We start from the raw sequence: 72,089 nt of genomic DNA on the forward strand, positions 1-72,089 counted from the left end.
CAGGAGTTCCCCCACCTGAATAAAGCACAAGTCCTTGGAGTAGAGTGAAAGATGGTGTAGCAGGAAGGCATTTTTCTGTTAGATATATTGTGAATGTATTTAGGACAATGGTTCCTTTTCCTAATAATACACTGTTTCTATTCTAAACTGCATTTGACCAATTCATCAAGTCTATCATCAATTAATTGACAGATTAGATCTAATATTACATCTAATAGATACCAGTCACTAGGTTAGGTCCTTGGAATAAAAATATAAAAGTAACACATTCTTTTTCCCCTCAAGAAGCTTACACCCTACTGGAAATTCATGCTTGGTTTTGACATCTAACAATCACATCAACATTATTTTATGTTTTAAGATCACATACAGTGGTGACTTAAAGCAATTTGCTAACAATGGCAACATTACTCTATAAAGTTTTTCTTTCACCAAAATTTCTAGGATGATGAATATTGAGCCTGTTCTCTCTCAATGGTGTAATTGAATGACATGCCAAAATAAACTAGTGTGTCACCTGCATTATCTATTTGACTCAGGAAGTAATTATCAACTTTATGTATTATAACCACTTCTTTCTGGAATGCTAGGAACTTTTCAGTCTTGTTTTATACAGAGAGCACTTTAATCAGTTGCAAAGGAGCTACATTTAGACCATACAATACATACAGATACCCTCCAGATAACTGATATTCATTCACTCATAAATCAATCATTTAAAAAACATTGGTTAACCATCTATTTGCATATTCTTATTTATGTATGCCTTGTCTCCCAGATGGAATGCAAGCTCTTTGAGGGCAAAGCATGTTTTATTTTCTCTTCATATCCCTAGCTAGAGCAGTGCTTGGTACAGAGTAGCTTCTAAAGGATTGATTATTGGTTGATTGGAAGGAAGACTATACAACAATAAAGCCCCTGTACAATGTAATTCCCTAGATCAAAAATCTTAAGTGGTTCCTTAGTTGCTTATAATATAAACAAGGGAGTGACAATGTCAGACTGGTACTTTAAGATGATTATTTTGGAACACAGAAGGCATGAAGCAGAGTTCAAGGTTACTTAGAAATATGTGGAGGGTCTTGAATGCCAGGATATGGAATTTTTATTTTATTCATACTATGTCATATACCTAGTTAGTGTCCTAGGCAAGATTTTAATTTATTTCTGTCTTTACTTGAGGTCTAGCACTTCTTATACTTCCTATGGTATCTTCCTTGAGTAGGACCCTACTGGCTACTTGTGTGATGGTGGTTGACATGCTATTAGGGTATAAGGGAGTGCTAAATATCTCAACTCATAATTCATTTATTTCTGAATCTCAATTATACTTAGCCCCTAAAAGCTTGAGGTCCCTTGCCCCACTTGATTTTTTGGCAAAATGTAGTCCTGCAGAAATTCTATGGCAGCTGCACAACCACCTAAAAATGTATATTTGATGTTTATTGATCAATACTGACTGGACATGAGTGAATACTTCATTATTTACTTGTCTTTAATGGTACAGTCCAGACCCATAAAATAATTACTTAGTAATAAGCTACTCGATAGTTCAACATTTGAGGCCCTCCATAGTCTGATTCCTAAATACCTTTTTAGTCTTATTTCATATTGCTTTCCTTCACAAAGTCTACATTCTAGCCAAACTGAGAGACTGGACACTCCCTAAACTCAATATTCTACCTCTGGTTTCCATACAGTCTGTTCCCCATGACTGAAAACAAATTTCTTTCTCCTCACCTTCTTCCCAAACCTTGTTTTTCTTCAAACTTCAAGTAGGGGTCACCTCTTTTGCAAAACCTTTGATTATCTCCCCAGTTGTTAATGTTCTCAGTCATATCTGATTCTTCATGATCCCACAGGTCATAGCCCATCAGGACCTACTATCCTCTACTATCTCTATCTATCCAAGTTCACGTTCATTGTTTCCATGACACCATCTATCTCATCCTCTGCCATCCCCTTTTCCTTTTGCCTTCATTCTTTCCCAACATCAAAGTCTTTTCTAATGAGTCCCATTTTCTCATTATGTGGCCAAAGTAAGCTTCAGTATTTAACCTTCCAATGAATTAATTTCTTTAAGTATTGACTGATTTGATCACCTTGCTGTCCAAGGGACTCTTGAAAGTCTTCTCCAGCGCTACAATTTGAAAGTGTTGATTCCACAGTACTCAACTTTCCTTATACTCCAACTCTCACAGTCATATACTACTACTGGAAAAACCATATCTTTGACTATATGGACCTTTGTTGGCAAGGCAATATCTTTGCTTTTTAATAATATGCTGTATAGATTTGCCGTACCTTACCTTACAAGGAGCAAGTGTCTTTTAATTCCATGCCCAAAGTTATTGTGTGCAGTGATCTTTGAGCCCAAGAATATAAAATCTGACACTGCTTCCATTTCTTCTCCCCACACTTGCCAGAAAGTAATGAGGCCAGTTGCCAAGATCTTAACTCTTTTGATGTTAAGAATCAAGCCAGCTTTTCCACTCCCCTGTTTCACCCTCATCAGGAGGCTTCTTAATGTTTCTTCACTTTCTGCCATCAGAGCGGTATCATCTGAATGTCTGAGATTGTTGATATTTCTCCTAGCAACCTTAATTCTGGCTTTTTATTCATCCAGCCTGGCATTTCACATTATGTACTCTGCATATAAGTTAAATAAATAAGGTGACATAGTTGGCATTTAATAAGTGTTGAGTTGAATTGAAATATTCCTAAACTAGACTATTCTACACCCCTCATTAATCTGTCTTTTTCTAGAAGTTAGGGAGCAAAAGTGAAGAAAGACATATGGCAATAGCTTGAGGGGATAACAAGTCAGGTGAAATTTTTTTTAAAAGAATAATGGAGATCTGGGCATATTTATAAACAATAGAAAAGAAACCAGTAGAATGGGAGAGAGACAGAGACAAAGACAGAGAGTAGAAAAGAGATAATCAATGAGGCAAACTCTTGAAGTAAAAAAGAACAAGATAGGATAATGGACTAGAGGACCATGTTTTCCTTGGGTGTCAGAGCAAAGGAAGAGAGAATAAGAGTTGAGGTGAAGGTGTTTAGTAATACAGAATTAGCGAGAAGAGAGAGCACACAAAGAATGATTTTTATTTTCTTGGAAAAATAGAAAATAGTGTCTAGCAGAGGCTTTGTCTGGAATATGGAATGCAATCAAGGAAGAATAAAAGAATTATCAGTCGAGACTCAGCAATATAAACATGTAGTGAGTCAAACTGGAGTGGAATTGTGACTTTCTACAGCAGTGATCTGCTGCAATGGAATAGGAACACCAGAAGATAGTGGGAGTAACCAAGGGCTGGTGTTTGGATTGGCATAAATGACAAGGATAAACAGGCAAAGGATTCACAGAATATAACAGTATAAAGTTGACCTAATTGGCTACAGGATCAATATTTCAAAGGAAAGAGGTGGGGCCAAAGCAGGTGACAGATTGGGAAAACATAGAAGTGTGGTGTAACTAGAATCGTTATGAAGACAAAGAAAAACTTTAGGGAAAGTGCAGCAAAGGGCAGGGTACAGAGATAGGAAATTGTTGTAAAAGAGATAAATATTAGAATTCTGAATCCTATAGGTCAAAATTATATGTGATGTTAAAAATCAAAGGTATGATCATTGTTGTGTAAGGCTGAAGTGGAATAAAGGTACAGATAATAGGGGTTTAGAAAAAACCCTCTAACCTCCCAAGTTTATCAATTGGGATTCGAGAGAATTTGCTTTTCTTATCATTTTTAAATTTTATTTATGTATTTTTAGTTTTTAACATTCATTTCCACAAGATTTTGAGTTACAATACTTTCTCCTCATCTTTACCCTACTCCCACCCCAAAATAGCAAGCCTATTGAATACACCTCCTCCTAATTTGTTGTCTAATATCCTCCCCCTTTGCCCCCCTAACTTTCTAGTAGGGCAAGATGGATTTCTATACCCTAGTACCTATATATCTTATTTCCCAGTTGCATGTAAAAAACCAAAATTTTTAAAAAACATTTGTTTTTAAAACTTTGAGTTCCAGATTTTTTTCCCTTTCTTCCCTCCTCACCCTCTCCCACTGGGAAGATAAGCAATTCAATATAGATTATACATGTGTAGTTACCCAAATCATTTCCATAGTAGTTATATTGTGAAAGACTAACCATATATCCCTCCATCCTATCCTGCTCCACACTTATTCTATTTTCTTCTTTGACCCTGTCCCTTTTAAAAAATGTTAGCTTGTAACTACCCTATTCCCCAATCTGCCCTCCCTCCTATCATCTCCCCTCTTACCCCCTATTCCCCCCCCCCATTTTCCTGTAGGGTAAGATACCCAATAGAGCATGTATGTTATTCCCTCCTTAAGCCAAATTCAATGACAATAAGGGTGTCCCATTCCCTTTCACCTTCCTGCTCTTCCCCTCCATTGTAACAGTTTTCTCTTGCCTCTTTTATATGAGATAATTTACCCTCATCTATCTCTTCCTTTCCCCTTCTCCCAATATATTCCTCTCTCAATTCTTAATTTTATTTTTTAGATATCATTCTTTCATATTCACCTCATCCTGTGCCCTCTCTCTATGTATACATGAACATACATATGCCCACACTCACATATATTTATATACACATATAACTGCCTATACATACATACATATGTATGTATACATATATGTTCCCTTCAAATACCCTCATACTGAGAAAAGTCTTATGAGTCACTATTATCATTTTTCCATGTAGGAATGTAAATAGTTCAACTTTGATTAAGTTCCTTATGATTTCTTTTCCCTGTTTACCTTCTTGTGCGTCTCTTGCTTCTTGTATTTGAAAGTCAAATTTTCTGTTCAGCTCTTGCTTTTTCATCAAGAATGCTTGAAAATCCTCTATTTTGTTGAATGACCATATTTTCCCCTGTAGCATTATACTCAGGTTTTCTGGGTAGGTGATTCTTGGTTTTAGTCCTAGCTCCTTTGACCTCCTGAATATCATATTCCAAGACCTTTGATCCCTAGGTCTTGTGTTACCCTGATTGTGTTTCCACTATACTCAAATGTTTCTTCCTGACTGCTTGCAGTATTTTCTCCTTGATCTGGGAACTCTGGAATTTGGAAATAATATTCCTAGAAGTTTTCTTTTGGGGATCGTTTTCAAGAGGCTATTGGTGAATTCTTTCAATTTCTATTTTGCCCTTTGGTTCTAGAATATCAAGGCAATTTTGCTTAATAATTTCTTGAAAGCTAGTGTCTAGGCTCTTTTTTTGATCATGGCTTTCAGGTAGTACAATAATTTTTAAATTATCTCTCCTAGATCTATTTTTCAGGTCAGTGCTTTTTCCAATGAGATATTTCACATTGCCTTCTATTTTTTTTTTCATTTGTTTGGATATGTTTTATAGTCCTGCTTAAAAATGTTCTTCCTCCTTAGACAGTACATAACAATTTCTTTTTCACCTCTCAGATTCATTATCTGCTATTATACATTACACTTATCTGCATTTGTGTCATTTTCTTTTATTTTCTAGACTGTAAACTCCCTATGGAGAGGTACCAGTTTTCATATAATTCTCTATTTTTCTCCCTCAGAGACTAGCATAGTTTCTTACACATGAGTACAGTCTTATTAAATTATTGTTTAATGTTGTTATCTGATGAAGTTAGGTGATGAAAAATCCAAAGTCAATGATCTGATATTCTTGAACTCAAGACAGAAGTGCATCAAGGATGAGGGGCATGTGAAAGGTAAAGATCTGGATTCCTATCCTAGTCCACCCCTATTAAAACAACCTTCCTCCTCTCCAAGTAAAAGCAGATTTGAAACATTAAAAGGAAGTAGAACATTTAGATATCTAGCTCGAAAAACTCAGCCACTACTTCCAGATTATGGCTTTGGAGTAAGGAAGCATGCTAGAGAAGGGACAAAGAAGACATTAGGCTATGAGATTCACTGATTCAAGTAAGTACACAGTCCCTGAATATTCATTCCAGTTTACATACACAAAAATCTATCTTACTAGCACTGTTTGATGCTATTTTCCAAGGTTGTTTGCCAGTATTATTACAAAACCCAATTAAAACCTCAGAACTTAAGCATTTGCTTTAATCATCTTAATGTTGGGTTAAAATTAATTTGAGAAGTTTTATGCTACTAAAGTACAAATCTATCAATAGAAGAGATTCAAAATGTTCTCCAGATGTATGCTAAACATAATTACTTACATGTTGCCCTACATATTATTTATGACTAATTCAAAGAAGAGCTCTGACTTAAAAGAAACATGCCTCATTGAAGGATATAACACCATATTTGTCACATTAGATCACTGATTGTATATTTCTGGAAAATCTGAGTTTTCCAGAAATTTGAAAACCAAATATGCTGTGGTATGAGCCAAAAAAGTTCAGACCATTATTAGTCCCCAAATGAACCAAACCATTCATGCTAGTTTGGCATACTTTTTAGAAATATGACACAAAATCATAGTTATTTAAATATTGTGTCACTAAAGAGATTCCCTTACATGTGTTCATATAGCAATTATTTATTCCATTAATCTCTACAAATAATTAGAAAGGTGAATGATTTCTCTTTCAAAATTAGATATCACTCTCATGTGCATTGATTCTACAGTATGATATTGCATGCAGTCCATCCACTGTGAGTCAATTATAGTTGGTTGTCTAGAAAGACAGTTTATTACAGTAGAAAGAGTATTGAAGACACTGTCAGAAAACGCTGGAACCTTCCAACTCCAAAATTTCCTAGTCATGGGGTAAAGAACAAATCGTGTACCCGCTCTTTGCTAGAATTTCTTCATTTGTAAAATGGAGATAATGCTATACAGTACTTATCTACCTCACAGCATTGATAAAATGTTTCATAAACATTAAATCACTGTATGGCTTCTAAAGTATCTGACCTTGGTGGAAAGGGTGATAAATTTGATGTCAGGTGAGAACTTAATTCAAATTCTATTTCTGACACTGAATAGTTATGAAATCTGAACCTAATTTTCCTCTACAAAATGGAGAAAATAATAGTTAACCTATTTATCCCAAAGGGCTGTTTTGTGGCTCAAATGAACTCACAGATCAACTAGTTCAATGACCTTGTCTGACAGATGAGGAAACTGAGGCACATGAAGTTTTAATGACCTACCCAAGCTAACACAAGAAATAACTAGCAGATTTGAACTTATGTTTTCTGATTCCACATCCTGTGTTCTTCTTACCAAGTCATACAACCTTCTCTAATTCAGTTGTTTTGACTATGCAGGCTTATTCAAGTTATAGTTAAATGAGATATCATGATAAGAAGCATATTAAGTGGTCACATCACAGAAAATTCAAACTCTCTACTGGGTTAAAACAAAATCATCTTTAAAGAATAAATGGAGAGAGAAAATTGTGGGAAGACAGAGAAATGAGGCAGGAAATCACCTGGTTATCCAAAATTCCCTCCCCAACACCAGCACTATCAATAAATTAAAATAGTACCTTAAAAGGAATATGAATAGCAGAAATAATTAAGATCATTTGAAATAATTTAAATTTAATTTAAAAAAATTTTAAAAAGAATTTGTCCAGCCTAAGACAACTTGGTAAGACTTTAAGAAAAATCAGATCTCTTGGGGTGGTTGTCTGGACTAGGGAAGTACAAGTACCACAAGACAGAAACTTTAGGAACTTTCACCCCACAGATGGTGGGGGTTGGGTGGCTGATTGGAGGAAAACTGTAGGCCCTCCCCTGGTGCTGGATGTAGGACCCAGGAATGCTGACCAGACCCAGGCTGTGGCTTCAGAATGCTCAGTGAGTGAATTTGCAGAGGGAATAGAGTTTGGAGGATCAATGAAGTGCTGGTTGTGGTTGCTTGCAGGAATGTATCTCTGGTTTCAGTTCTAATGTAGAGGGGTGAGCTGATGCTTGCAACTGCTTGAGGGATCACAGTGTACAAGAGTACTTGAGGTGGCAGGCATGATAGAGGCCATGACTCAGGGGTGGAGAGGAGCACAAGAGGTCACAAATAAACCAAGGCATGAGCTGGAGAAGCAGTGACCACACCTGGCCTTGCATCATAGAAGACTGAAAGAACCAAAAAGTTAAAGACTCCCAGATAGAGCTCAGAAAACAAGAGCCCCCAAACACTGAAGTCTGAGACATTACCCATTCTCTCCACCCACCACACTTGGGAAATAGAGCTTGACCCTAACATAAAGCTAATGCCCAAGAAATAGGCAAAATGAGCAAACAACAGAGTAAACAATGAGTAAAATAGAAAAATGAGTAAACAACAGAGAAAGAACCTGACTATAAACAGCTACTATGGTGATAAGAAGATCAGGATTCAAACTCAGAAAAAGACAGTGAAATCTAAACAACTACTTATAAAGCTTCAAAAAAAAATGTAAAATGTTCACAAACCCCAAAAAAGTTCTTAGAAGAGATTAAACCAAACTTTTTTTTAAAAAAAATCAAATAAGAGAGGTAGAGGAAAAATTGGGAAAAGAAATGAGTAATACAAGAAAATTATGAACAACCAGAAAAAAGGTCTAAAAATTTGCCAAAGAAAATAACTGATTAAAATGAAAATTGGGCAAGGAGAAGCTAATGACTTTATAAGAAATCAAGAAATAATAAAACAAAATCAAAAGAGTGAAAAAAATAGAGAACATAGAACATTTCATTAAAAAAATAACAGACCTAGAAAACAGATCAAGGAGATATAATAAAAGAATTGTTAGACTACCTGAAAATTATTATCAAAAAAGAGTCTAGACATTACACTTCAAGAAATTGTGAAGGAAAATTGCCCTGAAGTTCTAGAAGTAAAGGGTAAGACAGAAATTGAAAAAAAAAAATACAATGTTAAAAAATGATCCCAAAATGAAAACTCACTGGAACATTATTACAGTTTCAAAGCTCCCAGGTGAAGGAGAAAATATTACAAGGAAATACAAAGAAATGATTCAAATATTGTGAACCTATAGTCAGGATAACACAGGATTTAGTAGCTTTTACATTTAATGACCAAAGAGCATAGAATGTGATATTCCAAAGAGCAAAGGAGGTGGGCTTGCAGCCAAAAATAATCTACCCAACAAAGCAGGTGTAATTCTGCAAGAGAGGAAGTGGATATTTAATAAACTAAAAGACTTTCAGGTATTCTTGAGGTAAAGACCAGAACTGAACAGAAAATTTTAGGTACAAGAATCAGGAGAAACATAAGAAGGTAAACATGAAAGACTAATAATTGTAAGGAATTTAATAAGATTAAACTATTTGCTTCTTGTATGGGAATTGCTCTTTGTAACTTGTAAGAATGTTATAATTTCTAGGGTTTTTTGAAAGAAGAGAGACAGAGACAGAGAAGGATAAACAGTGAGCAAAAACATAATGTAGGAAAATACATAACTACCAATTATAACTTTTAATGTGATGAGATGAACTCACCCATAAAACAGAAACAAATAGCAGAATGGAACAAAAACCAGAATCCAACAATATGTTGCTTACAAGAAACACATTTAAAAATAAGACACACACAGAGTAAAAATAAAGGGCTGGGGTAAAATTTATTTTTCCTTGGATAATGTAAAAAAAAGCAGGGATAGAAATCATGATTTCAGACAAATTTAAAGTAAAATATATTTAATTAAAAGAGATAAGCAGGGAAACTACATTATGGTAAAAGGTACCATAGATAATGAAGGAATATCAATACTAGATGTATATGCACCAAATGTTAAGCATCCAAATTTTTAAAGGAAAAGGTAAATGAATTATGGGTGGAAATAAATAGCAAAGCTACAATTGTGTGGGATTTCAACCTCCCCTTCTCAGAACTAGATAAATCTAATAGAAAAAAATCAAGGCGATAAATAGAATTTTAGATAGACTAGATATGATAAACATCTGGAAAGGACTCAATGGGAACAGGAAGGAATATATCTTTTTTTTTCAGTGGTACATGATATCTTTACAAAAATTTACCACATATTAGGACATAAAATTTTATAGTTAAATGCAGAGAAGCAGAAATATTAAACATACTTTTCAGATGATAGTGCAATAAAAATTATATTTAATAAAAGACCATAGAAACACAGATTAAAAATTAATTGGAGACTAAATAACCTAATATTAAGGAATAAGTGAAATAATAGAAACAATAAATAAAATAGCAATAAAAATATAGAAACAATAAATAATTTTATAAAAGAGAATGATGAGACAACATATGAATGATGAGACAACATAATAATGAGACAACATATGAAAACTTATGGGATGCAGCAAAAGCAGTAACCAGAGAAAAATGTATAGCTCTAAATGGGTGAGCAATTTTAAAAACTAGAAAAAGAACAAATTAAAAATCCCCAGTTAAACACCAAATTGGAAATCCTGAAAATTAAAGTTTAGATTAATAAAACTAAATGCCATAAACCACTGAATTCATAAATAAAACCAGGAGTTGGTTTATGAGGGAAATACCCCCAATAAAATAGATAATTCATTGGTTAATGTAATCTAAAAAGAGAGAGAAAAAAAACAAATTAGGAGTACCAAAAATGGAAATGATTAAATATACCAACAATGAAGATAAAATTAAAACAATTATTAGGAGTTATTTTGCCCAATTACATTTCAATAAACTTAACAACTTAAGTGAAATGGAAGAATATGTAACAAAAATATAAACTACCTAGATTAACAAAGGAGGAAATAGAATATCTAAAGAAACCTGTTTTAGAAAAAGAAATTGAACAGGCCGTAAATGAACTTCCTAAGAGAAAAAGCATCACTGCTAGATAGATTTATAAGTGAATTTTACCAAACATTTAAAGATCAACTAATTTCAATATTAAATAATTTGGAATGATAGGCAAAGAAGGAATCCTACCAAATTTCTTTAATGAAACAAATATGGTACTGTTATAGGAATGTAAATTTTTAAGATCTTCCCTCCCCTTAGGTTAAGTGAACCTGGAGCCTATGGTGGGAGGCTTGTTTTTCAGGAACACCCACACCTTGGTGCTTTGTGATTGGGCAGTGGGTCAAGAGGGTGGTTACATTCTCTGACCCAGGAGAAGGCTATATAATCCCTGATGTGAGGCTTTGCTTTGGGGCTGTCTTTGAGAAGTGTTGTGTGATTTGACCAGATGGAACTCTGGGCAGGCGTTGTTGAGAGCCCCCTGGCTTTGAAAACCCAGATGTTGATGCTTCCCTCTCTGGTAACTGTGATTTGGTATGGATGTAATGGTTGGACAGTTTGGAAGCCTGTCTGCTTGATCTGTTTCTCTGTCTTGATAATTCTATCTGTATACTCTGAAGTTTGGGGTGCTGACCTTTTTCCCCTGAACTAGGTAAACAATATATGTTTGATTGATTAAAGTAAGCTTGTTAACCCATTTCAGGTTGCTTTCCTTTAGAAAAGCAGATTTAAGAACCTGTGTTGGCAGCCACCCTGGTGATTCTGGAGTGCTTGCTGCTACAAAATGGCAATGAGGATGGGATCTGCAGAGTAAAAGGAAAGTATGGGGGCTGGGATAATTGTTTGTTTCCCAGTTGTGGTAGTTACTCCACGGAGTAGGCTCCGTGGAGCCATGGACCAGGACAGAAGAATGGCCTGCATGCTGACTTTGCCATGCTGAGAGCAGGAATGGTGAGCTGCCTGCATTGGGATCTGGGCAGAAGCCAGGAGCAGCTGCCGCCTGCAGGAGCAGAAGCAATCCAGGAGTTCAGAATTCAGTCACAGGACAAGATAAGGACTGTGCAGCAAAGCAGGGGCATTGAATGTGTTTCCTTGCTGCATCCCACAGTTTGGGACCCAGGGGGAGGATGGACTTGTGTCAGTGATGGGTGGGGTGAAGGGCCATGGACCCCTAAGGACTCCCACCCTATTGGTTTTGTTGCCTGGCTGCCCCTCAGAACTTGGGAGCAGGCGCTGAAGCAGTGTGAGGAGAAGGACGCCCCCCTCCACCCAAGAGAACTTTATTTGGACTCTTGTTTTGAATTGAGGTGATAAAGCAATGTACTTTGTGATAATGCAATGTACTTTGTGTTTGGTTAAGGCCCTGTGGCCACTTTGGTAACTTTAGTTATGTATCTTGAAAATGTGACTTAAAAGATGTTTAGTGCTAATTCAAATGTAAATTGTCTATGAAATGGGCATGAAAGATCTTGGGGCAGAATGTTATAGGAAAGTAAAATTTTAAGATCTTCCCTGACCCTAGGTTAAGTGCACTTGGAGCCTGTGGTGGGAGGCTTGTTTTTCAGGAATACCCACACCTTGATGCTTTGTGATTGGGCAGTGGGTCAAGAGGGTGGTTACATTCTCTGACCCAGGAGAAGGCTATATAATCCCTGATGTGAGGCTTTGCTTTGGGGCTGTCTTTGAGAAGTGTTGTGTGATTTGACTAGATGGAACTCTGGGCAGCCGTTGTTGAGAGCCCCCTGGCTTTGAAAACCCAGATGTTGATGCTTCCCTCTCTGGTAACTGTGATTTGGTATGGATGTAATGGTTGGACAGTTTGGAAGCCTGTCTGCTTGATCTGTTTCTCTGTCTTGATAATTCTATCTGTATACTCTGAAGTTCGGGGTGCTGACCTTTTTCCCCTGAACTAGGTAAACAATATATGTTTGATTGATTAAAGTAAGCTTGTTAACCCATTTCAGGTTGCTTTCCTTTAGAAAAGCAGATCTAAGAACCTGTGTTGACAGCCACCCTGGGGATGCTGGGGTGCTTGCTGCTACAGGCACTGATAACTAAACTAGAAAAAACACAAACAGAGAAACTTATAAACGAATTTCACTGATAAATATTGATGCCAGGGTTGGTGCTCTATTTACTGCACCACCTAGCCACCCCTAGGTCACTGGTTATCAAAGATCAGATCCTATGCAGTTATATGGAAAATTTTTTTCTGGTAGAATGTAATCTCCTTGAGGATGAAGGGTTTTTTTTTTTTTACTTATGTTCAACACCTAGCACAGTGCATGGGATATAGTATGTACTTAGCAAATTGCTTATTGAATTATTAATTGATCACCAGCCTCTACATTATTCCTTACCCCAGCCATACTAAAATTTCTTCCATCTTGGTAGAACTTGTGAGAACCCACACCACACTGACAGCTCAAGGTTACCTCAAGATCATAATATATGAGGCATCAGAAAAGGACTTTCTCAAAGCACATTATTATTATTATTATTGTACTGTTCTACTTTGAGGAATTCTCTACATTGATGTATTTTAGGCCATTTTTATTCCTGGGTTACAAGGGTTTCTTTTTTCTTGAGGGCTACTCCAAAGCTTCATTATGTCACATAAGTGATAATGGCATGTCAGAGATGATTTTAACACAATACAGTCTCAGACAGACACCAGAGAACTGCAAAGGTTTTGTTTAAAGACCAGGGATGGACACACATCATCCTAGCTAATCCAAGAGAGATACTTCATTATAATATTGACTAGCAGATTTTTGTCTATTTGTTTTTTCATCTAGTAACTCAAGAAACCATCAACCAAGGCTTGGGGGTTTTGCAGTCTGTTTAAGTGAAGGGGTAGGTTTTTTTTTGTTTGTTTTGTTTGTTTTTCACAGGCTAGAAATACGAGAATCTAATGAAAGATACCATGTTGTTCCTACCAGATTGCAACAGCTCCCTTTTACTCCAAAAAGATGAGCAAGTTTCATGCAAATTTTGTCAATTCAACAAGAAGGGTCCCTTATTAATGCACAGTGATCACTATTCCAGCCATCCACTATTCCAAAGACATAGCTTCCTCTCTCTTCTTGACAGGAAATTCTGCATCTTGTCTGAGCTAGACAAGCATCACTTGGTTGCAGGATAAGCAGCCTAGCTGAACAGCTGCACAGCAATAGCTGGACACTTCAGAAGGAAAACAATTTCATAAGGTCATACTTGGGGAAGGGGAAGATAAAATGTAAAGGTGAGTAATAGGTGGTGGGATTTTTCTGCAAGCTATACAAAGAACACACATATGAACATATAGGAAAATAAAAAAGAAAATACTTATCAAGGAGAATTTGGAAACACAGAATAGGAAGAGGTGTGGGTGAAATCCATATAGTACAGTTGAACAAACATCTTCTCTTCTACAAGTCTTGGTCATCTCTTGAATATTTTAGTTTCACGTAGCTGAGTCAGGAGCTCAATTTTCACAGGTCACCCTTTACTCAGCTACATCCTTTTCTTAAAATGCACATGTTAATCTTCCCAAAAAGTTGTCATCACAATATTTGGAGGGAAAATAAGTACATGAATCCAGAGCACTGAAGCTTTCATTTTGTGTTTCATATCTTAATGTACACTGTAATCTAAAAATTAAAGAGACACACCATTCTGCAGTCAATGTCCTTTCATCTTGGGACCTGCACATCTAAACAAATATACTGAGTGGTTATCACTAAAATTCATGTCATTATTACATCCCTAGAAGACAAATTTTCATAATTATCATCACAGCTCTGCCACCCCTCACTTCCTCAGTTCCTCACTTTAAAAATAATAGGATTGGAATACATCATGATCCTATGATCCAACATTGCCAGGGCCTTATCTTATTTTATATATATATGTGTGTGTGTGTGTGTGTATGCCATGTCGATATACACATACATATATACATACTATATATGTATATGTACATATATGTGTTTGTATGTGTATGTGTAGATACAGATAGCTTCTGCTTCCCCTATGAGAGAAAAAAACAAAAGAGTTTGTGTTTTGAATAGTAGAAAGGCGAGCTGAAAATTTCTATCTGGTGCTTTGTTCACTAATAGTGAAACAACGAATAAAGAAATCCTCAAACAAATGGAAAATGAAGCACTGGTCAGTTTTTGACCACAATCTTGCTGCTGTAGCTCCCAAGCCAGGATTCTGGAATCCCCTTTGCTTCCAGCAGCTGCTCTGGCTTTGAACGCCTGCTTCTCTAAATGCTGGGATTGTTTGTATTTTTCCTTTTGTGGGAGACTCTGTAGATCCTGTGGTAAGCCAAAGGCATCCCTATGCTTCCCTTCCTCTCTCCCCTCCTTTCCTCTTTCCTCCCCCCCTGCTCAACCTCCCACAATCTCCTTCCCAAAAGAGTCTGTCTTACAAGTTCCATACGAGAAAATTTAGATTATTAAAACAAGCCAAGGGAACATCAGTGGCAATCAAGTGGGAATTCACTCTTCTGTAAACAGCAGCCAAATATGAAGAAAGAAGGAAGGCTACAGGGGAGATCTAGATAAAATGCCATATATAGAATCTGCCTGGTGGTCTAACTGTAGCCCAGGAGGTCATCCAGCTTGACCCAGAGCTGTCCAGCTGGCTGAAGTAAAGAAGACTAGAGAAACAGAGAGCTAAATCACAGGGGAAGAGGGTACCTCCCATCATTCTCCAGCAGCTAGTTTTAGGCCTTCCCTGAGTAACATTAATAAGCCCCTTGTTTAGAGAGGAGCAGATAGCCTTGACAGAGTCCAGCGAGTGTGGGAAATAAAAGTAGTTCTATATGATCTCTTCACATTACCCATGGGAGACAATCTGATTTGGGATTCATTCAGGCTAAAAATCTTTTTTTCACAGAAAGGTCATTTGTTTCTCAAAGGCCAAATAAAGAAAAGGTTGTTCTTGTGACTAAAAGACTTTTCCTGAAGTCAGGAAGATGGCAGGATAGTATATAGCAAACAATAAAAGTTTTGCCTTTCTCAGCTTCTGGGCAGGATTTCAATTCCTTATGAATAACAGGGCACTTGCAGAAACTAGTAAAGCTCCATACTTAATGAAGCTGTGATAGACTTCTGCCAATTATTCATCTTCAAAATAGCTCCAAGGTTAAAATAAAAGGCAATCTAAAATTTCTCCAGTTCCAAATCATATCATTGATCAACTGTTTTTAATATGACTCTTATGGATTTCCTTTGAATCAATAATTACTTAGTATCCAAAATTCCAACTAGTACTTTCACTATGTAGCAGTCAAGAATATTAGATTAGTTCCTTAGGATCATGGCCTGGAAAAATTAGACTAGGCATAATGTATGTGATAATACTGGGAAGTATTTTGAAGGAGAAAATATAAACTCAATTCAATAAGTATTTCTTAAATACCAATTATGCTCCAACTACTCTGTTAGGTGCTAGAAATACAAAGAAAAAATATACTGTCTCCCTTCAATGTGCTGATATTAAACTGAGAAAAAACATGTTCACAGAAAGGAAAATGTGAAATATAATCAAAGTAAATGAAATAAATAAATAATGCATATACAACATGAAGAGTAAAGAGACAGGAGAAACCAGGAAAAGACCTTGTGTGGGAGGAAGCATTTGAGCTGAATATTAGGGATTCTAACAGGAGTAGGTAAGGAGGGAATGAATTCTACACTTGGAGGACAGTCTTTTCAAAGGGATGGAAGGTTCTTCTATCTTGTTACATAAAATGTATCATTACCATGACGCCAATAAATAGGGAAGGGAGAATAAAAATAAGGACTGAACATATGGTGTGGTAGAAAGGGTGCTGTGTTTGGAATTAGAGGATTCTTGGTTCAAATTCTAAACCTACCACTTACCTGTGTGACCTTAAATAAGATATTCAAGTCATCTATACCTCCATTTCCTCGATTGTAAAATGAGAGACTTGGATAAAATGACCTCTAAGTTTCCTTCCAACTCCTAACCTATGATTCTGTAGACCACTAATAGGCTTTAAGAGTTTCTCTATATAATAACTATTTTATTCCATGGTTAACCAACATGACCATAAACCCTGTATCACAGATATAAATCTTTACTAATGATAATTTGGGTTTGTCTTTAAGCCACCCTGTTACAAGAAGGAGGTTCTATTCCACATTACAGCAATGGAGCTGTTTCATATTCTATATCACTATCTGCTATTGTCTTTAGTAGACTTCTTTGGAGGTAATAGAAAGTTGGGGCTGGCCAAGAGAAGATTAAATTAAATTAAATTATAGTTTACTTAGTCATAATATGATTTGCATTTCAGGTGTGGGTTTTATCTAAAAATTAATTCCAAAAAGGGAGATGTCATAAAAGGGAGGATATATTGGGGAAAGCAGTAATGGGAAGTAAAATATTTTTGAGGAAGGAAAGGGTGGGGAGTAAATGAGAGGGAGGGAAAATAAGGGAAACATAGCAAGTAGGGAAATACAGACTTAGTTATCATAACTATAAATGTGAATGGGATGAACTCACCAATAAAATGGAAACAGATAGCAATTGGATTAAAAATCAGAATCCAAACAATAGGTGTTTACAAGAAACACATATGAAGCAGAGAGATATGCACAAGGTAAAGGAAAGGGGCTAGAGCAGAATCTATTATGCTTCAACTAAAGCAAAGAAAGCAGGGGGAGTAATCATGATCTTAGACAGAGCAAAAATAAAAGTAGATCTAATAGGAATCTATTTAATTTAATCTAATTAATGGATCTATTTAAAAGCATGGAAAACTGTATCTTGCTGAAAGGTAATGCAGACAATAAAGTCATATCAATACTAAACATACATGTACCAAATGCTATAGCATCTAAATTTTTGAAGGAGAAGTTGAATGGGTTACAGGAGGAAATAGCTAATAAAACTATTTTGGCGGGGGGCCTCAACTTTCCCTTTTCAGAACTAGATAAATCTAACCAAAAATAAACACTAAAAACTTTTCTGGAAAAGTTAGATGTGATAGATATCTGGAGAAAACTGAAAGGGAATAGAAAGGAATATACTATTTCCTCAGCAGTATATGGCACCTACACAAAACTTGACCATGTATTAAGCCATAAAAACCTCACAACCAAATACAGAAGAACAGAAATAGTAAATGCATCCTTTTCAGAATATAATGGAATAAAAATTACATTTGGTAATGGACAATGGAAAGAGAGATTAAAAATTATTTGGAAATTAAATCATCTAATCCTAAAAAAGTGGGTCAAAGAACAAATCATAGAAACAATCAATAATTTCATTAAAGAAAATGACAACAATGAGACAACATATCAAAATTTATGATATGCATACAAAGCAGTACTTAGGGGAAAATTTATATCTCTAATTGTTTACATCAATAAATCAGAGAAAAAGCACATCAATGTACTGGGCATGCAAATAAAAAAAAAAACTAGAAAAAAGAACAATTAAAAATCCCCAATTAAACACCAACTTGGAAATCCTGAAAATCAAAGGAAAAATTAATAATACTGAGATTAAGAAAGCCATTGAAATAATAAAACTAAAAACTGGTTTTATGAAAAAAATAAAACAAATAAACTATTGGTTAATTTGATTTTACAAAAAGGAAAGAAGAAAACCAAATTACTGGTATCAAAAATGAAAGAGGTGAACTCACCACCAATGAAGAGGAAATTAAGACAATTGTGAGGAACTATTTTGCTCAATTATATGCCAATAAATTTGACAGTCTAAATGAAATGGATAAATATCTACAAAAACATAAATTACCCAGATTAAAGGAGGAAGAAATAAAACATTTAAATAACCCAATTTTAGAGAAAAAAAATTGAACAAGCCATCAATGAAGTTTGTGAGGAAAATTCAGCAGGACCAGATGAATTCACAAGCACATTTTACCAAACATTTAAAGAACAATTTGTCCCAATACTACATAAGCTATTTGGAGAAACAAGTGAAGAAGGAGTGCTACCAAATTTCTTTTATGACACAAATATGGTGCTGATACCCAAACTAGGAAGAGCCAAAGCAAGATAAAGAAAATTTATAGACATTTCCCCTAATGAATATTGACGCAAAAATTTTAAATAAAATGTTAGCAAAAAGATTACAGCAACTTATCACTAGAATAATACATTATGACCAGGTAGGATTTATACCAGGAATGTAGGACTTGTTCAATATTAGGAAAACTGTCAGTCTAATTGACCATATCAATAACAAAACTAACAAAAATCATATTATTATCTTGATAGATATAGAAAAATCTTCTGACAAAATAAAGCACCCATTCTTTTTAAAAAACACTAGAGAGAATAGGAAAAAAGGGAACATTCCTTCAAATGGTAAGTAATATTTATCTAAAACCATCAGCAAGCTTTATCTCTAATTATCTAAGTTAGAAGTCTTCCCAACACAATCAGGGGTGAAGTAAGGATGCCCACTTCCATAAATGTTTGCTATAGTAATAAAAGAATAAAAAAGAAATATAAGAAATCAGAAAGCAATGAGGAAACAAAACTATTACTCTTTGCAGATGATATGATGTCATACTTAAAAATACTAGAGAATTAATTAAAACAACTACTTGAGATTATTAACAACTTTAGTAAAGTTTCAGGATATAAAATAAACCCACATAAATCATCAGCATTTCTACATATTACCAACAAAGTCCAGTATCAAGAGATAGAGAAATTTCATTTAAAGTAATTGTAGACAATATAAAATACTTGAGCATCTACCTGCCAAGACAAACCCAGGAACTATATGAACACAATTATAAAACATTTTTCACACAAATAAAGTCACATCTAAACAACTGGCAAAATAATAATTGCTCATGGGTAGACTGAGTTAATATAATAAAATGACAATTTAACCTAAATTTATTCAATGCCATGCCAATCAAGTTATCAAAAATTATTTTATATAGCTAGAAAAAATAGCAAAATTCATCTGGAAGAATAAAAAGTCAAGGATATTAAGGGAATCAATGACAAAAAATCAAAAAAGGTAGTCTAGCTACACTAGATCTCAAACTATATTATGAAATGGTAATTATTAAAACAATCTGGTACTGGCTAAGAAACAGAGTGAGGGACCAGTGGAATAGATTAGGTACAAATTATATTATAGTAAAAGACCATAGTAATCTAGTATATGATAAACCTAAAGATCTTAGCTTTTGGAACAAAAACTCCTTATTTAACCAAAAATTTCTGAGAAAATTGGAAAACAATATGACCAGAACTAGATATAGATCAACATCTCACACCATTTACCAAAATATGGTCAAAATGGATACAACTATTTACACATAAAAGGTGATACCAAAGGCAAATTAAGAGAGTATAGAATAGTTTATCTGTCAGAGTTATGGGTAAGAGAGGAATTTAGGACAAAAAAGATAGAGAGAGCTTTACAAAATGTAAAATAGATAATTTTGATTATATAAAATTTAAAAGTCTTTGTGTAAACAAAAGTAATGCAACCAAAATTATAAGGAAAGCAGAAAACTTGGGGGGGGGGAACTTGCAACAAGTATCTCTGATGAAGCCCTCATTTCTCAAATATATAGAGAACTGAGACAAATTTCTAAAAATGCAAGTCATTCTCCAAGTGATAAATGGTCAAAGAATATGAATAGGAAGTTTTTAGACAAAGAAATCAAAGCTATAGTATAGTAATATTTAAAAAATGCTTTAAATTGCCATTGATCAGAGAAATGCAAATTAAGACAATTCTGAGGTACCATCTCACACCTATCAAAGTGACTAATATGACAAAAATGGAAAATGTTAGATGCCTGTAAGGATGAGGGGGAAATGAAGCACCAATACATAGTTGGTAGAGTTGTTAACTGATTCTGCCATTCTGGAGAGCAATTTGGAACTATGCCCAAAGGGCTAGAAGACTGCACATACCCTTTGATCCAGCAATACCACTGCTAGGTCTATATTCCAAAGACATCCAAAAAAAGGGAAAAGGACTTATCTGTACAAAAATATTTATAGGAGCTCTTTTTATGGTGGTTAAGAGTTGGAAATCAAAGGGTTGCCCATTAATTGGGGAATGGCTAAATGAGCTGTGGTATATGATTGGAATAAAATATTACTGTGCTTTAAGAAATGACAAGTAGGATGTTTTCAGAAAAACCTAGAAAGACTTAAATGAAATGATGCACAATGAAGTGAACAAAACCCGGAGAACATTGTACACAGTAACAGCAATATCGTTTGATGAAGAATTGTGAATGATTTAGCTATTCTCAATAATACAATGATCCAAAACAATCCCAAAGGACTAATGAAGAAGCATACTATCAGACCCCAGAACAAGAACTGCTATTGATTGAATATAGACTGAAACACTCTATTTTTAACTTTCTTTTGAGACTTCTTATACAAAATGACTGATATGGAAATGTTTTATATAATTGCACATGCATAACCTATATCTGACTGTTTACCACTGGAGGGGGAGGGGAAGAAGGGAGGAATGGAATTTGGAACTCAAGACTTTAAATAAAAATGTTTAAAAATAAATAATAAATAAGAATACCGTATCCTCAAAAACAACAAAAGGGATGTGTCTCTGCCAGATGATGCTAATTTCTCCCGCTCTTTCAAATTTCTCAGTGGAAAAAGGGTGTGTGTGAGGGGGGGAGTCTCTGATCCACACCATCTGTTTGCCTCATACAGCCATGCATTCCATTCTCTGTGGAGCAGAGGGCTCATGACAATGGGCCAAGAAAATTCTGGGGATTACAAAGTGACGGGATACTTGCTAAAAAGATTAAGATAAGGTTTTTCATGTTCGGATTCCATGCACACACACACATACGCATGCACACACATTTCCTTCTTCAACACAGCACTGGCTTCAGCACACATTTTCAGGTAATTTCAGGAAATGCAACACACAGAGAGCTTTATTTACTCCACAGACAGTTAGTTTGTTGTGGAGGAATGCCTGATTGACTCAGCAGTGGCACAAAAATTTGGTCTTCCAATTCAGTTAAAATGAAATTAGCTGGAAGTATGTAATGTCCAACATACAACATTCATTGCCAGGGAACACTCTCCATGCTGGATCCATAGCAATCACCCTTTGTGTTGAACCCAACTAAACAATATAATAAGAAAAATACGTGAGGTCCTTGGCATTGCCTATGTGCCATGTAAGCTGCTTTACAAAGCATAAACTTTGGCATTTGGTGGTTAGCAGACTTAGCAGTTACATTAAAAATGTCACAGAAGGTACTGTCCTCCCTAGACAAAGATGGCTCTGCTCATCCATCACCATCCATGAGTCTTTTTGCCATTTGCCAGTCATTTTGCCTGTCCTTCCAAATTTTCCAGTGGAAAAACGAAGGCAGGGGTACAGTGAAAGAACACTGAATTTGAAGTCAAAGGACTGAAGCTGTATATCCTGACTCTGCTACTTACAACTTGTGTGGCCTCACATAAGTTATCTGACCTCACTAGGTCTTCATATCCTCACCTCTAAAATGAAGGGACCATACCAGACAATTGCTAAGGTACCTTGGAGCCCCACATCTGTGATCCTAGAAGGAGAAATGGCACTCCTGTCATCTGTCTCGAGGCTTTGGGGGTATTGTTGTCCCTAGAGGTAGAAATAAGTGTTTGGTGAACACAATTCCTATGGATAAATTGACGCTCTTCCCGTTCTGTCATCCAGACCTAAAGGCAAGCTTTTGTGAAAGTGATAGAAATAGGGGTATCTTTTGTGTTTATGTAAGGGAATGCCTCCAACTGTCTCTCAGGGGGATTGAACCTGCAATCTTGGCTTTATGAGCATGAGGCCTCAAAGGGCTGAGTCCGTTAGACTGGGAATTATTAGTATTTATACTTTATCTAGTTGGCAGAGGCCACAGAATATGATGTTAATTAAAAATAATGTCCCTGTCTTTATAATATGCAGAGAAATCCTTTAATACTGTTTTCTCAAAACACACACATTTATTTTGCGATAGTAAATGTTCTATGCTGCTAAGTACTAAATTCCTGTCATATGCAATGTAGTCCCCTACATTTTGGCATCTTTTTTTTTTTTTTAGAAATTATTGGAACTACATGATCCCTCTACAAGATAAGAATGTGTGCCTACTATTCTTAGGGCTGGGCAGCTAGGTGGTACAGTGGATATAGCACCAGGCCTGGAATCAGGAAGACTCATCTTTCTGAGTTCAAATCTAGTCTCTGATATTTAACTAGCTATGTGAGCCTGTTTGCCTCAGTTTACTCATCTGCAAAATGAGCTGGAGACAGAAATGACAAGCCATTCCAGTATCTTTGCCAAGAAAATGTCAAAGGAGGTAAGGAAGAATTCAAGACAGCTGAAAAACGACAGCACAACTACAGATCCTTAGAGCAGGGAGATTTAACCTTCTTTTTTCATTGTGTATCTCTCTAGCAGTCCAGTAAAGCCTATGGAATGCTTCTCAGAATAATGTATTTAAATTCATAAAATATATAAGAATACAAAAAGAAATCAAATATATTGAATATATTTGTCATTTTCTTCTTAAAACTCATGGACCTTGGGTTAAGAATCCCTGCTTTCATGGTGCCCTTTTCTCCCAAAGACAAAATCCACTGCCCCTTTTAGAAAATGCTAATAGGTTTCTTATGATGAGGTAAATCAATAATGACTAGTGGTATCAAATTTGGTACAGTGACATCAGAGGAGCCAGGTTCAAATTCCATCCCTGACATTTCCTAATCATGTAACCTTAGAAAAGTAATTTAATTTCTCTGTCTCTCAATTTCCTCATCTGTAAAATGAAGTAAAAGTCCAGACTAGATCTCCTATAAGGTCTCTTTTAGCTCTAAATCTATGATCCAGTGATCTGAATTCAAAACCTGTCTGTCACTTTACTACCTGTGTGATGTTAAGCAAAGCACTTGATTTCTCTGGGGCTCAGGGGGTTAAACTATACATTCTCTATGGTCCCTTCCATTTCTAAATGTATAGTCCTATTACTGTTTTATTCCAGATTTGTTATTATCCTTAATATTAAATGCAGAGTAATCTGCCTACTAATTCATTAATTACCTCTAATTTATATTTCCCATCCATTTGTATATTTTTCCTAAATCAAAGAAAAATTCAAAAGAAGTTTTATCCTCTGAAGTATATGTTTCATTTTGTGCATTTTTTTTCCCCATGCTAAAGTTACTACTGATGAATCAATCACACATTTGCCTGATGGCTATCTAGAAAAAAATGCTTTTCATGGGAGTCATTCCCAAAGTGCAAAATATGGCCTGTGGTTTGGCATCATGTCTCTTTAGCTTTCTGTAAGTAGTCCAACTGTTTATGGGTATACAACTGATTGAAATAGACCTCACTGCATTCCCATGAAACCATTGCTTGGAAAGGTAGACTTTCAAAAGCAAGAGTGAATGATGGAAAAGAGAAGACTTCATAAATATATCTTTTTGCTTTTTTTTTTTTTTGGAGAGGAGAGGGTAGGGCAATTGGTGTTAAGTGACTTGCCCAAGGTCACACGGCTAGTAAGTGTTAAGTGTCTTAGGCCGAATTTGAACTCAGGTCCTCCTGATTCCAGGGCTGGTGCTCTATTCACTGTGCCACCCAGCCACCCCAGACTTAATTAATATTAAGGAAGAAGATGAACATAATTATTTGAAACAATTATTAGATGGAGGCCACAAACTTTCCTTATTGTATTCAACAATACGGCTTTGAACTATAACCTGAAAGGAAAAGGAACACACATTTATGATACCTACTATGTGCCAGGTATTGTGCTTTTTTTGTTTTTTTACAAATATTACTTCATTTGTTCGTCACAACAACTCTGACAGGTAAGTGTTATTATTATCCCCATTTTACAGTTGAGAAAACTGAGGCAAACTGAGGTTAAGTGACTTTTCCAGGATCACACATCTAGAAAGTTATCTGAGGCTGGATTTGAATTCAGGTCTTCCTGATTCCAGGCCCACTGCTCTGCCTGCAGGACCCAGATGGCTCTTGGAGAGAGAGTGAATCTGGTGACTTTGCATAGCCCTCCTTCACTTACATCCAATTCACTTGGAAATCCTGCCTTCACCTTCCTGATATCCTGGCCCTCTTTGAGAACAAAGGACAAACAACAGCAACAATCTCTCAAATTGGCACAAGTGCTAACCCAATCCAGCATCTTCCTCACGATCAACTTGCCCTCTCCTTTTGTTCTACTGTAAATAACTTCCCCCCCCTTTCTTAACCAGTCTTAAAACTTGAGCATCTGAATAATAGGATTTTGGTTTTTGTCACTACTAAAAAAAATCAACACTTTTCAATCCTCATCAAAGCTGATGTCATAGTGTGATAATATATGACATATACCATCAATTTCAGTATTCCATTCCAAGTCTAGGAAGACTATTAGAAAATCATGTACTTTACTTAGCCTCTTACCAACTTTATTTTCTCTTCTTTTCTATCTTTTCTTAATCACCCAGTACTGGCATCTCCATCCTTGCTATCATTGACAAAAATGTCTTTGCCTTTATCTTACAGTTTTTTTCCTCCTTCACTGTCCAAGATATTCAATCACTAGCTCAAACAATTTTTGAATTATATCATAGGATGTCAAGAGTGGAAAAAAGCATTTGTGATTATCTAGTCCAAACTGCTCATTTTAGAATGGGGCAAAGTGGGGCCCAGAGAGATTGAATGATTTACTCAGGTTTATACAGCAATTTAGGCGCCATGCCAGGAAAAGAACCCAGATCTCTTGACTCTCAGTGGAAGAAGTGCTTCCTATTGCATTATACAAGCTCCAAATATTTTAACATTGTTTGAAATGTATTTGAGTATCATTTTAAATATGTGTCTGTATGTATGCATGCACAGTTCTGGGTATTAGTTTACAGAAGACACTATTTAAAGTGCAGTTGTTTTACACTTTGGCTGTTTTCCAATTTCCTCTTCTACATACAAACAGAATGATAGTGAGCTTACTTTTTTTGTGAGTTGTTTCTATGCCGCCATGGTATCACCAGATCCTCTGAAACTAAATACTTGCTTAGCAATTGATGGCTATCATCATGAAGGAACTGAGCACATTAAGTAAGGGCTAGATTTCAAACCACAGTGGTTTGTTTGGATCAACAGCTGATGTCGTATGCCAGGAGTACCAATGCTTCAGTTAAGTGAGAAGATAATGTTAGTATCCTTGACAATGTCAGCATAAACATGCCAAGGGTTATTCCAAATAACATGGCTAAAATTGGTCAAGACATAGATTTAACAAGGTTAAGCTGTAATCCTCTTTGCTTCAATTTAACCACTTGTGAAATAATTTTTGAGACAACTCTTTATATCATCCAAACCAAAAGAGAAGAGCTCAATGATAGAAGAGCCCAGTATGAAAAAATGTTATAATCTCATCTATGTCTATGACAATGTCCTCTTTCCTAATCAGTTCAGGACAAAGGAAATAACTTAATTGTCCTAATAACAATTGATATGTGCTCCTAAAACAAATGGTATTAACAAATATTTACAGTATATATGATTTTTTGGAATATTGACTACTGAATTCTGAAAAAGTGAATGAACTAAAAATTATTACAATTGCAAAAGTATTTTGAACAAACTAATTACCCTTTACAAATACAAGGTAGCTTTCTGTAGATGACATGATTTTCTACAAGTTGGCAATACATATTCTTTTCCTTGCATAAAATTATTTATGAAATGCATTGCTCCTCAACTTTCTTACTACAAAATTTGCTATATAAGGAGGCTTTTGTTGGTGAAATTAAGCCCATGAAGAAATTTCCCCCAGGAAACAACAGTAGATAGAGGTTTTAGATTGCCTAAGTCCCACATTAATAGCTGATAACACTGTTACTAAGGAGGAAAAGGCCCCTAGCCAAGTGGAATGCCAATAATATGCAGATCTTGAAATTGGACACTTCAATGGATTCAATACAGGAGGTATTCTAAACTACAAATAACTCACAAAAGCAATTTAAAAGCATTTGAAATGCTTCTCATTTTTCTTCAAGTTAATGGCATTTTGACTGGTATCTTTCTACTAGCCCTAGTTAATATTAATTCAAGAATATAATCTATTTAAAATAATAACTGGTTTACCACTGTTCTTAAGGTGTACTATTTGTATAAAACTTATATTTTTATTTCCTTTTTAAATGCTGAAAAAGGCAGCACATATTAACATTTTCACAATGAAAACAACATTTCAAACAACATTTTATCTTCCAGGGGTGGGGCCAAGATGACAGAATAGAAGGAACAGATGAGCTCTCCCAATATTCCCCTTCAAAAAAAAACCAACTTCTCAAATCAAATTCTGGAGTGACATAGTCTACTAAAGGTTGAGTGAGACATTTTTCCAGTCCAAGACAACTCAGGAGATAGGAAGGGGATGTCTGTGACACTAGGGTTGGGCCTGGCCCAGAATCCACATGGCAACAACAGCAGCAGCACCTTCAGGAACTCTCACAGATGGTAAGGGGAACTGGCAACTGGTTAAAAAGAGATTACAGTGTTAGCACTGGGCACAGGACCAGGTACCATTTGGAAAATTCGTTGCTAATACCTAATTCTGGGTCACAGTTCCAGGGTGCAGAGAAGTGCTTATAGGCCCAAGGGATCAGGGCCCTTTCTAAGGTCAAGACCAGAGTGAGGATCAGGAGACCAGTGACTATACTTCTCCCCATATCCCATCACCTTGGACACACCTAAAACTTCCAAACCTCCAGAAATAGCTCTGAAAACAGCAGTATGAAAAAAGTCTGAAGCTTGGGACAATCTTCACAACCCCCACCTCAGGAAGAGAGCCCAACTTTAACATTAAGTTCAAAGACAAGAAATATGGTGGAAAAATAAGCAAAAAACAAAAGAACTTGACCATAAAGAAATATTACAGTGACTGGAAAGATCAAGACACAAACTCAGAGGAAGACAAAAATGTTAAAACAGTGATAAGCAATGCTTCAAAAATCCAATAGGAGAGATAGAGGAAAACAAATTTGGCAATGCAAGAAAATTATGAAAAGACAATGAACAGCTTGGTATAAGAGGACCAAAAAATCATAAAGAAAAAACACCTTAAAACCAGAATTGGCCAAATAGAAAAGAGAGATAGAAAACCTCACTGAAGAAAATAACCTCTTAAAAATTAGAATTGGGCAGGTGAAAGCTAATAACTTCATGGGACACGAAGAAACATTAAAACAAAGTCAAAGAATAAAAACATAGAAGAAAAAGTGAAATCTCTCACTAGAAAAAAAACTGATCTGGAAAAGAAATCCAGAAGAGAGAATTTAAGAAATTTTGGACTACCAGAAAGTCATGACCAAAAAATTAAAGAAATTATCAATTATTTTACATAAAAGAGACAAGAAGAAACTTTTATAGTAGAGAGGGAAATGGGAGGCAGGCAACACTCGAAACTCACTCTTATCTGAATTGGTTCAAAAAGAAAAGAATAGTGTGTGTGTGTGTATGTGTCTGGATAGATAGATATAGAAATAGTTATAGATGCATACATACACAGTTAACTATGTATAGAAATCTATCTTACCTTAAAGAGGAGTGGAGGGGAAGGGGATAAAGGAAAATGGGGGAAGGGTGATAAAAGGGAGAACAGGTTAAGAGAGGTAGTCAAAAGCAAAAGGAGGTTCAGGGGAAAGAATGAGAGAGGGAGAGGGAGGGAGACAGAGGTAGAGAGAGAGACAGAGAGAGAGGGACAGAAGAAATAGGATGGAGAGAAATGAGCAATTAGTAAGCATAACATTGAATCTGAATGGAATGAATTTACCCATAAAATGGAAGCAGATAGTAGAATGGATTAGAAATCAGAATTCAACAATATTTCATTTATGAGAAAAACATTTGAAACAGAGAGACACATGCAAAGTTAAAATAAGGTCCTAGAACAGTATCTATCATGCTTCAGTCAAAGTAGAAAAGGCAGGGGTATCATGATCTCAGACAAAACAAAAGCAAAAATAGACCTAGTTAAAACGATAATTAGAGAACATACATTTGATAAAAGATACCATAGACAATGAAGTAATATCAACATTAAATACATACACACCAAAGTCATAGCATCCAAATACTTAAAGGAAAAAGTTAAACAAGTTACAAAAGGAAATAGATAGTAAAGCTATACTAGTGAGGAACCTCAACTTTCCCCTATAAAATCTAATAAATTTAACCACAAAATAAATGAAATGAAGTTAAGGAGATGAAGAGAATTTTAGAAAATAAATAAAAGAAGAAAATAAATAAATAAAATGGTATGTAATATCTCTTTAAAACAGAGTAAGCACCAACTGTAATAGATCAAGGGTGAAGCAAGGATATTCATCATTATCAATATTATTCAATATTAGAAATGCTAGGGAGCAGAGCCAAGATGGAGACATAGAAGCATGAAAACTCCATGAGCTCCCCCCATACCCACCTCAAATACCTATAAAATATACTCTAAACAAATTTTAGAGCTGCAGAACCCACAAAATGACAGAGGGAAACAAATTTCCCACTGAAGGCAACCCGTCAGGCTGGCAGGAAGGGTCCATTGCAGTGTGTTGGGAACCAAGCCCAGCCCCGCTTGAGCCCATTGTTTTAGCCCCAGGGCGGCCCTGACCAGCAGCAGCTAGAGTGGACTTCAGGAGAGTAGATCACCAGAAGCTGTGGTGCTTTCCAGAATTATCAACCCATAAATGCCAAAGAAAAAGTAAAAAAGTCAGTGAAGGATTCTGTTGGAACTGGAGGGTGGGGTGGAGTGTGGTCTGGCCTCAACCCCCAGAGCAAGAAGCTGCAGACGCCCTGCTGCCATACAGCTACATCCATGCGGAGGTGACTGTTCCAGGGGTAATCGCTCTTGCCTTGACCTGCCTGGATCTGGATTGTGTTCTTGGGTGTAGGTACTGGGGTATGTGACTAGTGAGCCAGAGCATGCGGGGGCTGTAGAGACAGTGCCCTTCTAATAGTGCCAGCAGTGAAAACCCCAGTGATTTGAGACAAAGCTCTCCCCTCTGGAGGCAGAGTTCTACTGTGGCAGAGTTCAAAATTCAAGTAATTGAGTGGCAACATGAGAAAGCAAAGGAAGTAAAGCAAGCACAGCAATCCAACTTTAGATTTCTTTTTAGGGGTCAAAAAAGTATGGAACAGAAGAAACACGATGAAGTCAGAACACCTGCACCAAAAGCTTCCAAAGAAAATATAAATTGGTTACAGACCTTGGAGGAGCTCAAGAAGGATTCTGAAAATCAAGTAAGAGAAGTAGAGGAAAAATTGGGAAGACAAATGAGGATGATGCAAGAAAATCATGAAAGGAAAGTCAACAACATGACTGAAGAAAAGAATACCTTAAAAATAGATTAATTCAAATGGCAAAGGAGGCCCAAAAAGTCAGTGAGAAGAATACCTTAAAAAGCCGAATTTCCTAGAAGAAAAAAGAATCTGAAAAGCTCACTGAAGAGAATCATTCCTTCAGAATTAGATTGGAGCAAATAGAAGCTAATGTCTTTATGAGAAGTCAAGATACTATTAAACAGATCCAAACAAATGAAAAAAAAAAATAGATGGCAATGTGAAATATCTCATGGGAAAAAACCACTGACCTGGAAAATAGATCCATGAGAGATAATTTAAAAATTATTGGACTACCTGAAAGCCACGATCACAAAAAGAACCTAGAAATCATCTTTCAAGAAATTCTCAAGGAAAATTGCCCTGATGTTTTAGAACCAGAGGGCAAAATAGAGTATGAAACAATCCACCAATCACCTCCTCAAAAAGATCCCCAAAACAAAACTCCTAGGAATACTATAGCCAGGTTCTGGAGTTCCTAGATCAAGGAGAAAATATTACAAGCAGCCAGAAAGAAACAATTTGAATATTGTGGAAATACAATCAGGATAACCCAGGATCTGGCAGCTTCTACACTGAGGGATCGAAGAGCTTGGAATATGATATTCAGGAGGTCAAAGGAGCTGGGATTAAAACCAAGAATCACCTACCCAGAAAAACTGAGTATAATGTTTCAGGGGAAAATACGGTCATTCAGTGAAATAGAGGACTTTGAAGCCTTCTTGATGAAAAAAACCAGAGTTGACTAGAAAATTTGACTTTCAAATACAAGAAGCAAGAAAAGCCTGAGAAGGTAAACAGGGAAAAGAAAGCATAAGGAACTTATCAAAGTTGAACTATTTACATTCCTACATGGAAAAACGATAATTGTAACTTATGAAACTTTTCTCAGTATGAGGATAGTTGAATGGAATATATATATATATATATATATATTATATACATATATATGTATGTATACATACATACATCTATATAGGAGGGTATATGTGCATATGAATACATATGTGAGTATGTGTATATACGTGTACAGGTATACATAGACAGAGGGCACAGGCTCAATTAAATAGGAAGGGATGATATTTAAAAGGTGAAATTGAGAGGTAAAGAGGCATATAATGAGATGAGATGGGGAGAGACAGAATGGGGTAAACTATCTCATATAGAAGAGGCAAGGGATAACTGCTACAATGGAGGGGGAAAACAGGAAGGCCAAAGGGAATGGGTCAACCTTACTCTCATTGAATTTGGCTTAGGGAGGGAATGAAATGCACACTAAATAGGGTATCTTGCCCTATAGGAGAGTAGGGAGAACGGGATGAGAGGGGGAATGATAGAAGGGAGGGCAGATTGGGGGGGAGGGTTGTTAGGAGCACACACTTTTGAAAATAGAACAAGTGGGGTAGGGATAGGATGGAGGGAAATATAGTCAGTCTTTCACAATATATCCACTATGGAAATATTTTGCATAACTACACATGTACAACCTATATTGAATTGCTTATCTTCCCAGTAAGGGTGTGTAGCAGCAAGCACCCCAGCGTTCCCAAGGTGGCTGCTAGCACAGGTTCTTGGATCTGCTTTGTTAAAGGAAAGCAACTCAAAATGGGTTAACAAGCTTACTTTAATCAGTCAGACATATATCATTTACCTTGTTCAGGTGAAAAAGGTCAGCATCCCGAACTTCAAAATACACAGACAGAATTATCAAGACAGACACAGATCAAGTAGACAGCTTTCCAAACTGTCCAGCCATTACATCCATACCCAGTCAACATCTGGGTTTCCACATCTGGGTTTTTCAAAGCCGGGGGACTCTCAACAATGGCTTCCCAGAATTCAGATCAAATCACAGAACACTTCTCAAAGTGAGTCCCAAAACAAAGCTACACATCAGGGCTTATATAGCCTTCTCCTGGCTCAGAGAATGTAACAACCTTATTGACTCACTGGCCAATCAAGAAGTATCTACAGAAAAACAAGCCTCCCACCCCAGGCTCCAGGTGCACTTTAGCCTAGGGGCAGGGAAGATCTTTAAATTTGCCTTTCCATTACAGGGTGGGTGGTGAGAGAGGAAGGAAAAGAATCTGGAAGTTAAAGTTTTAAAATAAAATGTTTTTTTAAGTTATCATTATTATTATTTACATGCAAATGGGAAATAAGATATACAGGCACTGGCGTATGGTGCTCCATCTTGCCCTACTGGAAAGTCAGAGGGAACCTGGGGGAGGATATAGGAGAGAGCAGATTGGAGAGGTGATATACAGTGGGATTGCTGCTTTGGGTTTTTGGTGGGTAGGGGAAAGATGGGGAGAAAATTTGTAACTCAAAATCTTGTGGAAATGAATGATGTAAACTAAAAATAAACATAAAATTTAATTTAAAAAAGAAATGCTGGCTACAGCAATAAGAGAAGTAAAAGAAATAGAAGGAATAAAAATAGGCAATGAGGAAACAAAACTATCACTCTTTACCAATGATATGATGATATACTAAAAGAACCCTAGTGCATCAACTAACAAACTAGTTGAAACAACAACTTTAGCAAAATTGTAGGATATAAAATAAACCCACACAAATCACTGTCACTAAAACCTTCCAGGAAGAGATAAAGAGAAATCCCATTTAAAATAACTACAGACATTATAAAATACTTAACGTTTACCTGTGCTGACAAACCCAGGAACTACATGAACAAAATTATGAAACACTTTACACACAAAAATCTAAAAAAAATGGAGAAATAATAATTGTTCAGGGTTAGGACAAGCCAGTATAATAAAAATGACAATTCTGTCTAAATTAATTTGCTTAGTACCACACCAAACTACCAAGGAATTATTTTATAGAGCTATAATCTATTTTATAGAGCTAGAAAAATTAAAATCAAAGTTTATCTGGAAGGGCAAAAAGTCAAGAATATTAAGTGAATTGATACCAAAAAAATGTGAGGTAAGATGGCCTAACATTGCCACATTTCAAATTATATTGCAAAGAGGTAATGGCACAAAGTGGTAGTGGCAGCTAATCAGCTCAGTGGACAGAACACCTGGCTTTGAATCAGGAAAACTCATCTTCATAAGTTCAAATCTAGCCTTAGACACTTACTAGCTGTGTTACCCTGAGCAAATCATTTAACCCTATTTTCCACCTGTAGAAGTTAGCTGGAAAAGGAAGTGGCAAACCACTCCAGTATTGGTCCTAAGAAAACCCAAACAGGGTCACAAAGAGTTAGATATGACTGGAAAATGATGGAACAACAACAATAATCAAAACAATCTGATACTGACTAAGAAATAGAGCAGTGTGTCAGTGAAATAGGTTATGTACATAAATACACAGTAGTAAGTGACCATAGTAATCTAATGTTTTATAACCCCTATGGGTCCAATCTTTGGGGATAAGAGCTTACCATCTGACAAAAATTTCTAGGAAAACTGGAGAGTAGTTTGTCTGAAATTAAGCATAGACCAATGTCCCACATGATATACAAAAATAAGGTAAAAATGGGTAAATGGTTTAGATGTAATGGGTAATAAAAGTAAATTATGGAACATGGAAAAATTTAACTGTCAGATCTATAGATAAGGGAAGAGTTTATGACCAAATAAGAGTTAGAGAGGATGATGAGAAATAAAATGGATACTTTGATTACATGAAATTAAAAAGGTTTTGCACAAACAAAACCAATGCAGCCAAAATTAGAAGGAAAACAGGAAACTGGGGAAACATAGCAAGTTTCTCTGATACAGGCCTCATTTCTTGAAAATATTGAGAACTGAGAAAATTCATAAAAATAACAACCATTCCCCAATTGATCAAGAAATAAGAAGACAGTTTTCAGAAGAAGAAACAAAACTACCAATAGTCACATTAAAATATTCCATATTTCTATTATTAAAATGAAATAAAAACTATTTTGAGGTACCACCTCACACCTATCATATTGGCTAATGGAAAAGGAAAGTGGTAAATGCTGGAGGGGGTGTGGAAAAATAGGGATACTAATGCACTATTGGTGAGGCTCTGAACTGGTCCATCCATTCTGGAAAATAATTTGGAACACTGCCCAGAGACCTATAAAACTGTAAATACCCTTGGATCTGTTAGTAGGACTGAATTCAAAGAGATCAAAGAAAAGGGAAAAGGACCTTTATGTACAAAAATATTTATAATAGTACTTTTTGTGGTGGCATAGAATTAGAAATTGAGGTGCCCATCAATTGAGGAATGTCTGAACAAACTGAAGTATGATTGTGATGGAATAAAATTGTGCAATAAAAAATGATGAACAGATGGTGTCAGAAAAACTTGAAAAGATTGATATGAACTACTGAAAAATGAAGTGAGCAGAACCAGGAGAACATTGCACACAATAACAGCAGTATTGTAATGATGATGATTACAAGTGAAAGACTTAGCTACTTTGATCAAGATAATGATCTAAAACAATTATAAAGGACCCACAATGAAAAAAGTTATCTGCCTCCAATGAGAGAACACTGAGTACTGATTGAAGCATACTCTTTTTTTAAAAGCAATTAGGGTTAAGTAACTTGCTCAAGGTTACACGGCCAGTTATTTCTGGGTGTGGTGCTAAGTATCTGAGCCTGGATTCGATCCCAGGTCATCCCAACTCTGGGACCGGTGCTCTTACTCACTGCACTACCTGGCCGCCCCAATTGAAGCATACTCTTTTTAAATTTTTTTAAAAAGCAATTGGGGTTAAGTAACTTGCTCAAGGTAACACAGCCAGTTATTTTGTGTGGATGCTGAATATCTTAGGCCAGAACCGATCTCGGGTCTCCCGACTCTGGGGCCGGTGCTTTTACTCACTGCGCCACCTGGTCTCCCTTTAATTTTCTTTATGTTTCCTACTTTTTATTATTATTTTTTCAACATGGCTAATACACAAATGTATTTTGCATGACTTCACATATATACTTGATATCATAGAGCTTGCTTTCTGAGAGAATTTGGAACTCAAAATTGTTTTAAATAAATGTTTAAAAATAAAATAGATTTTATCTATATATTTAGTTATTTCTAAAATAAAAGTTTCCATTTTTCAAAAAGATATAACATAGATGAGAAAAATTTTTTATACTGATGTAACTGAGTATAATGATATAAGCACTAGTCATATGAGTCAGGAGATTTGGGTTCAAATCCTAGTTCTAACACTTACCAGCTAGCTATGTGACCATAGGCAATTTACTTAACTTCTCTAAGCCCCAATTACATCATGTGTGAAGTAATACATAATTTTATAACACCAGAAAAAGGTAAACATGATAGTTATGTGTAGCAGCAAACACCCTAACATACCCAGGATAGCTGCTAGCACAGGTTCTTTGATCTGTTTTTCTAAAGAAAAGCAACTCAAAAAGGGGTTAACCATCTTACTTTAATCAAACATCTATCATTGCCTAGTTCAGGGTAAAAAGTCAGCACCCTGAACTGCAAAGAAAATACAAACAGAAATTACAAGCAGACAAAAAAAACATACAGACAAACAGACCAATAGATAGGGCTTCCAACTGTCTGACCATCACATCCATACCTAGTTAGCTACCAGAGAGGGAAGCACCAATATCTGGGTTTTCAAAGTCAGGGGACTCAAAGGCTGCCTAGAGTCTCATCTGGTCAAATCACATAACTCTTCCCAAAGTGAGCCCCAAAGCAAAACCTTACATCAGCCTTCTCCTGGGTCAGAGACCATCACAACCTTCATGACCCACTGCCCAATCACAAAGTAACAAGGTATGGGTGTTCCTGAAGAACAAGCCTCCCACCGCAGGCTCCAGGTGACCACATTCAGCCTATTAGGGGGCAGAATATATTTTCAAATCAGGGAAGGTCCTCAAGTTCACTTAAGCCTTTCAAGGGGCAGGGAAGATCTTCAAATTCCCATTACCATTACATTATGCTGTTTGCCTCAGAAGGTTGTAAAGGTATGCAGTAAATACTGTATTTTCTCTATTTATAATTATCTTATTTCTTTTATTGGTGGAGGTCAGAAAGAAAGGACCATAAGACAAACCACTGTCTTCTTATTTGCTATTCTTTTATATTTAATGTTCTGTTTACTCTTGTATAAGTGGGGAAATTACCTTTTCTTTTTGTATCTGGATAAAAATATTGGGAAATAATCTCACTTTTTGGGGATTCACTGATAGGGTCTTCTAAAAAAGTCCAGTAATAGGCAGGACAACAGGGATGATAAGTACTTATCTGATCACACATGGTTTTCATTTCTTCCTCTAGCTAGGACTCTATGTTTTGCATAGCAATATTTTTTTAAAATGTTGTCTTAAATTTTTATGAAGTAAATACAACTATATACAAAGTAAATGCAAATTAATTTCTAAGGTGGGGTACTCCAATAACTAACAAGAAAGGCTTCCCATAGAACTTTTGGATCTGAGCTAAATCTTGAAGGGAACTAGGAAGCCAGAGCCAGAGATGAGAAAGTATTCTAGACATGGAGAGCAGTCAGTAAGAAGGCATGGAAGGATTCAGTAGCGGGAGTTTCATGTGTGAAGTATAGCAAAAAGGACAGTATAGCTGAATCATAGAGTAATGTAGTAGAGAAAGAAGACTAGAAAGGTGGGAAAGGATTAGGTTTTAAAGGATTTAAATGGCAAATAGAGTGATTCATATCTGATCCTGGAGGTAATAGTAAACCTCTGGTATTTGTTGTATTGGGGTATGTATGCCACAGTTAACACTTATGCTTTAGCAAAATCACCTTGGTATCTGAGAAGATGGTTGGTTGGAGTGGGGAGAATCTTGAGGCAAAGAAATTGATTGAAAGGCCTTTGCAATAGACCAAGTGAGAGGTGAAAAGGGTGGTGTGCACAGAAAGATGTTGAGAAATGTCATGGGAATAAAAAAGACAAGATTTTTCTGTCTGGTATAAGTTGGGCAATATGATTTCTGATGTTGTTCAAGCTCTGAAATTCTATGATCCTGTGATTTAAGCACCAATTCTATTGTTCTTCAAACTAGGCACCTCTTCTATGATTTTTACTACAGGAGCAGTGACACAACCCTACACTTCCACAAGATCTGTCAAACTAAAATGGATATATAAAAGGCTAGGGCACTCAAAGAGAAGAATGTTCTATTCCCAGCACCCAACCTCCCCCCCCCCCGTATACAGAGATATGGAAGCATCATTATATCCTGCTCTCCAACTGAGATCCAACCTTGACCTTAGACATCACTTCAGCTGAGATTATGGCAGAATCACAGAATGTTAGATTTAGAGGGAACCTAAAAGATCATTGGGGCAGCTAGGTGGTACAATGTATAGAGAACCAGGCCTGGAGTTAGGCAGACTCATCTTCTGGAGTCCAAATGTGGTCAGACACTAGCTGTGTGACCATGGGCAAGTCACTTAACCCTGTTGGCCTCAGTTTCCCCATCTGTAAAATGATCTGGAGAAGGAAATGGCAAACAATTCTAGTATCTTTTCCAAGAAAATCCCAAATGGTGATATGAAGAGTTGGACACAACTGAAACTGATCATTAACAATAAAAGATCATCTAGTCTACCCCCCTCATTTTAAAAATAAGTAAACTGAGGCTATGGGGGAAAGTGAAGCTATTGCCTAATGTAATCTTGTGAATTAGCAACATAGAATTTTTATAAAAATCCAAGGCAGGTGTGTGATGGAGAACTACTCTTCTCATTTCACTCTGCAGCAGTGATGGTTAATGGTGTCCTGCTATAGTCCCATCATCCAACACAAGGTATGAAGAACCATGAGTGCTTTCCTTTGAGCACACTATGCCTGTCTTGAACATAGTTAATGGAAAGTGTTCTCTTTTACATGAAAAATGGTTGAGCTAATACTTGTGCTAGTTACCTGCTCAGGATTTATTTTAAGAATACATGGGATGTAAAATGACTAATATGGAAATGTTTTACATGATTACATACATATAACCTATATCAGACTGCTTACTATCTCAGGGAGGAGGGAGATAAGAGAAGGAGGGGTAAAATTTGGAAATAAAAACTTTTAAAACTGTTTAAGACTGTTTTTACCTGTAATTGGGGGGAAAATAAAATATTATTTTAAAAAAGAATACATGTGATAATACATGTACAAGTTAAAAACACTATACAAATAAAAGGTTATATTAATTGCAATAAAACTAATGTTGCATTACAAAATCATGTTTTAGTAAAATTCCTGTAAGTACCTATTACCTCGGTTTTTTCATCTAAGAGAGTCGGTACAGCCTAGTGGCCTTAGCATCAAGAAAACTTGTGTTTGAGTATAGTATCTAATGCAGGAACGCCAAGCTGTGTGACCCTAGGTCATTCACTTAAATTGTTAATTCTCTAGAAAATTATTTAAAACTATAAATTGCTGAGGAGTTGCCGATGTGCACTGGTAAAGGGAGTTTTCATACTAGGAGTTCCCTATACTCATTAAATCATAGGAGTAGTCCAATAGACACGCACACACACAAATATATATATATATATATAATACATCTATATGTCTGTGTACACATAGACACAAATATGTATTCATATTTATATTCTCTGTGCAGACATATATAAATATATCTGTGTGTATACACATGCATATATACATAGTAATCGATCTATGGTGTGTTAGAGAGTTCATCTGACTGGAAGTCAAGAAATTTGCATTGTATCCCAGGTCCTACAGCTAATTAACTGTATATTTATAGACAAGCCACTTAACCTCTCTGAGCCTCAATGATCTCCCCCACAAAATGAGAAGGGGTTGTACCAGGTAGCCCCTGGGGCCCCTTCCAAACTGAAAATGCTGTCCTCCTTCCCCTTCAGGTTCCCAAACCAGATTCACTACTTATTCACTTTGCCGGTCATTCTGGTGAATGTCACTCAATAGCAAAGCTGCTTCCTCCTCACCACATTCATTGGCTCCAAATGAACAGGCAGAAGGGTTAGTTCAAACAAAGGTGACAGTGTGACATTTAAATGAGGATGCAGTTGAATCTGATCCAGAAGAGAAAAGGAGAGAGATACAGTGGCTGCTCATTTTGTTTTCCTTCAAAAACGGCCTCATCCTTGTTCCTGGTTTGACTCCTAGAGCTTTGAACCTTTCCAACTGTGTTGAACAGTATTTCTGTTTCCCTTTGGGAGCAACGACGAGCCATGGTAGACCACAGGAACTAATGAAAATACTTCATCTTATTTTCATTGGGTCACATTATACAGATTCTGACAGATGGAGGCTTTTGGGAAAGAATATAAATGACTAGTGAGAGGGGAATCCGCCATTTGGAAGAGACTAAGTAAATAAACAACTCATATTTAACAGGGAGAGTGACTCAATTTGTAAAGTGTTTCAAAGCCAGAGGAGGTCTCTCCCATTTTAGGACAATAAAGCTTAATACCATAAAATGCTTAGATAAAGTCCATTAGTTGGCTACTTCACCAAGTCAGGCCCAGTCCTCTGACTTGTCCCCCTTACCTTTCTGTGGTGTTTTTTTGGTTTTGCCCTGGGCTCTTGTACCTGGATAACATGCATGTTCTCTTCCTTTGAAATTCATGCTGTGCCTGTCAGCTATACGCTGAGTGAAGCTGGCCTTTAGGAATGACTTATAAAAAAAGTTTCAAAGGAAGTCAAAGCAGACACTACACTAGAGTGAATGAGGTTTTTCCCTATGGTTCTGAAATGGGAAAGGGCAACTGATTTTCCTATACCTCCCCTTGAATCCTCCGGAGGTAGAAGGCACAGATGTAGAGTTTCCACTCCCAATATTCACAGGGACTGTTTGTGCCCAACCCATGGCAGAGCATTCCAAGCTCTTGTTGGTCATATAAGTCACAGTCGGACATATTGAAATTTGGCTCTAGAATAGTGATGCCATTTTGGTCTTCTTTGGGAACGAAGGACAACAGTAAGCCAACCAACCAACTTCCTAGCCACTGCACTCCCAGGGTCCCATCTCCATAGTGTCTCTCTCTCTAAGAAGACTGTCTCCACCACTCTCTCACCCTGGCCCTACAGATGCCAGAGCTTGAACTCTTGACGACTGTGCCTCTTAGGGAGAAGAGTTCTCTGTACTCACATATCTCTAACTCCCTTCCCAGCCACTGTGTCAGATAATCAGGCCTTCAGCTCCTTCAAGCCACCTCCTCTCCCATGAATATACCCCAAGTGCAGTTTTGGCTAGTTAAGGCTCAGCAGGAAGAAGATTCAATCAGCGAAAGATTTATTAAGTTACTTATTCTGTGTCAGGCACAGGGAATATAAAAACAAAAACAAATTCTTCTTTTTTGCCCTTAATGAACATGCATGTCATCAGAAGTAATAATGTATACATGTAAGTACAGGTGTCAGCTGAGGCCCGGAAGAAGGTAATTTCTCCCATAAAAGACTCACATATATGAAGTTAATTCCTAGAAGAGTCTGATGTCTAAAAGAAGGGATCGATCTTTTTTTATACTCTCACTCAGGCTCCTACTCCAAAGTCCCAGAGGGGAAAATATCTCTGAAACAAAGTACAAGTATGCCTTATTCCTAGGATCTCCTTCAGATGGGATAAATAAGATCCCTTGTAGAAAGGTACTCACTATATCATTGTTTAGTCACGTCTGATGCTTTATGGCACCATGGACCACAGCACATCATACTGTCCATGGGTTTTCTTGGCAAAGGTACTAGAGCAGTTTACCAATTCCTCCCCTAGTAAATTAAGGCAAACAAAGGTTAAATGACTTATCCAGGGTCACACAGCTAGTACATGTCTAAGGCCGAATTTGAACTCAGTTCTTCTTGATTTCAGGCACAACACTCTATCTACTAAGCTACCTAGCTGCTTCAAATTAGTAAATATCTGGTAAAGGACAGGTATTTATTTCCTCTACCATGAAAAAACAAAACAAAACAACTCATAAGAGTTCATTAACACATTTAAAACAAACTATAACCCCTCACCTCTATTATACTCTCCCAGCAGGAAAAAGTGGAACTGATGAAAAGATACTTCACATCTTTACTATCTGAATGGCAGCTCAAGGTGCATGTCTTTTGTCCAACCAGGAACAGATGATTCACCCTTCTGGGTTAGGCATTATTTCCTCTGAAAAGGGTCTAGTTATAGAAAGTAGCTATTGCTGTTCATTAGCACATAGACTCTCCTGACCTCAAGAATTTATGACATAGTCACTAGGATTGAAAAGGTACGTCTCTCAGGATCACAGTATTATCTGTACCCAGGGAAAAAAGCCCAAAGCAGAAGACATAGCCAGGGACTTAGGCTAATGGCAGCAGGCTTACTTAGGCTGGCACATGTCCTTTCTGTCAGGTCTGTAGTGGACAGAGATGCCCTTCTTTTACTCTCCTTTCTGGAAGTGTGAGAGATAGTCATCTCCCATCCCCAGTCATGGGAACCAAGGAATCAACCAGGATCCCCTAGTAACTCATGTCATTTGGCAGGCACATTTCTCACCAGAAGGGTCTCAGGTCTTCAAAAGTGTTCCAGTCCACCCCACTGTCCTACACAGATATGGTATACATGAAATAGGCATCTAGGTGGTGCAATGGATAGATTTCCCCATCTGCAAAATGAGTTGGAGAAAGAAATGGCAAACCACTCCAATATCTTTGCCAAGAAAACCCCAAGTGGGGTCACAAAGAGTCAGACATGGTTGAAATGACTGAACAACAACAACACAAAATAAATACAAGGCAATTTTTGATGACAAGAAACTAAGGGAACAAGGAATGCCTCATGAGGTGGCAGTTGGGCTGTGAAGGGACCTCAAGATAGGAAGATACAGAAGGTGAAAATGCATGCTAGGTTCTATGCTAAGACACAGTGAGGGCAGAATGAATGTGTGTGTAAGACACAGCAAGAATAGGGGTGGCTAGGTGGCTCAATGAATAGAGCACTGGCCCTGGAGTCAGGAGGACCTGAGTTCAAATCCGGCCTCAGACACTTAGCACAAAAACTAGCCGTGTGACCTTGGGCAAGTCACTTAACCCCGATTGCCCTCCAAAAAGCAAAAAACAAAAACAAAAACAGCAAGAATAGCAACCAGATTCTAAGATTCATTTTCAAGGAGACCTCCATATTCTCTTCACAGGATAACAGCCACCAGGGAGAGGGAGACAGGCCAGTGGTGCAAGAATACAATCTTTTTATACACAAGTCTCGAAAGGCTAAGAACTCTACTGATTGGGCTAATGAATAAGTGTCTGCAGTGAGAACTGGAAAGATTTATCTGTGCAATCTGAAGTGAGACATGGCCCATTTTATATGAATCCATTCTCTGTATGGGTGGTAAGGACACTCTGGAATACAAGAGTTATGTTGATGTGTTGTATGTCAGGTAAGGAGATCAGAATTCATCTGGATTAGTTTACTTTTTTCAACCTCTTTGAGGACAACAGTGTTATTGTTAAGCTCTGTTAGAAATGAGTCATAATTTTGCCTGATAAGACTGATGACAGAAGGGATTCCTGTCTGGCTACTTTTTTGTTTTGTTTTGTTTTAGTATAAGGTAGAACTTTGGATTCTGTGTAGGAGATTAGCAATTAACTGTAAATAAGCCAAGTCTTCCCCAACAGAAGCTCCCCAGTCTGCAATATACGTGCAGTCATCTGTGAAGAGGAATAAAAATTACTCCCCATAGAAATGCACCATCAGTGTTGCTGGAGGGGTTTTTCCTACAGACGTCAGGAGGAAATCCCAGGAATAAGAATGAGACTGCAAAGGCATGAAATATGTAAAAAATGCTAAGGGTACAGCCCATGTTAGCTTTGCTGTTTTAGATACCAAGAAACAAAAAGTTAAGTCAACAGTGCAGACTTTCATCCAAGAAAATGAACTCTTTTCAAGAGCTCAGAGGTACAATACTTGGAAGGAAATGCACACACACACACACACACACACACACATCTGTGTATTGACTCTGGGTATGGAAACTCCCTCTATCACTTCAAATCATCTCTAACTTAAAGTCTTAGTGAGTTGCTCGGGGCAATGAGAGGTCACAGAGGGAATATCTGGAAGCAACATACTACAGAGGGTTTCTCATTAAAGGACCTAAGCTCAAATCCCAGCTCTCTGGAGGCTCTTAGGCAAGTCACTGCACTTCTCTGCGCCTCATAACACAGTGTAAAGATTGCTCTGGAGTCAGAGAACTAAGATTCTAATCCCCTACTTCCTCTTATTGCCTGTGTTTGACTTTGGGGAAGCCACTTCATTTTATGTGAACCCATTTCTATGGGTCTGTCTTCCTTTTGTGTCTGCTTTTATTTTTTGTATGGGTGAAAATGATGTCCCTGAGCAGAAACATTATGCAGAGGTGTCTTGTGTTGTTCTCACTGGGCCTCAGTCTCTTTATTTGTGAAATAAAAAAGTTGGACAAGATGGCCTCTGAGGTCCCTTCCAGGTGTAGATCTACGATGCAAAAGATCCTGTGTGTCAAAAGTTGAATCTGAACCCAGGTCTTCCTGATTGTAAGGCTGGCTCCTCTATCTACTCTGACTGATACATTTTCCAAAAAATATGATCAATTATGATAGAACACTTTAAAAATTAAACTCTGATGGAATGGAGCAGTTTGTGAAGAAGTATGTATGTGCATGTGCATGTACATGTGTATGTGTATGTAAGTGTATAAGTGGAATTCTATGACTGGTTTTGCCTGCTGAGACCATTCCACTAGGAATGACGATGTCTGGGCAGAACTGGTGACATATCAGATTCAAATGTGAATCTCAAGTGGGTTGGCTTGATTAGAGAAATGTAGGGCAGAGTAACAAGACAGAACTAAAAGTACTAATTTGTGAGAAAAGATGAAAAACTTGAAATGTATGTAACTTGGCAAGAGAACAACTGAAAGCAAATATGATAACTCTACGAAAATGATTTGTAGGGGTATGAATGCCAAGTGAATGAAGAATCACTTAAGGTGGCTCACAGAAAAAGAGAGACGTTAAGAAAAAATAATTATTGGAAAAAATGAAAAAGGAAAACTGAACATGAATAACATAGGAAACATTTCCTGACTGTGAAATCTTTCACCTCTCAAGGGAGTCAATGGAAACCCCATCATTTAGGTCATGTCAAACTGAACTGGTCAAGATATGAAGTATGTCTTGCATTTCCTCATCTCATTGTTGCACTTGGGACAGATGTCTGTGCCAAGATCGGAATGCTTCTGGTTGTAGTTCATTTTCCTGATAAGTTATTTCTGTCACAACTTTTGAATAAGCTGGAGTATAGAGGCATAAAATTACTTAAACTGTACTATGCAAGTGGGTAAGATTGAAAATAAGCAATGGTAGATACAGAGATGAATAGGTGGCCTGATTTAGTAGAGGGTTTAAGAGATAGTAAGAGCTGAGTTCAAATCTACCTCAGACACTTAACAGCTGTGTTACCATGAGCAAATAAATTCCTTATGCCTCGGTTTCCTCATATGTAAAAATGAAGGAGTTGGGCTCTCTAGCCACTAAAGCCCCTTCCAGTTCTAAATATATGATTCTATGACCTATGATTTGGTGGCCTTCAAGGTCCCTTCCAACCCTAGACCTATGATCTATGTTCCACCATCCAATATCCAATAGACAACATGGTACAGTAAGTAGATGGAATGCAAGACTCCAGGTAAGATGATGATTGTAGCCAGTCATTATTTTTTCTTAACCTCTCTCCAAGGAGAGTTTCAGTGTTCAAGAAGAGGAACAGAAGTGCACAATCTCAATAAGAAAAGGAAAACATAGCAAAGGCAGGTGAAAAGGGAATCTGCAGACATGATGACACAAAGCAGAGTCAAGTAATGGCAACGAGGACAAAGGTGGCAATCTTGGCAGCAGAGAAGACGGTGGGAAGAGAAGGGTGGTCCATGTATGGGAGACAATTATTTCTTACCAAAAGAATGCAATGAAAATGGAAAATACTCTCTCCCAAACTCTAGGCCCAGAGATAAACTGAGACAGGGCTCTTAGGCTCACTCTTACCTTCTCTGCTTAGCATTCAAAGCTCTTTACAATTAGAATCCTTCCTACTTCTCCAGTCTTCTTACACCTTACTCTCTACCACATAATCTACAACCTAATGGCATTGGCCTCTTTGCTGTTCCTCCTACAAGATGCTCCATATGCAGACTCAGGGCAATTTCACTGGCTGGCCCTCATGCCTAGAACATTCTCCTTGCTTCCCTGGCTGCCTTTGAATCATAGCTAAAATCTCATCTACCATGAAAGGCTTTTCTGATTCCCCTTCATGTATAATGCCTTCCCTTTATTGATTGTTTCTAATATAATCTGCGTAGTTGTTTTTATTTTGCGTCTCCCTTTAGCCTGAACTCCTTGAGATCAGGGGCTGTCTTTTGTCTTTCTTTTATTCCCAGTATTTATTTTAGTGCCTAATACCTAGTAGGTGCTTAATAAATGCTTCAAGACTAACAGATAGATACATGAAATAGAAGCTGTCCAGGCACCAAGGGCAGCTCTTTATAATTACTCTCCAGCTTGGTTAGTCAGAACAGGATCATTTGAAGCCCAGTGGAATCCTGTATACATCCTGGTGACCACTATATTTCACATGAGTTCTTCCATAGTAGTAGGGTCTCAACTAAGGAAAGTAGGGCAAAGTCAGGGTTTCTAGGAACTTCCCACCACTATGACTGCTCTGGGGGTTCTTTCCATTTTAGGACATCCTTGTACGAATGATTACAGCCTCCCGTGATTTCTTTTCCAAAGGTGAAAAGACCAGTTTGTCCTATTGTACTCAACTCTATTCAGACCACATCTGGAATATTGTGTCAAACTCTATACCAACACTTCTTACGGGGGAGAGTGTCAAGTTACAACATGCTCAGAGAAGCATAAGCATGACAGCAAACATGTCCAGAAACCATACCGTATGAGGAACAGTTTAAGGAACTGGAAAGGTATGGCCTATGGGGGGTTGGGAGGAGAAGAAGAGGGATGGAAAGGAGGCATGATAATTGCTTCCAAATATTTGAAGGATTGTCATATGGAGGAAGAGATAACACAGTGCAGAAGATAAATAGCTGGGCCTTGGAGGAAAAAAGACTGGAATTCAAGTCCTACATTTGATACATACATCTTTGGTCTTCTTTTGCTTAATTCCAGGCTTCTACAGCACTCAACAGACATCTCCACCCATGCCAACACATATCTCTTTCCCTTACCTTTCCCTAGTTTTCTAGGGAGACTAATTTGATTTTATTTATATCCCTGGTGCTTAGGATGGTGCCTAGATTATAGTAAATGCATAATCAGTGCTTTATCTGTCTACTAGGTGTTTAATTAGAGACGTGTCTTTACCTCTGAATGTCCCAGTCAATTCTCTAAATTGGGGCAGCTAGATGGTACAGTGGATAGAACACTGGGTCTGGAGTCAGGAAGACCCCAGTTCAAATCCAGACTCAAAACACTTGCTAACTGTGTAATCCTGGCCAAATCACTTAACCTTGTTTATCTCAGTTTCCTCATGTGTAAAATGGAGATAATCTCCAGGGCTATTGTGAAGATCAAATGAGATAATATTGTAAAAGTTGTTTACACAGTGCCTGGCACATAGTAAGCTAGTAATATATATATATGCATATATATATACACACATATATGTATATGTACATATACACATACATATATGTGCACCTCTCTATATAATATATATGATACACACATCTATATATTAGCTATTATTATTGAATCTATAATTTGTATTAATCTGCATTAGCGGTGTTAATTTCTGCCCTGGGAGTTACCCACACTGATGAAACTGCAGGTCTGAATTTTTTTTTAAATCATGTAAGATGAAGATTATTCTTAGTCTCCTTGGTCTCATAAAGTTCAAATGGGACCAATGGGTGGGAGTGATAGAGAGGGAGAATTTTGCTCAACATAAAGAAAAGCTTCCTTCAAAATTGAGTTGTCAGAAAATGGAATGGGCTGCTTCAGAACACAGTGACAATCACATGAGGTCTTCAAGAAGACACCGACTCACATGGAGCTGGCTAGGTCATTATAACCTCTAGGCCATTTTACACAAACTGCTTTCTAGCCATGTCTCTCCCATCCTGTATTTGTGTAGCTAATTTTTCTTTTTTTCAGCTGAAGGGAAGGATTCCATATTTAGCTCCTGTTAAATTTCATCTTGTACACTTAAGTCTACCATTTCATTTCGTCTAAATTTTCCTAAATCCTGATCCTAATCCGGTCATCTAATTATGCCAACATACTTTAAGGCCAAACATCCAAACAGCCCTGAAACCAAACCACATTTTGGGGCAACGAGATAGCATGCTGGACCTGGGGTCAAGAAGATCTGAATTCAAATCTGTTCTCGGACACTTATTAGTTATGTGATCCTGGGCAGGTCACCTAACCTCTGTCTGACTCGATTTCCTCATCTGTAAAATGAGAATAATAATAGCATCTTCAGCACTCCCCACCCAGTGTTGGTGTGAAGATAAAACAAGACATTTGTAAAGTACGTTGAAAACCTTAAAGTGCTATATAAATGCTAGCTATTATAATTACTATCTAGCCCCCTCAGCATCATCCATCTCATATCCCTCTGCGTTATCCACAAAAAGAATTGTGGGCTTACAGAACTTCAGAGTTGGAAGGTGTATCAGCAATGCCATATTCACAATGCCTATAGAGATTACAAATATGCGATATAATTATCCATCACAAAATACATCAGGTTTGCCATTTGGGGAAATAAACTAGAAAATTTATTAAGATACCAAAAGACTGAGTCCCAAAACCAGAAAGTGAAAGCCATCAGAGTAGTTATGATATTGGCACAGGTAGATAAAGTAGAAAGCACCCACATTTTCAAGCCTTTAAAACAGAACAGTCTACCTCAGGCAAAGGTCCTCCTCTCCCCACTCACAGCAACCACCCAGCGCGCTCCCAGCAGCTCTGGCCCCTGGCAGTCCTCAGCAGGAGTCCTTAGCAGAAAGTCCTGCTCCCAGCAGCTCCAGCCTCTGGCAGTGCTCAGCAGGGGTCCTAACTCAAAAAAAAAAAAAAAGGCAACCGCCGCCAACTGCCAACCGCAGGACCGTTAGCTCGGCTTTTCGCTTTCTCTTGCTCTGCTATGTCAGCACGTCCATGGGGCATGGGAGATCTTTAAATCCCATAACCCTTACATTCGGCCCCAAGATCTTTCATGTCCCTTACTTGGCAAAAATACAGTAGGAATAACTGGTGTCAACAAAATTTCACAACAATATAACAAGAATAGCACACAATAAACACAAAAAACAATATTTTAGGGTGGGGCTTGAGCACAAGCTCCCCATCATTCCCCCCACCCCGAACAAATGGGGCCCCAAAATCTTGTGGTAAGGGGTGAAGATCTCTTCTTCTATGGCTACTTGCTGCTGAAATCGGATGTAGAGCTGTCCCTGTCCTTAGGGGTCCCATTTGAGAGGTCAGTTCTTAATATGCTTGATGCCAGGTCCAATGGTGACACATCACAGTTGCAGACAGGGGGTGACATCCAGCTTAAGCTATCAGGCATCTACAGATGGAGGGTATCAACCTGTGGAAACATATCTAACAAACAAGGTGAACAAACAAAAAATCAAGAACAATAACCAGACTATTGTAGCCTCACTCACGGTAGAATAAATGATTTAAGGGTACAATTTTGTAATCATCTTCTCCAGAATAAACAATAGTTACAGTGTTATCCTTCCCATATGCTATAATCTCTGCAGCCTTTGGAACATCATCTGGCTTCCGTTTTACCCATACTTTAGCTCCTGATTTTATTCTATCAGTAGAACCAAATCCTTCAGTTCCTGTGATAGTTATTTTGGAAGGAGGGTCAGTTTTTACAAGTGGCATTGTTTTACAAGGAGCGATAATCACTTGAACTATCCTATCATTCTTGTGAATCTGTATGGGCCCTTCTTCTTATTGGTAGGGGTAGGAAAATCCTGAATCTTTTGTCGGGCTTGAGGAAGAATCTCCCTTAGCCCCTAGTTCCATTGTATACCCAAAAACTTCACATTCTGAGCTGGTCCTTGAACCTTTGCAGGGTTAATTTCCCACCCTTTACTTTTCATATGCTCAATTAGAAGGGTCAAACTCCTTTCCACTACTTTCCCATCTTTTCCCTGTATCATGATATCATCAATGTAGTGGGTAAGCTGTACACCAGGTAGCTTTAATTCATCCAACTGTTCAGCCACAATCCTGTGACAAATAGTGGGGCTATGTATGTACCCTTGTGGCAAGCGAGTAAAAGTATATTGTCTACCCTGCCAAGTGAAAGCGAAGTGGTCCCATTGTTTAGAGTCTATTGGGATGGTGAAGAAGGCATTTGCCAAGTCAATAACTGCATACCAAGTCCCATCATATTTCTGGATCCTTTCTATTAAGGTGATGGTATCTGGAACAGCAGCATACAAAGAAGGAGTCACCTTATTCAACTGTCTATAATCCACAGTCATTCTCCACGTCCCATCTGATTTTCTTACTGGCCAGACAGGATTATTCCATCTTGTGGTTGTAGGGACGAACACTCCTGCTTCAACATATTCCTTTATAGTAGTGGCAATTTCATCTTGCCCACCTGGCACACAATACTGTTTTAAAGTAATTACTTCAGAAGGTTCAGGTAAAGTGATTGGGTCCATTTTTAGTTTTCCTACTAAAACTGTATTAATTCCTATCTTCCTCACAGCAAATTGGTATCTTCCTTCAGGTAAATTCAGAGTCATGCCTCTCAATACATCTATTCCAATGATGTATTCAGGAATGGGTACAACAACCACAGTATATTCCTTCTTAGGTAACTGCCCAATTTTCATTGTTATTTTAACCTGTCTGGCTGATATTTCAGCACCTCCTAGACCCGTGATGGTAATAGGAGTTCCATGTTTAAACTTATCAGGGTTTCCATAGATAAGTGTGGCCTCAGCCCCAGTATCAATCAGTGCCCTAGTCACAGTAGTTGATCCATTCTTCCAATATATTGTTAAACCAATATGGGGTCTGCAATCTCTTCTGCATATTTCTTTTATCTGGGCTGGGGCTTGGCCTATCTCCTATTCCCCCTGAAGGTGGGGCAAACTTGGATACAAAGATTCAGATTCAGAAATACCTGCGGGGGTGGTTCCTGCTTCCCTGTTCATTCTAATGCTAAGTACCTTTTCTTGGTACAGCTTATGCAGCTCTTCAGTTGGAATACCATCTATTCTTCTAAAGTCCACCCCAGCTCTTAATAGAGCAGTGAACAGTTCCCTTCTTGTGGGTCTATTTTGTCTCTGAATCCTCTGGCTGTTTACTCTTCTCTCTCAAGGCAATTTGTCTTTTTCCCATTCCCCTAAATCGCTTAATTGTGAAATCTTATCCAGCACCTCTGAAAGAGGGTGTCCTATTTCTCCAATTAAAAGAGTCAGAATTAGGTGCTTATATGCAGGAGGAGCAGTCTTCACTATGATATTTCTATGAGGAACTCCTAGGGGGGTATCATAATATGCATTTGCATCTCCAATCAGGATAGCAGTTTTCATTACCTCCTCCTTTAACTTTCTCATACAGTCTCTAAGTGAGTACCAGGGTCTGTCTCCCCTAGGCCACATAGATTCAGTTGGATATTGCTTTTTGCAACCTTCTTCAGCTAAAGCTAGAAGATTCGTTTTGTTATTTCCTCCTTGCATATGGTGATCCCTAAAAGCCTGGTGTACAAAAGGATTCTGACTGATACTTATGAATTTTAAACAGTCCTCATTGTCCAGTGTTATTCCTCCTGCGCCTTCATCAGTGATTCTTACTATCCAAGACACTAAAGACTCCCCCATTCTTTGGGTAAATCTACTCAATATATCAGTGATCTCCTGTTGAGTGAAATCCTCAATTATCTCCCTGGACTCTGTTTTGCCTCGGTGGTTCTCCTGCCTTCTTCTTCGTATGGGGAGAGCTTCTACATTAGGAGACTCCTCATCTAACCTTGTTCCATTCTCCTCACACACATTCTCCTGGAAGCTGTCAGGGCAACTCTGCCCAGCCTGTACAAAAGCTGCATGCACATTCCTTCTGCTAGTTTTTTGCTTCCTTTTAGCTACATTAACAGTAGCTTGCTCCTGGACCACGAGTCCCTTCAGTTTGCTCTTCTGAGTACTGTGACACAGAAGAATCCTCAGGCAAACCAGCTGACTCCCTAGCCATCCTAGCTCTTTCCTTCAGCAGCTTATCCCTACTTTTACACATAAGGCGATAACTTGTTAGCAGCACCCAGCCTCTCCTGCACACTCCTGCCAGTTCTTTGCCTGGTTCTATGGGTATTGCTTTCAAACATCTTTCCAAATCTCCAGGTTCTCCCTCTTTTAGCCTTGGTTCCCAGTTTTCACAGGGCCCTGTGCTTTTAGCCCATTCTCTGGCTAGAGAGGAATAAGGCAAATCCTCCCATCCTGGAATAGCCATTTCTCCCTCTAAAGCCCCACTGCTTCCAAATAGAGGCCTGACATTTTGTGATCCCATCCTGGTCGCCAAATGTATCAGCAATGCCATATTCACAATGCCTATAGAGATTACAAATATGCTGATATAATTATCCATTAGAAAATACGTCATGTTTGCCATATGAGGAAATAAACTAGAAAATTTATTAAGATACCAAAAGACTGAGTCCCAAAACCAGAAAGTGAAAGCCATCAGAGTAGTTATGACATTGGCACAGGTAGATAAAGTAGAAAGCACCCACATTTTCAAGCCTTTAAAACAGAACAGGCTACCTCAGGCAAAGGTCCTCCTCTCCCCACTCACAGCAACCACCCAGCGCCCTGGAAGCGGGCTCCCAGCAGCTCCGGCCCCTGGCAGTCCTCAGCAGGAGTCCTTAGCAGAAAGTCCTGCTCCCAGCAGCTCCGGCCTCTGGCAGTGCTCAGCAGGGGTCCTAACTAAAAAAAAAAAAAAGGCAACCGCCGCCAACTGCCAACCGCAGGACCGTTAGCTCGGCTTTTCACTTTCTCTTGCTCTGCTGTGTCAGCACGTCCATGGGGCATGGGAGATCTTTAAATCCCATAACCCTTACAGAAGGGTCCTCAGTCCTGAAGTCATCAAACCTCTAGCTGAACCATGAATGCCATCTACCATATCACCATAAAGTGATCAATCAGGTTCCATTCGAAGGAAGAAGTCCCAGAACCTGATTAAAACTGGACAACGTATCAGAGAGATATGACATACACAAAGATAAGTCATATTGACAATGCCTAACTTATTAACAACTTCTTTTAAAATTTTAGTGGCTCTCATAGCCCTGAACCTCATGGTACTTAAAGTGACTCAACCTCACCTCGGCCTAATTCCATTTCCAAGCTCTTAGATTATCTACCTCTAAAATTAGTTCACTTCATTATCACAGTACTGGATGTTAAATTAGTAATTTCACATGTACTAAGCAAATGACAGATTATGAAAGCTTGATTATCGATAGCTTGATGTTTTAGTCAAATGTTATTTACACGTTACTCCTCCAGGTACAACGTCACCAGCCACCTGCTGGACTTCCCAAACTGGGTATACATCCCAAACTCATCAAGTCCAAAAAGGAACTCTTTCTCTCCCTTCCTAATTCATTCTTCTTCCTCCCTTCAGTATTTTAGTTGAGAGTATGACCATACTTCCAGTGAACAGATTTGCAATCTTGGAATCACCCTCTATTCTTCTCTCTCATCCCCATTTCTACTCATGTGTCAATTCTTATTGATTCTAGTATTTCTCTGTCTCTTACATCTACCTCTTTTTCTCTACCTTCACAGTCACAATGCTAGGCCGGAACCTCATCATCTCTCAGTGGATTATTTAAATGACCTTCAGTTAGTCTCATTTCTCTCCCCAATCTAGCCTTGCCACGGTTGCCAAAATGATATTCATATATCACAAGTATGGCTATGTCATTTTCCTGCTCAAATAACTTTCTCTTGCTTCTAAGATAATATAAATTTCTCTATTCAAAATTTAAATCCCTACGCAGTCTGACTCCAACCTGTCTTTCCAAGCTTATTATGCATTGCTACTTTCATTTGGTCTAAATTCCAGACAAACTAATATATTTGCTGTCCATATCCTATCTCCCATCTCTATGCCTTTGTACAAGCCATCCCCCTTCCTGAAATGCTCTCCTACTATCTCCGGGCATCTCTAACTTCCTTCAGGACTCAGTTCAAATGCCATATGAGATCTTTCCTGATTCAATCAGTCCTTGGCACTTCTCATCACTGAATTTAATTTGTGTTTATTTTGTGTTTTACATTTACATATACATGTGTTTACATACATACATATACATACACACTGTATACATACATACATATCTTGTGTCCTACAAGTAGAATACAAGCAAGGTCCTTGAGGGCAGGAACTATTTTGTTTCAATCTTTTTATTCTCAGTGACTAATACAGTGCCTTCCACTGTTATACATAGTAGAAGCTTAATAAATGCTTACTGAATTAAATGTATACATAATTGTTATTGTACCATGTCATAAGACAAGAACTATATTTTTTACTCTTTGGTAACACCCATGATATATTGAACATAGAAAATATTCCATAAATACATTATAATGATGATCAATTATTTATCAAGAATTTAATAATAACTTACTGTGTGGTAGGCACAAAATCAAGTGCCAGGAATACAAAGATAAAAATTAAATAATCCTTACCTAGAAGGAGCGTGCATTCTTTCTGAGAAAACCACAAGAACCTAGATAAGTAAATTCAAAATAATGCAAGCTAACTTGGAGGAGGTAGGCAGTAGCCCTGAAGGGATTGGGAAAGGTCCCACGTGGGAGGTGGTGCCTGAGCTGGGGCATGAAGGAAGCTAAAGATGGTGAGAGGTGGAGGTGAGGAAGCAGGGCACTCCCAAGCGTGAGTAACAGCCAATGCAAAGAGTATTTTTGTGTGTGAGTAACAGCAGACAGGCCAATTTGGCTGAAATATATAGTGAATGAAGGGCAATGAGGTATAAGTCAGGAAATATAGACTAGAGACAGACTCTAATGGGCTTTAAAGGCCAAATTTTAGGCAATAGAGAAATACTGAAAGCTTAAGGAGAAAGATCTGATGGCCTCTAAGGTACTTTCCAGGTAGCTAAGTGATACAGTGGATAGAGTGCTAAGCCTGGAGTCAGGAAGACCCAAGTTCAAATTTGGCCTCAGACACTTACTACCTGCGTGACTCTGGGCAACTCACTTACCCCTATTTGTCTCAGTTTCCTCATCTCTAAAATGAGCTGAAAAAGCAAATGGCAAACCACTCCAAGTATCTTTGCCAAGAAAACTCCAAATGGAGTCATGAAGTCAGATGTGACTGAAAACAAATGAATAACAATAAGGTACCTTTAGCTCAAGATCCTAGATATTGCTGACTAGAAAAAAACACAATAAATTAAGGCAATAGTGAATGAAAAATCATTTATAATCTCTTACTATATTCTGGGCACTGGGCTAAGTGCTGGCAAACAGAAAAGCAATACATTCCCTGCTTTCAAGGAGCTCACATTCTTATGGGGGAGACACATACAGAAAGGTTCTGTTGCAAGTCAGAGGGAAAGGCCCCAGGGCCCTTAAGGGGCAGCAGCAAAGTTGACAGTGGTGATCTATTCTAATGTCCTTTGCATTGATGTTTTAATTTATTTTTTTAATTTTTGCTTTTTTTTTTGGAGGGGGAAAGTAGGGCAATTGGGGTTGTGACTTGCCCAAGGTCACACGACTACTAAGTATTAAGTATCTGAGGCTGGATTTGAACTCAGGTCCTCTTGACTCCAGGGCTGGTGCTCTATTCACTGCACCACCTAGCCGCCCCTGTCCTCTGCATTGATAGTATCAGTGTCTATTTCTAATGCTGAACCACCTAAGAATACCAAGGACTTTGGTGACACAGACTTTCTTTTCAGGGCCTTCAGTAGCCATAGTTGCTGAGGAAGCAGGGGCTACAGCAACTGGAGAAGAAGATGAAAGTCCACATCTCCCATACGGGTTGCCTAGGTCCTTTTTTTTACTGTAAAGGAGGCTTTTATTTATTTGCAAGTACCTGTGAATTTTATAGACTCCCTTAGTTTCAGAAAAATCTGGGAAGACTTATATGAGCTTATGCAAAGTAAAGTAAGCAGAAACAGGGGAAGATGGCACACAGTAATAGCAATATTATAAGGATGGTCAACTGTGAAAGTCAACTATTCTGATCAAGACAATGATCCCAGACAATTTCAAAGGACCCAAAATGAAAAAATGTTATCTACCTCCAGAGAGAGGACTGATGAACTCTGAAGGTAGATTGAATTATACTTTGTTTACTTTTCTTGGGATATTTTTCCTGTGTTTTCTTTCACAACATGATTTCACATGTATAATTGATATAAAATTATTTGCTTTCTCGAGGAGGGGGGAGAGGTGGGAGGGAGAAAATTTTGAACTCAAAAATTTTAAATATGCATATTAAAAATTTACATGCAATTGGGAAATATTTGACAAAGTAAAATATATTTTAAAAATAATACACAATCTTTAAGATGGATTTTTGGGGAATAACACAAACACACTAGGGACATGATTTAAAAACTCATATTTAAGCAGTGGCTAGGTGGCGGAGTGAGTAAGAGTGCCGCCCCGGGAGAACCCAGGATCAGTTCCGGCCTCAGACACTTAACACCCACACAAAAAAAACTGGCGGTGCAACTTTGGGCAAGTTACTTAACCCAGATTGCTTTAAAAAAACAACAACTCATATTTACCTAAAATTTAAATATATATGCATATCTTTAAATGTATATATGTACATAGAAAATGTAAATATACATAAATCTTTAAAAACATTCTGTTCACAGAAATGTACATTTTATATATGAAAACACAACTATATATGTGTGTATATGTATGTATATATGCATATATGTGTATACATATTTAGTTTATTGAAGTCTGATATATAAAATGTATATATTTCTCTAAACAGAATGTTTCTTTGAAAATTTTTACAAAGTGATTGCTATGTGATATGTATACCACACGAAAGCAATGTGGTACCATAGAAAGAGCATTGGCTCTAAAGTCAGATGATATGGATTCACATCTTACCTCGAATACTTACAGTCACTTGACCAACCTCGTTCTCAATCCTTTCATCAGCAAAATGAGGAGGCTGGACCAGATGACCTCTAAACTCCCTTCAGGTTCTAATGATCCAATAATTGATTACTTAGAATTTTCTTCCTTAAAATGTCAACTCCCCAGATGCAGAATCATAGAACTTTAGAAAGAACCTTTAGGGAGCATCTAGTTCAGCCCTTCCTCTTTTTATAGATTTGTAAAAAATGACCCAGAAAGTTAAAGTTGCCCAAGAACACCCATCTGTCAGAGCAGCGAGAAGAGGAGAGGCTAGCAGAAGGAAGAGTAGAAACTAGACCTCTGGATCTCTAGCCCAGCATTTTTCCCATTCTATTCTATTGTTCCCATAATTGCTGGTAGTGGTTTGCTATGATACTAATGCTGTTAGAGGGAGATGGAGAGGCTTTTCACTGACCAAAATACAACACTAAAACAATGGAGTTTTGCTGCTGACAGATATGAATAACAAAGGCAGAATATAAACTAGAGAGGTATTAAACAAGGAATGACTTGCTTCTTTAGTTTACCTTTTGTTCTGGCTCAAATTCATTTGTACACTAAGCCACAGAAGAATTTTGGCAAATGTAACCCTGAGTGATACAATCGTGGCTTAACCTTAGCCTAGAAGAACTTGGTTTGTTGTTATTGTTGTTAGGCCGCTGTGACTATGGATAAAGAATTGTCAGCCTGCCCTTGTTAGAGAAAGGTTCTAGCTGTTAGATACTAGCAGAAGGGAGGTGTGTTCTGAAGAAATAAAGAGCAGAAGCTGGTGGTAGAGTGTAACCTCTAACAGAGACTATTTATGAAAACATCTGAGAACAAGAGAACAATGATTAGCAGAGAGTGCCCTGCCTGACAGAGGTTATCACAACTACTACACCTACCAAGCCATACTACCATGCTTAACAGCTGCCCTAAGTCCAACAGAGCAGCCTTCAGTTGAGACTACACATACAGCAGTCACTAACAATCAGTAGGAGAGAGAGCAAGGTGCCCAGTGGAAACACCATAATCAGTGTGTCCAATGAAAGCAGTATAATCAATGATCCCGCAGCATTGGAGATATGAGTTGCCCCTCCATTCATCTACTCTGACCATATATATTCCCTATATACATCCCCCCATATGTAATTCCTATGATTGCCCATTCTCCTCACTGATGGTATGTGCGTTTGTGGGAGAGTGTATTCATTACGTTTATGGTAAGAATCATTATTATTATTCTTCATATTTTTCTCTTTGACTGAATGTCTTTGCTTTAGATGAATTCTATTCTTTGGATATTTAGAGATAAAAGCCAACATATAAGTGGGCTCTTGTGATCTATGACTTTATTTTGGATTATAGACTCTTTGAGTATCTTGAACTTCGGGGCACCCATTGTGTGTCTGAGAGGATCAGTTCTCCAGTTAATTCACTGTATCCAGGATGGGATTACTATCTTAGCAAAAAATTGAGCAAATATTGATATAAAGGTAAGAATTAAGAGTCTGGAAAGGTAATGGGAGGAGGGAGCAAGGAGAAAGAATAGTGAGTATGGGGTAGGGCTTTAGCAAGTCAAGAGTTTGGTGGAAGGAGCTTAAGTAGAATTCTAAGAAGACTTTGAAGATAAGGAAGAAACAAGCTATAGTCATGGATACTGTATCAGAAATTAGAAGTTAGGTATGAGAAGGGAAGCAGAAAAAGTTTAATGTAGAGTAGCTTCCTTCCTTCCATAGCTTAAGTATCATCTTTTACATGAAACCTTTCCTATGCCTTCACTTGCTAGTATCCTCCTTCCCTAAACTATCTCAAATTTATTTTATATTTATTCTCTGTATACTTATCTAGCATAGAGGTGATTTTAGACTGGGACTCGCAGTACTAGTAACCTGTACCACTCTCTGTAATTCATTAATGCAGTTGTGCTAAGAGTTCAGGGTTAGGGGAGCCTTCTTCTAAGTGGGGGAGTTTATCTAAATGAGGTAGTATTTATAATCAAATGTAGGACAGGTCAATTATTTCCTCACAGCAAACAGTGAAAGCCCTAAGAATGACAGTGTATGTTACAGAATGATTCACACATGGTTCAGTAAAACTGGGAGGTTGGTAGTTAAGCTTCAAGGGAGTATAAGAACAGTTTGCTCTTTAAGTGCTATTAATCAGCCATTTTTATTTTATCTCTAATGAAATTGTTCAAATAAACAGCCAAGTTTGATCTTTCTGGTAGCCTCTTTCTCCAAAGCTTTCCTTAAGACAACTGCAACAACAGCCACCTTGGTAGATACTGCTGAGGTCTTTAAGGAGACAGATAAAGAGAGGCAAAAGCAGGGAGGGACCCTGGCAAAGCCTTGCCTAATTAAATCCCAGAAGCCTATCTGTCATGTGGGCAGGCTGGGCCCTCTTTTCTCCTCCCTCTATACTGCTTCACTTGGTAATCTCAAATCCACCTTTCTTGGCCCCTAATCTTTATGCTGACCTTGAATCTCACATCTCCAATTCCCTTTCAGACATCTCAAAATATTGTCCAGTAGACATCTTAAACTCAGTACATCTAAAATGGAACTCATTATCTTTTACCCTAAATTCCTACATTCTCTATTACTGTAGGAGGCAGCACCATCCTTCCAAGGCCTTTAGACTCACAAACTAGGAGTAATTCTGGACCCTTCACTACCTCCAATACCCCATATCAAAGCTGTTGCCAAGTCCTATCAATTTCACCTTTTCAACATCTCTCAGATATGGCCCCTTCTCTCCTTTGACACTGCCACTGAAGAGGTATAGGGTACCATAAAAATGTAGAGCTCAGGGGTGCTTGAGAACCCAAAATATGAACATGCTGGATCCTGCCAAATGAATTCAACTCAAGTCTTCTCTCAGCCAAAGTAAACAAAGTTTACTAAAGATTCGCCTTAATGGGTAGACTCTTAAGGAGCCTTGGTATCTGTGATGCTTGTACTGGACAAGAGGGCCAGAGTCATCTGACATGGAATGAGTCTATGCTTGATAATTCTATACCTCATGGAGGCAAGATGGGGTCTTATATACAGAAAGGTTGTGGGAGGAATCTAGGGGTGGTCTAGAGGAGGAGTTTGGGGAGGGTCTTCAGGAGGAGTCAAATGAGGTAGGACTCCAGTGTTGAGGGATTAAGGGTGTGAGAAGTAGCTGGAGGCTACCCAGAGATGAGACAATGGAGGGCTGGGCTATTTGAAAGGTGTATAGATATTTTGGGAGTATCAAGGGTGAGAAGTAGCTAGACAAAGGAAGGCTAGGCTAGTAACAGAGGTTTGGGTTGGAGCCACAATGAAAGGCGCCATAAGCCTCATCAAATAGGAAGATTCAATCAGACTTAAAGAAGTTCCCAGAGCCTATACCTCATAACCACCACTCTAGTTCAGGCCCTCATCACCCCAAGCCTAGGTTATTGCAAGAGCTTCTTGGTGGGTCTGACTGCCTCAAGAATCTCCCCACTCCAGTCCAGCCTCTATTCAGCCACCAAAGTGATTTTCCTAAAGCATAGGTTCAATCCTGTTACCTTCCTACTCAATTAACTCCAGTGGTTCTCTGTTCTCCAGGAATAAACACAAAATGTTGTTTGAATTCAAAGTCTTTTATAGCCTAGCCCCCTCTTCCCAATCTAGTCTTCTTACACCTCACTCCTGGAAATATACTCTTTGATCCAGTGATACTGGCCTCTTGGCTCTTCCACAAACATGATACCTCACCTCAGCTCTGGGAATTCTCCCTGAACGTTCCTCATGTCAGGAATTCTCTCCCTCCTCCACTAGGAACACTGATATCCCTGGTTTCAAGTCTTAACTAAAATTCCACCTTTTATTTTCCTCAATTCCTCTCAATTCCAGTGTCTTTTCTCTGTTAATTATTTCCTATTTATCCTGAGTGTGTTGTTTGTCCTTCATTTTTAAAGGGAAATAATGAAATATAATGTGACATGATATGACAGGATATGTTATAACATATACATATATAAAATCTCCCCCAATAGAACGTGAACTCATTGAGGACAGCAACTGTCTCACTTCTTGTCTGTATATCTCTAGTACCTAGCACAGAGTCTGGCATGCAGTAGGTAATTAATAAATGCTTATTGCTTGCTTGCTTATTAGGTAAGAAATAAGAAGTCTGAATTCAGAAGGCTGGAACTATCCAATGCCACATGTTTATCGATGATATATGGCAAGAGTATTTCATAGAATTGGGGAGTGAAATGATAGTATTGTTTTAGAAACAATCTAGAATTAAAAAAAATATCATTGATATACTTATGTCACTATTCAGAAGCCTTTTCATTGTAGGCAAGTTCATGCCTGATGAGATGACATGTTCTGTTTACTCTGTCATTCGACCCCTTATTTTCTATGCAACAAGTTAATTTCAATATTTACAATAAAACATTCGCTTCATTTGATATGAGGAAGGGTTATAAAAATGTGACCTTTTCCCCAGGGCTTACAAATGTACCTATTATCAACTTGGAAAAAAATCTTTTTGAAGTTTCTGCTAGGAACAAAGAATTCCCTGTTCTGATGTCATATCCGGAAAGCAATTCATCTCATCTTATTGAATTGCAAAACAAAAAACATCATGACTTTAAAAGTCAATAATCTGGCTTTCATAAATATTCAGTAAAAAACAACTACAAAGTTCAGGTGAATTTTCAGTCCAAAATTGTGATATTTATTAATTTTTATTTCTTTTACTTCATAACCCAGGAAAGTCTATTTATTATTCCAAATGATACCTTAAATGACAGGGAAAATGAGGAAAAAAGACTTTTCAAATTCACAAATTGTGCTCAAGTTTATATTTTTCTTTCCAAAAAGGATTGCTTGCTTTTTAAAAGCCTGGGCCTTGATAATTTCCCTCAGTAAATAAGAATGTTTACTGAGCCTTGTTTCTTTCTACCTTGAAACACAACACAAGGAAGAAGGCCAGCTTCTCTTTTCTCTTAAAAGATCAGGCTATGGCTAATGAGCAAAACAAATTGCAGATTGGCAGTCTTTACTCTGTATACTAGTTTGCCCAGTTCCTGGATCTGTTTATTTCCTTGACTTTCATGACTTTTTGTTTTCATTTCTGATAGTTATCTGTCACCATCGCCCCTCAGACACTGTGTGTATACTTGTATTTACTATTTACCTTTTGCACTGTTCTTCTGGGTATACAGTAAGGGCTTGTCACTCTGACTATATCCATTCTTCTCTATCTACTGGAATCAGTTAAAAGTCTGGAGAGGTGAGAGGGGTTGAATTCCCATCTCTGAAATGCAAACATATTTTAATTTACTATCACACATAATTCCTTCATTGAAATCCTGCTGGTGATTATGGAGATGGCCTTGAGTACTCTAAGGCTTTGCTAGATGTTTATAAGCTCTGGGAAGTTGGAAAGACTTTAATAATAAAGGCTTTAATAAATAATTAAATAGTTAATATTAATAAAATACTACTCAGTATTGTCTAATATGACTGACTACCAGAGCAGTTGATGAATATTTTGGCCATAAAAACTCGTGAAATCTACTTACCAAGTTGTAGAGGGGTTGCAATCTGCATAGGCAAAGGAAATATCTACACCTACAAAATCACAGATCCTTATAGTATATCCTCGAAGATATAAGTATTGCATACAATTAAAGCAGCTAACATGTAGTGTGAAGATCACATGTAGCTCATATGACCTTAAAATGCAGCCAAGAATAAACATTTTACCTAATTAGTTAGAAAGAGTAGGGGAGTAAGGCCTAATAACTCATTTGATGCTGCATCGTTTAAATGACAACTGCCAGTTTTCAGAGGAAGAAATCATAAGTCATATAACCATATGAGAAAAATCCTCTGAATAACTATTGATTAGAGAAATGCAACTTTAAAACAACTCTAGAGTACTACTTCACACCTATCAAATTGGCTAATATGACAGAAAAAAATGATAAACATTGAAGAGGATATGGAAAAATTAGGACACTAATGCATTATTGATGGAGTTATGAAGTGATTCAACAATTCTGGAGAATAATTTGGAACTATGCCCAAAGGGCAATCAAGCTAGGCATACATACCCTTTGATCCAGCAATATCACTACTAGGTCTGAATTCCAAAGAAATGATAAAAAAGGGGGGGGGCAAAGACCACATGTGCAAAAATATTTATAACAACACTTTTGTAGTGGAAAAGAACTGGAAATTAAGGCAATGGCCATCAGTTGGGGAATGACTAAACAAGTTGTGGTATAAGAATGTAATGGAAAACTATTGTGCTATAAGAAATGATGAGCAGATGGATTTCAGAAAAACCTGGAAAGACTTACATGAGCTGATGCAAAGTGAAGTGAGCAGAACAAGTAGAATACTGTATGCAGTAACAGCAATATTGTACAATGAACAACTGTGAATGACTTCACTATTCTCAGCAATACGATGACCCAAGACAATCCCCAAGACTCATGATGAAAAATACTATCCACATCCAGAAAAAGAAGTGATGGAATCTGAATGTAGATCAAAGCATACCATTTTCACTTTGTTTTATTATGGTTTTTTCCTTCTGGTTTGTTTCTTCTTTTATAACATGACTAATATGGAAATATGTTTTACATGTATAACCTATATCAAATTTCTTACCCTCTGTAATGGTAATTTGAAGATCTTCCCTAGCCCTTGTATTTGCAATCAAACAGACATGTAGCACCTTGTTCCAAGTTCATGATTGTGTCAAGTATTAAGACCCAGAACTTGTGAATCCCACAGTGCGATGGACTTGTTGATGTAACAGGAAGGGGCAGCACAGGGAGGAGCTAATACCATATATAAGGAAAAGCCCAAGCTGAGAGAGGCCAGAACTTCTAGGAGCGAGCATCTGGAGTCTGGGCTACTACTGCTGGAGAGAGAAAAGAGAACTGAAAACTGAACTGAGAACTAAGAAAAACTGAGAAGAGAAATGAGAACTGAGGACTGAACTAAGAATTGAGAAGAATTGAGAAATGAGAAGAGAGGAGAACTGGGAGGAGGTATGGTGTCAGTACTTTGTCTGTTTTGATGGTACTTTGTCAAATTCCTCTGCTAGTAGAGGATGGTGCTGTTGTTACAGAAGCCCTGGGACCCTGTTGCTGATTTAGAAGCCTTGAAAGAGGATTTTCTTGCTGTATGTTTACAGAAATCCTGGAGGAGGGTCTTGCTGATGATTTCAGAGGTACAGGGACTATACAGAGGATTTGTGTTGATTCCTCAGACCTTGTTGTTGGGTTTATGTTGATTTCACAGGCAGAAAGTGAATTGAGGAGGATGTTATTTTGGCTTTGTTAAGCTTTGTCTTCCCAGGAACAGAAACTATGAAGGACTTGAGGTGGACCAGACACTGTGAGCTGCAATTTGGAACAGGAACTGCACCAGAGGCTGGACAAAGAACTGAGAGCTGTCTACCTTAGAACCCAGGTGGCAGTTGGATAGATTTGGGCAGGAGCTGGGACCATGGAAGAGGAACCATGAAAGCTGAGAGCCTGCCTTGAGTTTAGATGAAAAGACCTTTCCTTGGGTATTTAATGCAAACTGAGAAAATCATGACTTACTGTGGGCTAGGGGTGGAGAACTCTGACCTTTGTACCTTGTGTCAATTAAGGAGCCTTGCCTCCTTAAGGATGATTAAATTAAGGATTTACTAAATGATTGTGTTATTAAATGAATGTTATCTTTTGCTTAAAACTATGTGACCACTTTGGTGAAAACTATGTGGCCACTTTAGTGATAAGTTATTAAGTTATAACACTGTGAATGCTGTACTTCAATTTCTGTGAATGTTTTGTCTTAGGTTATTACTGGATAAAAAGAGAGCTCACTATACTGTGTAATCAGAATCTTGAAAGCTGTTCACAGCAGCAATCCTCTGGAAAGCTGCTGATTCTTGGCTTTACACCTTCTTTAGGGGGAGGGAAGGGAGAAAGGAAAAAAAATTTGGAAGTCAAAATTTTATTTAAAAAATGAATGTTAAAAATTGTCTTTACATGTAATCGGAAAAAAAAATACTATTTAAGAAAATAAATAAGTGACTGCTGCCAGGTGTGATTATAATAGGCTTGATTCAATTAGTAATTGTAACTGAAGCAGGTAGGTGGCATAGTTGAGAGAGTGCCAGGCCTGGAATTAAGAAGACTCATCTTCCTGAGCTCAAATATGACTCCAGACACTTACTAGCTGTGTGGCCCTCAGCAAGTCACTTAACCATGTTTGCCACAGTTTCCTCATCTGTACAACAAGCTGGAGAAGGAAATGGTAAACCACTCCAGTATCTTCGCAAAGAGTCAAAGAAAACTGAAAGCAACAATGGAGACAGAACAGAGACACTTTATCACATTGCCTTGCTAGCCATCACCTCTCAGAAACCCACCAAAGAACTTGTTTAGGTAACATAATTCCAATGTGGCAGAGGCAAAGTTCAAACCTAAGGCAGAGGATCAAAAATTTAGAGTTGATCAAAAAACTAGAACATCAGAAACCACTAAGTAGTTAAGCTCCCTCATTGGACATTTGAGGAATCAAAGGCACATAGAGATTAAATAGCAAAGTCTGAAATGTAACTTGAACCCAGGTTCTCAACTCCAAAGTCAGCATTCTATGCTCTAGGATACACTGCCTAAGTAATAGAATTGAATTCATGTGGCTGTACCCATATGGATTTCTGTTCATGTTGTCCACTACTGAAAAACAAAAACAAAAAACTTGGCTACCTCTAACCTATAATCAGGGCAAAAGGTTTCTCTTTAATTCAATTCCCCATCTTGATGTTTCCCAGCATCAACAATCTCCAGTTCTCTTGAATGGTGTCCTGGAATTTTCAATAACAAAAGGAAATTTCAAGCCAAAATTACTTCAGTTCACTTTCATTTAAAAAGAACAAATAAGTGATATGTAGCTGACAGAATCCCAAGGGGGTGTGAGGTTAATACATTGTCTAGAGCAGGTTACATGAACCAAGACCCAGTGAGGACAACATCTTTCACCAGCTTTGCTTACTGTCTGGGATAGGGAGAGAGGGAAATAAATGCTGGTAGAAGAAAGAGAGCACAGAGAGTTAGGGAGCCAAGCTGGACCTAGAGAGCTAGGAAAATTTATCCATGAGGTAAGAAAATGTTCAGGTCCTGCACAAAGCCTGCTGAGATACAAGGTCGTGATGAGAAATTTAAACATGAGGAAAATTCTGACTATGTTACCACAGGCAGGAGTCAGGGTTATCTCAGTTTCAGGAATAGGTGGAGTAGCTGGATGAGGCTGGGTGCAGGGAGGGGCTCGATATTATACCAAAAGAGATGGAATGTAGGTGCTTGATACAAACTGCTGGATTTTTTTTTTAACTGTGAAAGCTTATCTGAACCACTGAATATATGCCTTTCACTTTAGCCTACAGCCAGTAATTTTATGATTTGGGGGCTATGATGCAAATAAGAGACAAATTTGGCAAAGTACACTCTTGCCCCTTTTCCCCACCCCTCTTCAGCAAAGAGTTGTATTTCAGCAGTGTTGATATTGGAGTTTAGTTTTTTTTTTTTCCTGGATGTTTATTTATTCTGATTTTATACTAGAGCAATATTATTATTCTAAACAAAGAGAAAGGGCCAGGGTCTTTGCTAAGCAAAGGCCTTCTCCTGTAAGCTAAGTTCCCTACTGTTTCAGGATAATCACTCTGAGGATACCTCTGGGACCAACAGAAATATTTCAAGGATTTTGGAGAAACAACTACTGGCCTTTGGGGAAAATGTCAAATCTGTCTTTCCAGATATTTTTTTTAAATTAAGATGAAGAAAGAGAAATGTAAGGACCAAGAAAAAAAAAGTTAATAACTCAGAGTTAGAGTCTCATGACCAAATTCTCTGTATTTCCATGGTGTTGGGGTTTTTTTTTTTTACTCCTAGTCAAGCTCCCCTTACCCATATTTTTCCTACAAAATAAAATACTTTTTGCATGTTCAGTTAAACAATGAAAAGCAACAACAAAAGAAGTCCTCGTTTTTTTTTTCAATTTTTCTTAATTTATTAGGAAAAACTGTATTCAAGGCAACACAATTATTAAATTCTTGAAAGCTGAGTTCTTTTAGCTCTGAATATATTATTGATAGTCTTACCCTACAAAATATAGATTGTCCTGAAATTTTCTTTGGCTTTACTCTCTCCCCTTTCTAATCTGTCCCCCACACCAGGCAAAACTGATGTATTTAAAACACAGGTTTTTTTTTTTTTCATTTTACTACTGGAATCCCCAGTGGGTTCCTATTGCCTCTAGTATGAAATTCAAATTACTTAGCTGGACATTGAAAGTCCTGTGCAATATGGATCACTTCTACTTTTCCAGTAATTTCTTCTTACCACCAAGTTACCTTGTATTTTTAAAATATATTTTTGCAATGTATGTATGTATATGCATACATTTCCACACATATGAAACATTTTCACATATATACATTTATGTATAGACATACACACATACACACATATATATATATACATGTGTGTATTTAGTCTCTCCCAATATAAAGTAAGCTCCTTAAGGCTTAAGGTCAGAGACTGTTTTGTCTCTTTGTAACCCTTATTCCTGGAACACTTGTTGTTGTTCAGTCATTTTTCAATCATTTCCAACTCTTCATGAAGAGTTTTCTTGGCAATTGGAATGGTTTGTCATTTCCTTCTCCAGCTCATTTTATAGATGAGAAAACTGAGGCAAACAGGGTTAAGGGACTTTCCCAGAGTCACACAGCTAATAAGTGTCTGAGGCCAGATTTGAACTCAGGAAAAGGAGTCTTCCTGACTCCGGGTCCAGGGCTCTTTCCCGCACATAGCAAACACTTAACAAATGCTTCCTGACCGATTATTTTATTTTCTATATTCCTCTTATACTGGCCTGCTATGTGTTCCCATAATATCCTGTGCCTTTCTGCCTCAGTCCCCTTGAATATGTCGAATGGGCCTCTTCCTCACCTCTAGACCTCACAGAATTCCTAGCTTTCCCTGAGGCACATTTTAGGTACCACTTCCTACATTAGGCCTTTTCATATCAGTCCTATGAGGCTAGTATTCCCTCCCTCTGGAAATTACTTAGCATTATTTTGCTTATGAGTTTTACCTCATCATCTCTGAACATGTATCACTCCATTGGCATGCAGCATCCGTGAGGTTAGGCAGTTTAATTTTTGTCTTTATACCATCAGTTTTTTATACATAGTAAATGTTTAATAAACGTTACTTGAATTATTACCTTTATTCTTTTCATTCATTATACAACCAATTGTGGAGAGTGCTAACTCAGAATCATTTTCAAATGATCACTGTTTTTATAAGCATTTTAAAGATGGGACTTTAAAGTGTTTAAGTAATAATAATGTTTTTTGTCTATGAGGATGATGTACTTTGGGATTTTTTTTTCAAGTTTGGGCTAACCTTTCCCACCCACCTCATTCTCCGGTGACTCATTATCATATATTTGCCAGACAGTTGGCCAGGGCTAGTGATCAAGTCTCTGTCTATGAAAGAGGGCAAAATTAAGCAGTCCACATAAGAGAGCGAGCCTCAGTCTAAAAATAATCATGTTTTCACCAAGTGAGTAAATAAATTTCCCTAATTTGCACCACAGAATGAAGTCTTGTCTCTTTTTTAATATATAGGAATTATTCTTTAAGTACTTTTTTTTCCTTGAAAAGTAAATTCTTCTAATTGCTTATCTGAAGATTCCTCTTAGTGACTCATTTTGAGGTGGAGAGGGATCTGGGCAATAAATCACAAAAGCAAACAACAAATACTTATCAGTTATCTAATATGCACACAGTACTGTGCCAGGTATTAGGAAGATTACAAAGAATCATAGGACACAATACTTGCTTTCAACCAGTTTTTAATTCATGTAATCCATGTATTAACCAGCCTCGAGGTCTCCAGGAGCAACAGACCTATACACAATTTTTTTCTTGGGATGAGAGGGTGGGAGGAAAGAGGAGCAGAGTTCACAATGACTCTCTGGTTCATGTCCCTATCCACAGAAATACAGGAAACATCAGTATCTGGTTCACTTTTCTCTCCTGAAAGGGGCTGTCCTGTGAGCAATCAGACTAACAAAACATTAACTATTGGGCAGGCTTTATCTAATCCACATCACAAGACAGGTTCATACCTGAACTGACTGACTGTCACAAAAATTCTTCCCTTTCTAGAGGGCATCAACTCTTCCTTCAGGACCTATTCAGGCCATAGTCAAAAAGAAATAGTAGACCAAAATGATCATATGAAACTCTAAGAACTACATGCATTTCATTGTTATAAACTCAGTGAATGTTGATCTTTAAGATGCCACGTCTTTTTTTTTTTTTAAAGCAATTGGGGTTAAGTAACTTGCTCAGGGTTACACGGCCAGTTATTTCTGGGTGTGGTGCTGAGTATCTGAGCCCGCATTCTATCCCAGGTCATCCTGACTCTGGGGCCAGTGCTCTTACTTGCTGAGCCACCTGGCCTCCCCTATGTCATTTGTTTTTAAGAACAAGGAAGGAGTTACTTGACAAAGAAACTTTTCCTGGTAAAAGCTAAATAACAACAACAAAAAACTCAACAAACACTTTATACCTTTCTTTCTACAGTAAAATGAAAACTGGACACATTCTTCATTATTAAATTTTTAAGCCAAATCAAAAGTAGAAAAACATTGCCCTAAATTATGTACATTCTGCCTTAATACAAAAAGCCATATTTAAGGCTCCTGCAAAGTCTTTTGTTCTTTCCCACTACCCAGTGGTCTAAAGGTACACAAGTTGTATGATAAAACAATACACTGGAGAGGATTCTGGGAAGATGGCAGAAGTATGTCAGAAAATTTCAGCTCTCCAAATTTCCTCCACAGAAAAGAAAGAACATCACCTCAGGGCAGCAGAAATAAACATGGGGTGAAGCCCTTGTCCTCCTAAAACAATCTGAGAAGGTCCCAGGAAAAACCTGATCTCAGGGGCAGAGGTTTGGCCTGAGTGAAGCGCAAACACCTACAGGACTACTCTGCAGAATTAATAAACAGCAAACCCTGGGGGCAGCTGGGTTGAGAGGCAGCCTCAGCCTTAGAAACTTTCATCTCCCAGACAGTGTGGAAGTATGATGGCTGAGTAGCAGAAGACTGAAGGACTGCTGAGGGTAGCCAAACACAGCTGTGCTGAGGAGATGTGCCCTGGGTTGTTACTGCAGCAAAAAGGAGCTAACACACACCTGCTGAGTGGAGTTGAAAGGAGGAGGGCCTGTGTTAGCTGTGGGCACTTGCAGGAGAGCAGAGTCCCTGGTTTCAGTTCTGGGGCAGAGAGGACAGCTGTAGTTTGCAGCCACAGGAGGAACCCCAAAGAGCAAGATCATTTGCAGGACAGTGTGGCTGGGGGCCCTAGCTATGGTTTAGGAGAGGAGGGGAGGACTCTGAGAGAGACCTTAGAAAATAACAGTAAGAAGGACCTGAGGCTTAGGGCATCATTCTCCATACCTTGAGACTGCAGCTTGATTACCCTAACAGATGCTAAAAACAAAAAATAAATAAATAAAAATGAGTAAGCAAAGGAGAAAGAACTCAACCATAGACAGTTACTATGGGGACAGAGAAGATATGGATTTATATTCAGAGAAAGATAATGGGGCTTAAAAGTCACTTGTTTTTCAATCAGAAATGTCAAATGGTCCCAGGCACAAAAAGAGTTCTTGGAAGAATTTTTAAAGGACATTAAGAAAATAATAGAGACCAAGGGGAAAAAAAATAGAAAAAAAGATACCAGCAATCCAAGAAAATAATGACAATAAAGCCAACTAACTTGAAACAGAATTTCAGTTTAACTTCTGTAGGTCTCAGTTTCTTCATCTATCAAGTGACAAGATAATAGAGCATTCAACTGCATTTAACAAATATCAGAAAAGCACTTACTAGGTTCAGAGTATCATACTAGGCACTGGAAATCACAAAAATCAAACAAGACACAATCCTCTCATGATGTAATGGATTGAGTTGGTCTTGGAGTTAGAAAGATCTAGGTTTGAAACCTATCTCCAAAATTCGCTAAAGATGTTATCATGGGCCAGACACTTCTTCTTCAGCCTCAGTTTCCTCAGCTGTAAAATGAGGCATTGAAGTAGGTGGCTTCCCAAGACCCATTTAGCTCTAATCCTGGGCTCCAACTGTATCTATGACCTTGAACAATTCTCTTAACTTTGATGGGCTTTAGTTTCTTCACAAATAAAATGAAGTGCTGTTGGACTAGATGATCTCTGGGGACCCTTTCAGCTCTAGCTCTGTGATCTCTAGTGATCTAGTGATAGTTTACGAACCTCACTGGATTTTGAAAGGTTAAAATGAGATAACACATGCAGATCTTAAAATAGCACAGAAATGTGACCTATTAGAATTATCTCTACCCTAAAGACTTTACAATCTAGTGGGATGGAGTAGTCAACAGTCAACAAATATTTCTTAAGCAAATATTTATTATTATTTTAATATATATTTATTAAGCAAATATTCATTAAACTACTAAATGCCAGGAACTGTGCTAAATTTTAGGGATATAGTAAGAAAAAAAAAGAAAGATATTTCCTGTCTTTGTGAAGCAAGATGGGAGGAAAGGACAAGAAAAAATGCAGATATAACTGCAGTGCAGAATATATTACGATAAATGCAAAAAAAAAAAAACCCAAATTGAAAAATACAAATGATTTGATAATGAGGAGATAGAGTTGGGAAGCTCTTCAAAGGCCTCATAGAAGTATTGGAACCTCAGTTGAGACCTGAAGAAAGGAAAATATTTTATCAGGAAGAAATGTGAAAGGAATTCGTCTTTTCTAGGAAGGCAAAGCATGGAAAATAATCTAATTTGGACTTGAATGTAATGTTGGAGGAAGAGGAGCATGATATAAAGGGAGTAAGGTTGCTGGGTAACAAACTGGTGAAGACCCTGAATGCCAGACTAGGAATTTGTATTTTATTTGGTAAGCAATGAAGAACCAATGAAAATTTTTGAAGAGGAGAATGATGTTCCTGGCCTCTCTCCAAAGAGCTTTCCAGGAACATCTATTTTAATGAATTCTTCCAAAAGCCTCCCAAATTGCAAGCGTGTGTAATGCCACAAGAGTGTCATACTCCTAGTTGCCCCTAACAACCACCAGGAATTGGTTACACATGTAATTTTCTATTTTGCATTGCCTTTATTCTCTCCTTTCCATTGCCCTATTACATGGCTCTGGAGTTTGAGGGGGAGAAAAAAGCCTAAAACCAATGGCCACACCCGATTTCTTTTCCTTCCAAGAGTTGTAAATATAACATGCAAATCCCGTACTTCCAAATTCATGTTTGAGCAGAGAGGGATACTTCAGACTGAATGACTAGCCTGCTGAGACCTATGGCAGAGTATTTTATTCCTGACCAAATGCCCAATTAGTACTGATTGTTTCATTTATCATCCTTAATTCTACAAATTTACTGGGTAAGTTGCCCAAATTTAATTTACTTAAAATGGTTTAGAAAGATTAGCTCTTCTCTACCCAGAGAGAAGATATGTATCTTCTGTTCAAGGGATCAGTCAGTGCTGAAAAGCAAGAATCAAAAACCCCTTTGTAGGAAATCCCACTGGCATCCAAGTACTACTTGGAAATGTAAAAAGAAAGCCTAGTTCCTCCACTAAAATTACTAATTAGAAGGCAGATGAATAAGTTCCACAGTGACTGAAAAAAAAAATCAAGTCAATTCTTAAATATCACCTAACAGTTTTTCATTCTCATACTCATAATGAATTCTTTTTTATGTTGGGGAAATGACATAAGCCATTATGGTGCTTTGTGAATATTTCAAATAAGACTCAAAAAA

The sequence above is a fragment of the Petaurus breviceps genome, unplaced genomic scaffold (assembly GCF_028583685.1).
Source record: "Petaurus breviceps papuanus isolate PSGF00001 unplaced genomic scaffold, PetGlider_PUasm1.0 84, whole genome shotgun sequence".
Classification (NCBI taxonomy): domain Eukaryota; kingdom Metazoa; phylum Chordata; class Mammalia; order Diprotodontia; family Petauridae; genus Petaurus; species Petaurus breviceps.